This window comes from Catharus ustulatus, chromosome Z (genome assembly GCF_009819885.2).
Source record: "Catharus ustulatus isolate bCatUst1 chromosome Z, bCatUst1.pri.v2, whole genome shotgun sequence".
Taxonomy (NCBI): Eukaryota; Metazoa; Chordata; class Aves; order Passeriformes; family Turdidae; genus Catharus; species Catharus ustulatus.
Window position 1 is genome coordinate 12,586,490 of NC_046262.2, and position 72,089 is coordinate 12,658,578.

The 72,089-nt window shown below is 39.8% G+C and overlaps 1 protein-coding gene and 1 long non-coding RNA gene across 4 annotated transcripts; one reads left to right on the forward strand and one right to left on the reverse strand.

Annotated features, from left to right (window-relative positions):
* Nucleotides 1-614: 614 nt before the first annotated feature.
* Nucleotides 615-54,400, reverse strand: LIFR (LIF receptor subunit alpha). Of its 3 annotated transcripts, none has more exons than XM_033085410.1 (20): nt 54,340-54,400; nt 33,482-33,638; nt 32,634-32,754; nt 30,283-30,419; nt 28,721-28,884; nt 27,944-28,118; nt 27,408-27,674; nt 25,182-25,311; nt 23,226-23,389; nt 21,507-21,652; nt 18,886-19,051; nt 18,679-18,749; nt 18,051-18,264; nt 14,678-14,857; nt 12,994-13,095; nt 11,266-11,433; nt 10,471-10,632; nt 9,296-9,389; nt 8,678-8,756; nt 615-8,009 (listed from the first exon to the last, which is right to left on the reverse strand). In XM_033085410.1, the coding sequence occupies exons 2-20, from the start codon at nt 33,561-33,563 to the stop codon at nt 7,371-7,373; spliced, it is 3,261 nt and encodes a 1,086-aa protein (XP_032941301.1). In that variant the 5' UTR covers nt 33,564-33,638; nt 54,340-54,400; the 3' UTR covers nt 615-7,370. The 3 variants fall into 3 exon arrangements, with proteins under 3 accessions (XP_032941301.1, XP_032941302.1, XP_032941300.1); XM_033085411.2 differs by lacking the exon at nt 54,340-54,400 and adding an exon at nt 53,890-54,017 and having other exon boundaries at nt 18,886-19,048; XM_033085409.2 differs by lacking the exon at nt 54,340-54,400 and adding an exon at nt 53,890-54,017.
* LOC117010645 lies at nt 54,223-57,229 on the forward strand. Its single transcript, XR_004420724.1, has 3 exons — nt 54,223-54,294; nt 55,352-55,502; nt 56,782-57,229. It is a non-coding gene; the product is annotated as an uncharacterized LOC117010645 (long non-coding RNA).
* The last annotated feature ends 14,860 nt before the right edge of the window (nt 57,230-72,089 follow it).

A 72,089-nucleotide genomic window follows, 5' to 3' on the forward strand; every position in this document is an offset into this window, starting at 1 on the left:
GTGTCATTCACAACTAAAGGTTCTGTGGGTTAGATGAACCACAAAACTCTTTGGCTGTCACACCAAATGACAAGATACAAATGGCCTCAAACATAAGGCCCACGTTACAAAACCATATTAGCTGTTCATCACTAAAACATGCTGAGAAAGTCTCCTGTGCCCCCAAATCAGCCCCACAGTACCTGGGCCTCTCCATCCTGCCACCACACCCTTCATCCCAGCACAGGGATGTCACCCGTGCAGAGTCTGCAGGGCTGATGCCTGCGCACTCTCAGCCCAGGAGTAGAGGGGGATCACATATCAAACCCCAGCTATGCTAGAGTCACAAGCCAAGGAGGACGTGGGTAAGTGACCTGGACTTTTTCCTATCACTGTACAGCAAGAACAGGAGGGCTTCAGTGGGCCTTGGACACGCTGGGGTCTGGTGTGCTGAGAAGGTGCTCGGGGAGGATCTGTTATCACCCACTCTGCATATCTGGAAGCCAAGGCTCTGCTTGCTAGATCCTGTGGTTATTTACTCTGGCACAAAATTCAAATAATTCTGTTTGTACTGGGGCATGAGTAGAATTTAACTCTTAGAAAATAAATAGGAAAGCAAAGAATATGAAGACATGTAAGAGTGTAAGAAAATATATTTATTAAATTTCATGGCAATACTATGGCAAAATTGTTAAACACATGCTTACTTTTAGACACCCAAGCAATACAACAGGAGTTACATCAAGCAAGCAAACTAGGTTTAAAATGTATGCAAAGTTGTATCTTAGGTTAGTCTTAAATGTCAACTGCCACACTGAAATATTATATCCCCAACATGATCCCATGCTTCCTTTTTTAAGCATGCATTTGTTTAACCGCTTAGACGATAAATTTTCATATTGATACACTTTGTTGAATCAGTATTTTACTTGGCATGCTACAGCTTCATTAAAGTGCCTTGTGATGATTTTGCTAATATCATGAAAGAAGTAATTTTTCAATAGCAGATTTGGAAGCTGGAAAATTTCAGTATCATTCAGCAACAAAACTATGTTGAATGACTTATTAGATTTAGTGTGTACTATTTTTTCAGCTCAATTTACTGATTTATTCTCAGAACTTCTATAGATGACTATGTTAAACTGGCAAACAATACTTTCATTAGTATTAAACAAAAATCCATTAAAATCTTCATAAAAACAGAACATAAAAAACATCTCTAAGCAAATTATTTTATGCTGTAAAAAATATGGTATAAAAAGAGCTAAAAAAAAATTGAACCTATTCACAGTATATGTTTTAAAGTTACAGCATTATAGTACAATGTTGTGTGTTTTTTCAGGTGACCTGTATGATTCCACCAGTTCTGATTTGTGTGCCATAACAGGCTCAAAGTTCAAATTACTGTTACCTTCAAGTATGATTTCAGACATGAGTTGGTTTAGTTGTCTTCTCTTTTTGTTATCCCCAGCTTTACAAACTTTTGACATGCTATCAAAAGTGAAATGTTGCTCATCCAAAGCCAATCTTGAACCACATTAAGAAAACACTGACAGAGTGATGTTCAAGGATTCTTTCTTTTATTGTATTACTACTAAATAATGTGATCTTTCTATTTTACTTTGCCCTGTTTGAGTTATTTATTTTTTAATTTTTTAAAATCCAAGTAATGAAAATGAGAAAATTTCACTTTTTGCTTTGTTCCTGGGTTAGTTTTACTCATTACCTTTTGCACCACATGAGATCCAGTGAGTTGCAAACATATTGAACCTTATAGTGAAGCTGTGCATACACCTCCACTGAAGCTTGCTTTCAGTCAAAATGCAGATTTGGGACTGTCCTAGAGATTTTGTTAGGTCCATGTTGAAGAACAAGGATTTCATCTGCTTAGTGCACCACAAAGTCACCTGGACAGTGCTGTTGCTATAAGAGGGTGAGACTGGAGAGGGATTAACCCCATTCTCTTATGAAACACCCTGCCACTACACCAGCTCATGGGGATACTTATCCCCTGCCCTCCAAAACCCTAAAGTCCTCTGGAGGTATTTTTTTTCAGTTGTAAAAGCAGAAGGAATTAATAGATCTTTTTGTGGGGGAGTATTGTCACGCACCCTGGGATAACTTATAAAGTTACAGAAAGCCTGCCAGTATCATCTGAGGTTTATTTGTATAACATGCAAAAAGGAAACAAACACTGGCTATCTTAGAAACACTGGGGAAAATCCAGAGTTATATAAATGGGGGAGGGGAAAGAAAACTGGTGGAAGAAACTATTTTCCAGCTCCTAATGAGATATCTAAGACAGTTTTAAACATAAGGGAATTAAAAACGCCAATATTTCTGAATCCTTGTCTAGAATTTGGGGTCTGAGACTGTGTTTCCAGGCTGGCTAAGGATAAGGCAAGGGAAAAAACCAACAAATATTGTGACCTGCCAACAGTATCCTTGAGCATTGGCCACACAGGGCACCACTTAATGCGCAGCACCACAGGTGTTGCAAAGTGTGTTGGGAGAAGCACAAGATGGCAGATGCTTCCTCTGGACAAAACTGTCTCAGAAGGCATATATTCATGTACAGGACTCAAAAAAAATCACTTTGGCAATTGCAAGCTGACTTCCTCTGCCATACGCACCTAGACACATGATGATGGAAGCACTTGGGTGCATAAAGAGTTAGGACTCGGTATTATAAATATTAAATGTCATTTGCACTGAAGTCTTCATCGAAGTCTGGCAGAACAGAAGATGCTATTTACATAGGAAGCTCTTCATAGATTTATGGTACACTGAGCCTTGTTAACAATCTTGTTCTCTAAATGTTACATTTTTCTTATATATTTCAAATTCTTTTACTATATTTCTATCTACTTGTAGGGATACAAGTGTTCTATTTACAAAGCAGTATTTATTTTAAAATAAAGCACAGAATTTATCACTGCCTTTTCAGAATGATGTCTAAACACTTTCTCTCTCCAGTGCACCCAACGGCTTTCATTTTTGCTCCTATGCATGTCCAACTGAGTGTCCTGGAGTACATGACCACAGGAAACACCACAGCACTAAGCTTTACCCAGCTGAACCTATCAGCAACAAAAAAGGTGGCTTGAAAATGCCTCTTCAGAGCAGCCTAAAGCTCGAGGTCAGCAGGAGTGTGCTGCTGCCACGTTCCTAGCAAAGCAAAGTTCTGGTCCCCCACATAAACCAAAGATGAAGAAACAGGGCACATCTGCCAATTGTGCCATGATGCATAACACAGTGACTGGTTCCCTTTGGAAATGGTTTATCCATGAAAGCAGCAACCAGAGATAATAAAGACAGCAAATGACAGTTATTGGGTTCTAGGTCTGCCTATACAGCCACTGCATAGCAGGGGAAGTAATTCACTGCCTGCCTGTAATACTGTCTTACTATTTTGCTCATATAGAAACCAGTAGTTCTGTGAGGTATATCACATACAGATCTACCATCCCAAAATCTAACACACAAGCCTGAGATCCCAGATTTCGTGCACATCAGAAAAACAAAAATAATGAATGTGTCAAATAGGAGAGTGCACAATGATACATCAAATGTGACTGATGTTCCATACATACAGTGAACAGTACAAAAACCCATTGCAAAACTTAAATTGTCACATATGGCAGGCACGGCTCAAAAACAAAAAGCAGCAGAACTGATGACTTTCTTCAGAAAGCAACTGCTTGGCATTAACACCCTACATCTCTGAACACTGAACCTGGAGGACTGAAGCACTGAGTTAGGCATGACAGTGACTTGGACCCAATCCCTTCTGGTCATATCCCTTCTGGTAGCTGTTGGGTTTTGTTTTTTTGTTTGGTTCTTTTTAATTTTTTTTTAAAAGCTGAACTTTCTACTCTTCTAAAAAATGAAATAAAAAGCCAAAAGAACTAAAAATAATGCCCAATGAAGGATAAGATCTTTCACAAAATGATGATACGGAAATGTAGTTTAAAATTTAGGATTCCTAAGATATTTTTCAGAAAAAAATTTGACCAAAGAAGTTCATCAGGTAACTAGAAGGCACTAGTACAAAGAATCTGATCCCCTCTGAAGCTTACAATTGTTATCAAAGCATTTAGAGGCTATGAAAGAGCACCATGCTTTGGAAGAGTGGTTCAAAGACATTCATAAAGATGCTTCACTGTTTTAACATGGCACTTGGGCTCAGAAAGCAAGTCTGTTCCCTGACTGTCCTTGTCATTCACCCCTACTGCTCCATGCACCTAGGGGTGCCTGATCACAACATCAGCACACCACCTCTCCCTATGCATCTGAATTCACTGCTGAAGATCTGAGACAGGCATTTGAAAGGCAGCACTGGACAGGCTCAAAGGAAACCGCAGAGGTGAAGCAGCTGAACTCTCAAGTGTTGGAATGACAACTGCTTACTGGATTATCAGCAGTAAGCAACAATGATGCTACAGATACTGCACAAGCCTTGTGCCTCTCTCACATCTGCCTCACTCTTCTGTTACTGAAGCCACTGCTGTGAACAGCACCTCTCTGCCCTGCATCCTGAAAGTCAGAACACCAGGTATATAGCCAAGAATTTTTAAAAAAAGGGAATAAAAGAGAGATTAATGATTAGAAAAGAGAGAGTTTATAACATCAACATTGAGGCAGGACATGTATTTGTGGAGCTTTTCTTACCTAATCACTAAGAAATGACGCAATTTAAAATGTTGTTGTCTTTACTGAATAGGAAGAGTAGCACAGTGGGAAACCTGAGTATGTGATGCTTATGTGTGATTCACCATGTGAACACTGAGAATGGTCCTAACTGCTTCCTGTGAGCTCTGTGTTCTATGCAGCTGCCATGATTTCCAAAACAAATTAAATTTTGTCTCCAAACTAAAAATTGGTAGTACTCTCAAACTGCAGTTTGGTTTCGTTTCTTGCAATACACAGCCATATGAAAAGCACAGTTATTCTTCATGGTCAACTCTTCTGCTACAGAAGTGGGTTTTTTTCATTTGGATCACCATACAATACTGATTGCTCCTCTGCACTGAAAAACTGCTCTATAAAAAAACCCCAAACCACTACCCATACACACTGTCCATGACATCATCTGCTTTCAATTAAGAGCAAATAGCAGTACAAGCTAAAATTCACTTAGGAGATGGTCACATTAAGCCAAATCTACACTAGTGAAAAGAAATCCTCTAAGAATTATTATGAAAAACAGTTGTTACTATTAGGATTCAGCCTCCTCCCTGCTATCAGTCACAAAGGGCTTAACTGCTTCCTTTCATGTGTTAGTTAAATGTTCTAAGTAATAGGCTATGACACTTCCCTTGTGCTGATGCCTGGTCACAAAGCGATGTCAGCTCTTTGCACTGCCTGTGTTTTCACACGCAGCCCTGCTAATTCAAAGACTCAACACATTAATCCTATGTGCACATTCTGTTCTTTCAGAGACACCTTGCATTCTGTCAGGCTGCAGACTAATCTGTTTTTCGCTTCTTCACAGTTCACTCTTCCAGGAGGAACACACATAGAAAGTTGTTACCTATCATGCTAACTATTTAGTGCTTTGCCTTTTTATCAGTTTTGAAATACCTTTACACTTTCATTCAATGGAGGTGGTAGAGACATGCCAGCTTCTGAACTGATCACCCATTGCTGTGATTAGGTTTAACCTTATGCTTGGTTTTAATTTTCATGGCCAGATCATGTAGTTGGAGACCAAATGTCTGTCAAGCTAAGTCATCCTCCCGGTCTACTTTCACACCTTTACAATTAGCAGCCTAACCAATTCCTTATCTGTTTTGTTCACAAAACAATTCCCATGTCTTATTTATTAAAAAAAACCCAAAAACCCCAAAACCAAACCCTAAACAAAACACAAAGTATATAAGGAAATGCAGATTAAAAAAAAATTGGTTATGACTTTACGGAGATCCTTTTTGATCAAGCTCTTTTAACATCTGCTGCCTTCCCACAGTTTTACATCAAGAAACAGGTAAATTTCTTGAAAGTTTCTCCTGTGAGCTAGTGAAATTCATGTATGCCACAGCCTGAAATTTACACAGTGAAACGTTACAGTTACAGTTGTCTAGAGATGCACATGAGAAAAGCATTTTAAAAGATGATTGTTCTAAATACTCCTTTAAGCACACAAATGTACATCATTTAAGTTTTCTTTGCATCACATATCTGGTAAAGGAGAGGTAGAATTAGCGGCACTAAAACCTCCCTGGGTTTCTCCCTGCCACTAGAGAAATCCTACCTTGTACTCCCAGGTAGGATTTGTACAGAAGGTCCTGTTGAGTAGACACCAAAGATCAGCCAGGCAGCAGGTAATACAAAGCTAATATAATAAAGACCATCCAAAGAGCAGTATCTTCTCAAGGAACTAGTCCCACTACCTCTAATTTCATGTGCCAAACCACTTCAGCAGCTAAGGTGAGTAGACAGAGATTTCCCCATGGCTTACATTACTGCATAGTGCAAAGACTGCTGAATACTGAGGGTGAATGGACTACTGTACCACTTCAAAGCAGGAGATCTGGAGCAGAAGCTATGAAATACAAAATGTATTAGTGCAAGACATTAGGAAAGATTAACCCTTTAACCAAAAGATAGAAAAAATATAGAGCATTCTAAGATTTTTTTTAAAAATGAAGTTTTACACTTTATGCAGTTCTTGTTGAGGTTTCAATCAGTGTTACACTTCTTTTCCCCAAGTTTGTACCCCTGAGTCAAACATTTAATAAACATTGTACAGTAGGTACAGAAATTAGTGTCTAGTTCAAAAGCAACAGATTTGAATGGCCATTGCTTTGTAAGTCTTAAACAGTGACAATAACCTTCCATACAGGAGTAGAAAAAAACCAGCACTCTTGTTTGTTCTTTGTTTATAACTAGGTAAAAGATCTCAGCAGTTTCCCACCATATTTTTTCCATGCCCTAGGCTGAGATTTGCTATAAATTAAACCTTCAGTAAGGAAATCTGTTGGCCCTGCATCATTTGAGTCTGCACGGTTGAGAACAACTACAACAAAGCAAAGCAATCTTTCCAAGTCAAAAATTGCATGAGACCATGTTAATCTTGGAGCACTATGTAAAGGTAGGCAGAGTTCTTTGACTATAATTAGCAGGGGTGGTAAATTCAAAACCCCTTACATCCAATATATTTTACTAAAGTAATAACTAAATTGCTATAATTTTGGCCTCTCAGCCTCTATTACAATGGAATATTAACACTTCGACTAACTTAAACATGGTAACATTCAGCTCACTAGAACTTCTGCTGACTGTCTCCAAGAATAATTCATGCCTTTTGCACTTTTCTTCTTCCTTTTTTTACAACATCAGGAATAAAAGCTTATTCAGAAGGCAGGTTCACATGCAGTGAGGACTCACTGTTAATCATTTGGTTTGTTCTGAAAAAAGTGTGTGAAGGACCACGCAGTGTTAATGGGTTTAGGAGAGTCTTCATCATCTTTTGGGGGAAGCAGAAACTGTCGGGAATTAATTGAACATGGGCTCCCAAAAGATGCGTTTTCATTGTTGCTTTCAACAGATCCAGGAGAGTCTGGAGTGCCCATGTTCCAGGCATTTGTGTTTGCTTGAGGTCTGTAACCTGCAGTTTTATCCAATTCTTCCTCCACAGGTGAATGACCCTCTATTTTCAGAGCACTGATAGACAGCTGCATTTGTGGCTTATAGCCTGCTGTAGTCACTAAGTCTATTTCTGGTTCCTCCTCTGGTTTAATTTGAGGCTGATACATTGACTGGATGTCAATGTAAACCACCTGAGATGACCCCCCAGGCTCATCTGTAGGGGGGTTTGAGATCTCCTCTTCAATGATAGGGGGGCAGTAGGACACAACAACATGGTTCTCCATTTCTGATTCGGAGCCATCTTCAGGCACAGTGGTCTCTGCTGCTGGGGACATCATCTCCGTGTCTTCAATTTTTGGAGCTGTAGACTGTGTTTCCACCACTTCAACACTGTTAGGGGTGCATGGATTCATTTCCAGTGTTTTAAGTGTCTTATTACCCTGAAATGAGAAAAAGGAGAAGGGGGAGACACTAAGCTAAAAGATACAGAAAACCGGAAAGCAACGACTTGCCCAAATTACAGCACTTTGGTGGCTGGTGGATGGTTTTCATCCCAGGGCCACTAATGCAACACAGCAAAAAAGCCCCAAAAACCAGCGTTTATAATTTTCTGGCTCACATTCCTGTTAATGTTTGAAGTATTTTATGCAAATTAAATAGACTTGAGATCTTGTAGTAGGTGTACAAGAACTCTCCCCAAATCTCGTCTTCGTACAACCCATTTCAGAAGACTGTTTAAATATTATGCCTGTCATCCATCTACCAGGAGGATGTGATACAGCAGATCTCCTTACCTTCTGCTTCTTCTAACACTTTGACAAAGATAGGTGTGTTACTCCCATATTGTTATCAGGTACTAACACTTCTCATTAGCTGGAAGAAGACAAATACAGCACCCCTTTCCTAGTTCAAACACTGCAAGTAAATACATTAATAACTACAAAGCTCTAGATGGCACCTGACAGAAGTTACTCAGTAAATTGGCTTGTTTCCCCCGCCACAGAGTTTTTTCCTACAATTGGAACAGATGAGTCAAAGTTTGCAAAAGAATTCTCCAACTGTTTTATTTTTCAGAGGCTTAAAATACTACATTTAAAATAAGGGTTACCTCACAGATGTTCCTCTGAAACTGCAGTGCCTTACTGTTCTCAGGATTCGGGATTTCTGGATAAAATGTTTCTTTAATCCTTTAAAGAGGAAAGAATAAACTATTATAAAGGTAGCAAGGCCTGAAACAGATTGTGAATACACAAAAGGAGTCAGGATGCTTTATTTTAATTCAGAACACTGAAGACATCTGGTGCAAAGATTTAGTGTGCTGAACTTTCACTGAGTATAATGGAAAAAACAGCAATCCTTTTTTTTTCAAGTTGGGAATTTAATATGCCACATTTACTAAAAGTTGAAGATGGTATGTCCGTCTTTGTTTGTAGAGGGCACACAAATTACAGTATGTCACCAGCTTATTTCCATTTGGGAACTATTTATAAATGGTGCTCACTGGAAGACAGGTCCTGTAAAAGCTTTTTGCATTCTTCCCTTCGACCTCTCTCCAATTGTTTCTCCCTCACCTTCCACAGTGTTTTGCTACCCACCCACCTTTAAACAAAGCCCACTAACATCTTTGGGTATTTAGAGAAAACAAGGAGTAACTAAAATCATGGAAAACCCTAGCACTGAGACAAACACTTCCAGGAAAAGATAAGACCCCGAGGCAGGCAGTTACCATTCCCTCTTTCGGTAGCAGAAGATGCTGGCCAACACTCCAAGCAGCACCACCACTGCCACAGGGATGAGAATTGCAATGATTAATCCTACAGCTGGGGGATAAGAAAAGAAAAGACAGTAAACAGATATCCAATGTTACCAGCAAGTTTTATGCCTTTTCTAAAATTCCTCCCAATTAAAGACTATTCCATTAAACTCAGCTAGTGCAGTGGTCTGCAAACAGTGACCTACACAATCACCCTTCCCCTTTGCTGGAAGGGCAAAAGTCCATCCACAGACAGATTCAGTGACAACTACAGGAATCAGCAGATATTTCTCTCTGGTTATTTATTACAAAAGGCTTCATATGCACCACAAGACTCATTGCTACTGTGATTCTGTTCTCACTAAGCACTTGCATTGCACTTTCATGCCACCTGAGCTGGCCAAGTTTCTGGTAAGGGCTCTTCTAGGCCAACAACTAAGCGCATAAACAGCATTGTCTTTTATATGTTTTACAATGCTTACAATCCATGGGGTTTAGCTCCAATACTAGCTCCAATACATCCCCACCGCCTTCTTCCATTGATATTAAATGCCTCAAGCTTGATTTCTCATGTATTTTAGTTGTATCTAGTATTTAGTCTTTCACAGGAAATAAATACTTGTTTCCTCTCATTCTCCAAAACCAATCTCTTTTCTTTCCTTTTTTTTTTTTTTTATAATTATCTTTCTGGTTTTGCTTCTGTTGAGGGATCAATAAAACTGAATTCAAAGCAGAAAAAGCATCTGTTTACAACTTGGAAACTGATAAATATTTCCACAATGTCTTTCTTCTCACCATGTATTAGCAGATATCTTTCATGGGAAACCTGACAAAAACAATTGGCTGGCTGAGAAAACTAAGCTCAGACTCCATTATATTTAGTGGTAGAAGTTACTTTTTATGCCTATGCTACCATGAACTACAAAGTAGCTGTAATAGGAAAGGATCTTTCCCTCACTCTGAGCCATTCCAATTTCTGTATTCATAAATAACCAACTAAATAAAGGGAAGAATTAGACTGTAGGCCCAAACCACCTACAGGACCAGAAAAAAACCCAAAAACCAACAAAATAAGCTCAGCTGGATATACATTGTACAGCCCCTATGCTAAAGGCAGGGATATATCTGAACAGGGAAAATCAACTTACAGTCCTCCTTTGTCACCACATAGAGGCTGTTTGGAGGGCTCAACCCACCAGCAGTGTAGGCTTGTAGTTCCAGCTGGTAACTCGTTTTGCCTTGAAGATCAAGTATTTTCATAGACTTCTTTGTTAAGTCAGTAATATTGTTAACTTTAAGCTCTGGATTCCCTGTTTGTTTGGAAGCAGTAAGAAAAGCATAACTTTGCAAGAAATTACTCAAAAAGACAACCTCAGCTTTAGCAAAAGTTTGTTGAAGTGAGCAGATGAAACCAGAAGAACAATCCATGTAACGGAAAACTGAAATAAAGAACCTAGCAAAGCTGCTTGCTTACACAGCTCTAAACAGCACAGGAGTGTGGTGCTGCTGCTGCAGATTGACTTAATTTCCTTACCCTCCTGCTTGTCCTCTTATGAATGTGAGTCAAGCTTCAGTCCTGACAGGACAGGCACTGGAAGAATATACCCTATTAAATATAGCCATGTAACCTCCCCACCTCATCTACCCAGGGTATCTGAGCACAGGTCAGCATGACACATTGCCACTTAGTCATTGCCTTACTTTAAGCCCCAGTGACACAGGGCTTTCCAACTTTTGCTTTATGTTAAAAAACAATTAGGCTAATCACACAAGGAACTGATTATTTTAAATGTCATTGTCACATACCAGGGGCCAATTATAACAGTGAGTAATGCAACTGAATTATTATAAAATCATCTTTTGTATTGAAGTGAAATTAAATTTTAAAAAAGAAAAAAAGATGTATGTAAGCAAGGAAGTTGCAATCTACACAGTTAACATACCTGATTCTGAAAGTCTAGGCTTTAAAGCATCTTTTTCACCTTTGCAAAGGAAAGAAGATATCCTTTTAAAAAACCCTCGGCATTCTTCAATAGGAATGTCTTCCCATTTTACCAATATAGAATCTGAAGAAGTTTCTTCAACAATAAAATTTGGTGCAGTTTTTGGAGCTGTAGGGAGAATTATGAAGCAAAAAAACCAGTAAGAGATTACCTTATCATAAAATGCTGAAACCATGTAAATATTTCATCAGTTTTATTTTGGAGCTGGCATTTTCCAATCTTTTCTGCATGACTTCTCACTGTAAAGTACATGTGAAAGATTTAGCAGGAGGTGCTACAAAAATACAGTTATGTTTGACTAATTGTTAATAATTACTGTAGTATTAGCTACTGAGAGGTGCTAGAAGAAAAAATAATCTTTGGTCAGCCTTCTTACAGACCCATACATGTAAATATCATTCTTCCTGCAACAAACTCCAAAAGACTGTATAAACATTCACAGGATATGTATTAGCTTTTACAGGCTTTAACTCTGTGACTTTATAGCTTCTTAAACCCACATTCCTACCATCTCACCTTAAAAGAACGACTCTGAGCAGTTTACGCAAGTCCTTAATCCAATACCTGAAGCCTACTGAAAGTGTTACAACAGATAATGCATACGGTCCTGCATAACATCAGGACTTAGTCTGATATTTGGCTTTGATCCAGCAGGGCTGAACTCATGATTAAGAATGCATCCATTTTTCTCTTGATGGTTATCTGTCCAAAGGCAAATCTGAAGTCTGAGAACGAGTCTAGGCTCTTGTGCATTTCTCAGTTCCTAAGTTTCTTCTGCACATTCAATGCATTTTTAGTCTCTCAAGGTCTTTATAACTTTATAGCTTCTGTCTGATTTGTTCATAGCACACATGGAAAACTCTTCTGGGAAACCTTTCAGAATTTTTTCAGAGATACAAATGGCTGAAAATTGAGTTTCTTGTAAAATTGCCTTAACCTCACCTTCAACCTTAGCAATGAAATAAACAACATCATTCCCAAGGACTCAGATTATGTCAGCAGCTCAGTTTACTAGACAAACTATTTTAGCAGAAAACACATTAAACTTCAAAGTGAAATAGGTTCTGTAGTTACAATACTGCTGTGGTGTTAAAGAGTAAAGTCATGTCCAGACACCTGGGAAAAGAAAGCATTCAGACACTAACGCATCTTCAGGCCAGCAAAGCTCAGCACTGAGTCAAAACACCAGTGACCCAGACAGGGTTGGTGTGGGACAAAATATAAGTGCAATTCTCAAAGTAGTTTGTGCTCTAGGATCTAGAGCTCTAGATCTAAAAAGTGATTTAAAACAGAATTGTTATGGATACTTTTTACATTTGTTGAGCTGTACCAAATATGCCTGCAAGTTTACTTGGCCTTGATAAATCAAAGAAGTTGCCCCCTCTTGTGTAGAAGGGACTACGGTCATGTGGTTCAAATTATGGCTGTGAATTGCTGTGACACTCTGTGCCACCACACAAGCTGGAGAACACAGGGTTATGCATATGCTTGGAACTGGAAGTGGATGGAGAAACGTGTCACAGTTTTACACAGAGAACAGAATAGAACAGAAATTAGGAGTACTGCATGGGGATTCTGGTCTCAGTCTTCTTCTACCAATATTGAGCTAAAAATAGACACAAACTTAGTTGACTTCGCAGAGATCCTGAATGATAAAAGTGCACTTACGCAGCTCTTTCATATACCCAGTTACGTTTTTCAACAACTGATATCCCATGGATTTGCAGCCATACAGAGAAAAGTTGTATCTCACACCAGGTTTGAACAGAGCTGCAAGAAAAAATTGCTGTAAGAATATTTCACTTGAGAAGAATGATAGTTTTAGACTTCACATGATGCAGCCATATAAATACGTATTAAAAAATTACAAAGTATAATTTCTACAAAAGTTATGCCACCAGATGTGGTTTAGAAGCAGTAACCAAATCTGGCTCCCAGAGAAAGCTTAGTATTAAACAAAGAGGATTCAAAACAAGCTACTCAAATTGCATAAATTGCCCTTTCCATTGGGAAACACAAACTGAAGTTACCAGAAATAATCCCCTTCCTTTCCTCCCACAGCAGCCTCCTGTAGGTCCTGCCTCCTCAGAAACACAAATTCATTTTGAAATAACCAGGCTTACTCCAGCAGCAGTACAAAAAACTGCAGAAAACTCTCAAAAGTGACAGTGAAGCAACTTAGCAATGAACTTCAGTCCTGAACTGACTTTAGAAAATACAGTCATCAAACTTGTGCTTCCCAGTTCATTGGTGGAAGCACAGATATTTGATGCTATAATGTGTAAATAATTTACCCCTTTCTGGGATTTTCTTAAGTCAGGGCTGTAGACTGCTTTCTAGACCTTTTCTAAACAAGATATCACTGTGAAACTACACAGAAGTCAACTGGTTTTTGCAAGAGTTCGGGTCCAGCCAGAGAGATTCTCCTAGCAGGACAAAGTGCAGAGCTGGATTTGCCAGCTTGAGCCCAGCCCAACAGCTGGATAACTCACATAGGGGCCACATGCTGCAAGAACCATCCCAATGAAGAGCTCAGGAGTAAAGCAGTGCATCACTGGACAGACACAGTATTGTCTGCTTAAAAAAAAGAGCAATCTCTAGCTAGCAGAAATGGAAACAACCTGGATAAGTGTTGTAATTACAGACAGAAAAACATATTGCCCCCACCCTCCCAGGTCTCACTCCCCCTCAGCTTTCCTATGTACACAGTTCCAAGTTGTTTTCTTCAATGGAGACTTTAATACTAAATTCTTCTACAAGGTAAATATATATCCTTACAGACAGCAGAGACAAAAATCCCACATCTTTAATGGGTTCTCTCTTTCCTCTTCTGCTGCTACTGGTCCCACCACAGCTGAATTTCATTTCCCTGATCTGCCCACCAGCATCTAGAGACCTGGAATGTGCCCTTTTCCAGGAAATTTCAATAGTTGACAGCACGCCAACACATGGAGGTCACACTTAAAAAAATCTGCCTCATGTAAAAACAACGGATTAGTCTTCTCCCATCCTGAGCAGCACTGTTTATGCTTAGAATCCAAATAAAACCCCAAACTCTAGATTAACCATTATGCATTAGGCTGAGTTAGGAAATTGTGGGGTACAGCTAGAAGAGGTAATTTCAAAACAGTTAATAAACACAGGATCATAAAAGTTAAGTCAAGACTGATATTTGGATTTGGCAAGACTGTGTAAGAAATTAAAATATACATAGTACCAAGAAGAATTTCATTTATTTACACAAGTACACAGCATTCAAACAATCTGCAACGTATAGCTTCTTGTGCTTTTATTCCACTTGCTGCTCAGGAGCTCAACTAGAAAGACTCACAAGATATTATTTATGACTTACCAGATTTTATCACTACACTTGTTGTATTTGAAGGAAATTTCTGCCAGTCCACACTACAGGGTTCAGACCCAGATGAATGGCACCATTTTACTATGTAGCCACATGTCATGTTGGGGTAAGAATCCCAAGAAATATTAATTCCATTCCCCACTGCCACGGCCTGATCTGTTGTGACATTGTCTGCAACAAAGATGACACAAAAATCCATCAAAGAGTGGACACTTATCTATAGCCCAAGATGAAAGCAAGCCTTCCAGCCACAGCACAATGGCTTTATAAACAGCAGTCATTTCTAAGAACGAGAGCCACGAGTGAACTGTAAAATTCGAAGCAGTGCACTCAGCCGAGCTTCCTGGAGTGCTCAGAATCAGACATAGCCTGCAGCAAATCCCTCAGCCAGCCTTAAGTATGATGACGAGAAATGCAGCAGCTCAGGACTGGCTTAAAAGCACTTTTTCAAGGTAAGGATTACAGCAGATGTCAGGTTCAAATATGAATTGACACCAATCTGGCAGGAGCCTCCAGCTATAAATTCCTGCTGTCATTTCATCAAATGGTTTGCTTTGTGCTTCTTTCAAAGTGTCTTGCTGTCACTCGCCCAAGCATAGACAACCATTTTTCATGAAGAATCAACAGTAATTATCATGTCCCTGGTGAACTTTATGGAGGCTTCAGTCTACCAAGGGTAAATTATACAAGAAAGGAAAAAAACAATTAAAAAAAAAAGCTTTGCCTTTAATCTATTTTTCTTGTTTCTGATTATCAAAGGTTTAGCTGCCCTTGAAACTATGAGATCTGGGAACAACTTCCGATTCCTGCAGCTGCCCTCCATGGCTGTCCATCAGATGGGACCCTGCAGAGCTAAGGGATGGTTTCCAAAGGCCATCAACAGAAAATGGTGACCCCATGACAGATCTGCAAAAACAATCTCAGGGTTTCAGTTTTCCTTTTTCAGTGTTCTCTTTTATGCTCCCCATTGAGTCTATTATTTCATTTTATTAAAGCCATTAACTATGGAAGGCTGAAGGGCAAGGACAGTTTTTAAAAATTAGTGCTATGAAAACTTTATTCTCACAGATGCACTGTGAAATGTCAAGGGACTGTCTATTTCTAAATAATCTTAACATACAGTTAAGTGTACAATTCTTTTGTAGCTTGTTCATGGCAAGAAAAAGACACATGAATAAAAAAAGCAAATCAACTCTGCTAGGGCTTTGATATTTTCCCCAGAAAAAATACTATGCATCCAGTGAAACTATATTTCTATGATGCTGGAAAACATAATTTTTCTAATTAGCAGAATTTAATTTTTCTATTTACAGAAAAGAGTTTTTTACTGACAGTAATCACACACTGTCTAAAAAACACCTAAATACACCACACTCCTCCTATTTTCTGAGCTACATGACTAGAAATTTACCATGGGCAGTACTGCTCATTCTGCTGTATTTATAGCTGCAACCTAGACTAGAAGAACAAATAACTGCTAGTACTAGAGTACTACTGTGGTAGGGGAGGCTGGATCAGCCAGATTACATGCCCCAACTCACAGAGCACTTTTCAGAGACAGTGACAAATTAATTATGGCAGTGCATCCTTTGTTTGTGTTTTCGGTTTTCAGAAAACCTCAGCAGATCTTCAACTTCAGACCCTCTGCTCTCTTATGGACATTAAAAGCACTTACAGACTACACACAGGAAGCAGCCAGAAAGGATGTCTGGGCAAAAATGTCATCCAGTTCTTTGAATGAGTCACCTTTTATGACTCCAGTCAGTGACTCAATTTCTATACCAACTTGGGAGCAAATCTTTAACGAGTACAAGTTGGGTAACACCAAAGGGAACCTCAGACATCTAAGAGAAAGCTAAAAATGAATACCAAGCTCTAGCTGCCATCAGCTATCCCACACCACAAACCTATTACAGAGACTTCTTTGACTCCCAGAGCCTCACTCTTCCTCTACTGAAGGAGAGCTATAGAAGCATTTCAAATCAACTGTCCCATAAAATTACTTTTCCCTCAAAAGAGCAGACTAAGAATATACTACCAGCTATTAGCATTGGTGCTGCACTCACTTCTGGGCTCCTCAGGACAAGAGAAACATGGAGCTCCTGATATGGGTCCAGTGGAGAGCAGCAAAGATGCTTAAGCAACTGGAGCATCTCCCTCACGCGGAAAGGCTGACAGAGTGAGCCTGTTCGGCCTTAAGCAAGAGGAGACCTTATCAATGCCTGTAAGCGCCTGCAGGGAGTGGTCAGAGCATGGATCAAACTCTGCTCGGTGGTGCTGAGCAATAGGACAGGAACACATGTACAGGAAGTTCCACCTGAAATGAGGAATAACTTTTCTGTGCAGTGACTGAGCACTGGGACAGATTGCCCAGAGAAGCAAGTGGAGTCTTCCTAACCAGAGATACCAAGCACCATCTAGATTCTTTGTTTTGGAGAAGCACAAGAAACATTGTATTTCACATGGTTTTCCTTAACACAGAAACAAACTTGTTTTTTCAATTCACTGTGAATCTCAGCCACAACACATTTCTTCCTTTGAGAGATGGCCATGTATTATCAGAACCTGAGTTAACTGAACTAACTGTGACACCTGTTCTCCAACATGGGCAAGCAGAAGCAGACCCATGAATGCTCCTGGCAAACAAGCAGATATGGATACAAATCTGCCCTCCAGATCAGCCAGATCTGGAGCTAATGGTTTGGGCTTTGGGAAATTATACTGTCTGGTGTGCAGGATGCATGGATTCTCAATAACTGCTTTGCAATATTATCTACTCTCCAAGGTTAGGACCAGAAAATCATTACCTTGCTCAGCTACTTCCCTTCACAAAGCTTTCAGCAATGGTAGCAGTGTTTTAATTGGGAAATAAAGCCCTACCTCCTTTTCAAACACTGGCTCCCTATCACAAGGATGCCAACACTTTACCAACCAGTCCAATTAATATTCTCCTGCAGAGCTCACTGGTATTGAACTGACAATTCTTACCTTAAAAAGCCACATAACACCTCCAAAATGTCTGAATCTCTTTAGCATGTAACACTTCTCAGTGTCTCAACAAGAACACACAAATATACTGAGCTCCCTAAATATCAGGGATCCAGACCAATGTTTTTGAAGACTCATTCTTGTTCCTGAAAAGTGCAAATAGTTGTAAAGACTGCACATTAAATTGTTAATTTATATAAAGAGCACAATTAATTGGTGAGACACTACTCTAAAAGCAAAGCAGCATTTTTTCCCCCCTCCAGTAGATTTGTGTGGGAAAATAAACACAAAAAAAGCATTATTTTTTCAATTAATGAACTCTCCCAGGTATTCTCCAAGTTTTGAAGGTGTCCAACTCTCAGCTGGGAGCACTCACCACTTGGAAGTTCCACACTTGTTATCCTTGAAGGGGGAGATGAGCCCGCATTGTTTCTGGCTACAACGCTAATCACACAATCACTCTTTCCAAGTTTTATCTCAGTACTGTTTGAGGGTTCCAAGACTACTTTATGCTCCAGTAGCATATCTAGCAGGTAGCAGGACACTTCATGAGACACTATTATTCCATTGCTTTCAGAAGGGGATAAGGGCTATGAACAGACAAAAAGCACATTAAAATCAAAATGCAATATATAGAAGACATAGAATAATATGAATTTATTGTTCCTGATCTAGTCTGATGACTTTACAAGACTATAAGGCAAAAAACTAACTCAAGTGTGACTTTGAGAATTAACATGAAAGTTCCTAAGTTTTTAATTTTCAACTGAGATGTATAAAACATTTAATTCTTCATGCGAAATGCTTCTTAAAGCAGTGTTTAAATTATAAAATTTTAATAACATTCTTATTTGGGGAAAAATATTTGTCTCAATGGATGGTTCTATAAAACATTAAGAAAAGTAGCCTGGTTTATTGACTATAAATTTAACTGATTTATAAATGTGCAAGTAAATAGTTTTTAGTACAGTTATATTACATATTCTTTTATGTCTCCAATCTACCTTCCAGAAGACTATCACGTTTTCACCAGAAGGACTTCTTTCTCTCCAGATGTCTGGTCCTCTTGCAGGAGCTAAATAAAAAAACAAGAGTGGTGGTTTTCTTCCCCAGTTGCACAGTAGCCAATATACCATCTACTGAAAATTAGGGTTTTTTAGATGACTAATTTTAAGTTCAACATTTCATCATCAAGAGTTAGACGAACTTACGGGCTTCTGATGTTGTCTGCTCCACTCCCCTGCTCCAGTCACTCCACCTCCAGAAGTGGTCAGCATCCGAGCAACGCACCCTGAACTGGTACTTGGTGTGAGGGTGCAATTCATTGACCTGAGCTGTGTAAGTTGAAGACTTCCGACCAGGCGTGGAGACATTCTGCTGTTGGAAATTTACAGAAATTGACATGATACATGTGTTTTTTTTCTCCTAGACTACACTAGGAGATTGTTAGACAATACCTAAAACATTGGCAGTTTTTGCCCCCCAAAAACACTCACAATGTCAAAGCTGCAATCAGTGAAGAAAACAGTGGGGAAAAAAATGTCCCATGCAGGTCACCCTGAAAAAAACTTCAGAGATCCACCAAAACAAATTTCTATATAGACAGAAATTGAAGCATACGGTAGGCAGCACCTTTGAGATGCAAAGTGTGAAAAGGAGAGGTAACACAGATGATTCCTCATGAGGGTGAGCTCTGCACACAGTAGCAGGTGGGTGTTTTCCATCCATCCCATTCAGTCCCCCTCTCTCCCATATGCAGTAAACCTGCTCACAAGGGGCAGGGCAGGATTCTAGTGTTCAGAACCCACACTTCCACTGAGCACATCAGACTGTGGGGACAAAAGCCTTGCTCCTATGAGACACACAGAAACATACTAAAGACCATATGTGTGAGTAGGATGCTTATCATGCAGTCTGCTGCCTTCGTTTTTCCTTCAAAAATATAGTATCCAGGTGATCTCAATTCACAGCTCTTATAACAGGACTAGTGTCTCCTATTATACTGTGAGAGTCTAGAGAGCATTTCAGTTTCACAATTAATTAAAGAAATCCTAAGCCTGGGAATATTTCTTTACTGAATCTAATTATAACACATGTGCATCACAGCTGCCAAAAACTGGACTCCGAGTGACTTTAAGATGCAGCTAACTGTGCATTTCTAAAGCCAAATGACAACTTGAAAAATACTAGAAAAGCCAAATGACAACTTGAAAAATACTAGAAAAGCCAATAATCTCTCATAGGGACAGAAACGCTTTTGAAAACATCCTCAAAATGCCATGTAAAACCCCATAACAATTTCACAGATACTTTTGTGACAGGGAACTCCTAGAGTTTTTTTATAAAGCAACCAGCAATCATATAACAAAGCTGTAAAAGCTTCTTCCAAGCTGTTTGCTGCATACAAAATACCTGTGGGTGAGGGCTCTGATAGAGGTAAAGGGAATCAAACTGGTGTGGAAGTATAAGTCCTGACCCTCTCCCACTATCCCAGATAATTGATGCAGTGGCAGGGTTCCCAAACTAATCCATGTCCCAGGTTTTGAGCTGCATATTCCAAAAATATCTGCGTTCCTTTTGTAGTACCTAATCTCTGGTATTACTTAACACGTTATTACAAAGAAAATAAAAAAGCTTAAGGCTTCTGCTCTCATTAAGTGCTTTGAAAGTATTTTAAAAATACTCTTTCAGAGCATGCACCCTATTATTTTGGAGGCATGTACATAATGATTATCTTCAGTTCTAGCTGCATCATTTCTGTGGCTTGATTTATGTTATTCAAGGCTGTGCTCAACAGCTGTGCCCAGCTGGCAACTAAATGCAGAGGGTAACAGAATACTGCTAAAAATCAAACAGGCATTGCAAAATGAAGCCTCTGAGGTTAACGTGCTCAAACAAAAAATTCAGGCTCTGGACACCACAACCTACCTGAGAGTTCACTATGTGCCTGCTTGAAATGGTCAGAGATATGTATGCACAAAGAAACTGCAGGTAAATCTCAGACCAGCTGAAAATGTACTTCTCATTAGGCTTTCCCACATTAAACCAGGCAATGTAGAAGAGGATATATTCACATCACCTACACTCAGTATCTGATGCTGGCATCTAAATTATACTCCTAAGCTCCTCTGACAGTCAGCAGAGTAAATATGCAGCTCCAGTCCATGACGCAAAGCACCAGGCAGCACCTGGAAGCCTGACTGGCTGAAGATCTGAACCCCACCCAGAAATACCACCTTCTGTTGTGCTGCAGAGTTTGCCTGCTGATACATCCCATGGGATGTTACTGATGTTTCCCTATTCTGCCTCTACATCACTGACATGAGCACATGTAGCAGCTGCCTATTATGGCCACATGCATGTCAACTACTGACAGCAAACAAATGAACTGTTCTCTGAGGTAAAAAATAAGGGAGAAATTAAGCTGCACACTTCAAGATCTGAAACAGCCAGTGTAGAAGTCTGCAGGGCAGCAATGCATCCTGGAACAAGTGTGTGTTAATACAGCTTGCACCAGGAAGGACAAAGCACTAGGACTGTTACCTAAAAGATCAGCATAAAGCATTATGCCTTTCAAGTATCGAATAACAGGGTGCATAATTTGACTTTTCTCTAGTGTTCAAACAAACAATACCCCAACCAACCAAAAACAGGCAATACAGAGATAAGCAGGAACCTTTCTCATTTTAGTAAATTAATTTCTATTCATTACTACATTAACAATTTATAATATCATCAGAATAAAGATCTTAGTGAGAAAAGAATTTGAAACATGATTAGTTCAAATAAGCATTTGTTAAAAAAAACATTGTCTTTTAAAACCAACACTTACCAGTTTTCTCTCAGAGTGACTACTGCTAATTTCAAGTTGACACAGAAGCCTGATCTCAGCAAAGCTGCCATTTATAAACCAACGCAGTTGGATGCTTGTAGAGTTGTTCTCAGTAACAGTTAACTTTTCTGGGGTTTTTGGATGAACTTAAAAAAGAAAGAAAAAACGTTCAGTTGTAAGAAAATACTCACTTACTTTAGCTCAGAAAAATCTTATTTTAGAAGATTAGAGAGAGACAGAAGGATAAGTGTTTCAATCAGCAACTGGGAAAACTGATGCTGGGAAAGCACCTGAAAGCAGTCGCATTGCAGACCCTCTTATCAGCCATCAAGCATGGAAACAGATTTACCAAGACTGAGTGTACTGCACACTTGATAAGGAGTTGAGACACAGAAAAACATTTTTCCTCTTACTGATTTATTCAAAAAAGTGAAACACCAGCTATTTCCACTGACCACAAGTGACGGATGAAATTTATTCAACTTTGCTCAACTTCTGTAAACTTTTTAGTGAGGACTTAAAATCTGCAGACCTGGACAAAGGAGGATTCCTAAATGACCCTACCCCAAAACTCCCTTCACAGAATTTTTCAATAATATTCAGCACCAACATGCACAGTTATCAGAAAATAAAAAATCTACTGTTGGATTTGGTCCAGATACCGTAAGGAACTATGTACTGTGCTTGTAGACAGTGCAGGAAAGAAAGAAAAGGAAACAAACAGTGTGTGAAACAGCCCAGTTTATAATTAACAGAATCAAGTTATGTTTTTCTCAGCTCTGTCAATTTACTCTGACAATTCTCAGGCTAGTTAAACTGGGACCTACCTGGACAAAAAAAAAGCACTATCCTCATATTTAATTCAGTTTTTTTGACAACAGTGGAATACTGTAACCTCCTCAGCCATTAATGTGGAGGAGAAAAGGGTGGCAAAGACAGTGCTAGAGAGGTGGTTATCTTCCTTTCTTTTTTAAACTGAAGGTCTAACAAGAGAAATTACTTCTTTCTCCAAACCCTGACAGCAGATGATCATGGCTACTACCAAAGGCATGCAATAGTCCTGATACAACCTTCTGTCTTCTCATGGTATTTTTTTTTTTAATGCTCCAAATCCTGCTGCTGTAAACTGTGTAATATTTTGACCTACAAGCAAACACTGAAATACAGGGTCATTTACATACAGGTTCATAAAGTTACACCTAAATTTTAATTGTTGATGTGTAATAGCATATGAAGCAAAACATAAACTTGCCCAGAGAAGCTGTGGATGCCTCATCCTGGGAAATGCTCAAGCCGAGGCTGGATAGGCCTGAGCAACCTGATCCAGTGCATGGCATCCCTGTTCATGGCAGGAGATGGGGCATGGGGAGTGCGTGCGCTGTGCTGGAACTAAATGATCCTTAAGATCTCTTCCAACCCCAGCCACTCTGGGATTCCATGATAAACAGCAGCTGGCTAATTATTAGATCACATATTTATCACACAGTAGTCTGTCCAACATGGCAGCACTGCTGCTGAGAACTATCTCCCTGTACAGTTCATCATTGCCTCATGACATACCATAAGTCTTTATCAAGTTCCAGTTATTGAATATGGCAATAATCTGGTGACAATTAAGGAAAATAATGGAAAGTATATAATGTCAGAGCTCTTCAAACCCAAAACTAACAAACAGCATGTAGGAAACATCTTTTTCACTTTGTAAGTCATAAGTCTTACCTCTCTGAGTTATATCAACCAAAAGAGATGACTTTGCTTGCCCAATAGGATTGGAGACACCTAATATGAAATCATAGGTCTTTTGAGCAGGCAGTACTGGAAAGTCACAGACATGGTCTTTGTTCAATCCACTGACTTCGCATGAAACATTTCTACCAGATGTTCTACAAAATAAAGGGGGGAGGGAAAAGCTTAATTTTTGAGCAAGTTAATTCCTAGCAACAGCCAGAAGTCTAGACTGAAAACATGGTACAGAACGATGGGTTCAGTTCACATGGTTTACAGAACGATTTGATTGCAGAGGCATATCTAACACCACAACACAGGTTAAAGTGGCATTAGTCATGACTTGCCCTGTTCTCACGTGAAACTCTCCTCTTCCACTAGCATAACATTTCCATTCTCACTTCTCAAAAGCATGGAAAACAAGTACGTCCTGTAAAACCACCTCACAAAGCACAGCTAAGATTCTGATTTAAAGTATCTTTGTTCAGATCAGCATACATTTGCATTTAAAGTATTTTCTTAATTGCTTTCTGAACTAGTGAGATGCTACACATCGTCTTTCTATAAGTCCTGCCAAATATGAACTAAGGTTTTTTACCTGGAATACATCTACTAGTCCCAGTTGTCTTTTAATCAAAAGCAGGAGAGGCATTCTGATAACAGACAAAAACAGTGGGGCAACTTTAGGGATAAAATCTAAATTGCGTATCTGTATGTATGTACCTACATCTGCTTTAGTTACAATCGGTGTAAGCCTATCATTCAGTTGCACAAGTTTAACTAACTTCTTCTTTCAGGCATTTCAACGATGTTCTAGCTGAGCTCTGAGCTCTGTCCACACCATGCTCTATTTCAACAGTTCAGTGTAGGCTGACAGTAAGAGAGTATTTATCCCGAAATGCATCACATTAATTTCACAGACTTGGGCTAAGCAAAACAAGATTGGACAATGTTCTTACTTGTAAGATGAATATAGGCAGTCAGCGACTGAAGCCCCTTTCCTGTGAATACCTGCCCTGTTTTGTCCACCTCTTTGCACCCTATCCAGTGCCTTTTATAGCACTGGCACTTTAGATGACATCTGTGACTGTAACTCAAACCTCATTGCCTCCAGCGTGCTTCTAAGCCACCATGAGACTCCATTTCTCATCATTTTGTATGACTCAGGCCTCTCCTGGCTTCTTTCCCTGACTGCTCCTTTAGAATGACACAAGAGCCTCCTCTCAACATGGGAACTTTGTTAACTCCTCACTAACTTCTAATCACAACCACCAAGGAAGTGATTGCACTTTGCAAGTGCTATTCCAATATTTCTTCTTTTTTAAGGCTTTACATGATCTGGCCTTGAAGACAATGTAGTAGGACACTAGTTAACTGCTTCCTGTGGGTGTTATTTGTCCTTTTCAATGTTTTATGAGTAACATTTACTCTGCTTGCTTTAATTCTTAATGGCAGGAGAACAGATGGAGGCTAACTGCTATTTTCCCTAGTGTTATTTGGGAAATGCCCCACGATCTGTCTTTGTTTCTCAGTGAACTTCTGTCATACTGGTTAGCAGAAGCTCTGTAAATGCCTGAAATTATCTGACCCACGTTTCATATATAAAAAAATTAAAAATTAGAGATTGACTCCTACTATCCTCATGTATTTTCATACTGGCCTTGTCTAAATGTTGGTAGCAGCCTGATACTACTCCAAGGTCTTTATTTAATTGTGGGTTCATAATGGTAAAAACCTTTGAGAAAAGTCACTCTTAATTCCCATTGGAATTTTGCAGGGCTAGACAAGGGTTTTCCAAATTTAGTTTAGGTACAGCTTCCTGATACTCCTGGAAAGCATTTTAGGCTTTAAGCAATCATATTTAAATAGGTATGGTGCAGTAAGTCCCAGGCAGCAATGGAGGTACTCCAGGTGTATCCTTTTACTCCTTTTAGTGCTGATTAATTTTACCTTTCAAATAAACTGTATTTTGTTCTTCGCTCTCCATATAGTCCACTTGGCCTGCCTGGTTTCCAGGTGCATTTTATTATCAGAAAGTTGGGTGTTTCACAGCTGAGGTTTTGGGGAGTATCAGGAGCATCTGTAGCATGAAAGGAAACCAAAACAGTTAGCTGATGTTTTGCCATCCTGTGACATTTGAGTCACTGGCTTCCTGAAAGCATCGCTCTTTTGTTTTTCTGGATCCTGAAAGCATCACTCTTTTGTTTTGCTGGGTCAAGATTGCGTGCTTCAAAAATACATGGCAATAGCTACACCCCCAACCACAGAAGAAATATGGTTTTTTTAAAAATTACAGTAAAATAGATGGATAATTATCAGCCCCCATCTGACTAACACTTGACTCTAGAGTTCTAAGTGGGTGGGTAATCTGGCAAATCACATGCAAACATGTTCACAAGCTCCAGGCTCTGACCTGGAAGTGTTTCACTGAAAACTCTGCCAAGAGTTTTCTGAAATTTTGAGCATCAGTTCAGCCACTGAGCAATGCAGGAATGCTGGCCGGCTGTGCGTCACATTTTCTAACATGCCAGCCTCACTACTGGCCTAAATTCCCAAACAAGTCGTGTCAAGGAAATGGTCTCTTTAGCATGAATTCCACACTGAATTTGAAAATTAAAGCAAGCCTTGAATGGCTCATCCTCTTCACCACGGCTTTGGAAGTGTCCATCTTTTCTTCTAAATCCTGTTCTTTGATCTCATACTAGAGTAGTGTTGAGTGCCATGCCTGGAAAAGATGGGCAGTGCTCCCAACAGAGAGGGTAACCATGCCAACGGGAAACTAAGCAGAAGCACTTATTTCAGGTCTTGTACACTTGAGGTATATGAAAGTGGAAAGGTGTATGCCAAAGCTAGAGCAACAATATCCACACAGAGATAAACCCACTTCTCTCTGTCTAAGGGGAACTAACACGAAAGCAACAGTAGCAGGCTTAGTTCAGATTACGAGCAGTGAGCCAGAAAAGAAAACCTGTTTTGGTAGATCTAGGCTTAACCAAAGTGTTGTGTATACTTATTTACTTCCTCCACCTTTTTCCTTCCCCCACCAGCATAAATGACCTTAACAAGATCTCTACCCACTAGGTAGGTACAACAAGAAGAAACACTGATAAGCCTTAGTATCCCATCTGTTAAAACAAACAAACAAACAAAAAAAGCAGGAAAAACCTGGTATTGGGATTGTCACAGTTTTGATTCTTAAACCACTGATTTATTTAGCAAGATTTTCCCACAAAAGGATATTTTGCACAATAAATTAAAAATGGTGTGTCACTGAGAAGTCATAAAAGACTGGATTCTGTTTGCATTTCCCAGTGCACACTTAATAGACCAATCAGTGACAGGATGCACAGGCTCGAGATTGAAACATCTTTAAAAATTATTCCAGTTTCTCCTGCCCTTTTCTTCAACCCCAAGGACCTTAAGTTCAAAGGCAGACATTTGTAATAGGGAATGGGATTCTAATAAGCAGCTATTGGAAGACGATAACTCTCAAATTCCCAGGGAGGAAAAAACACACTAAGCTTTAAAGTGACCAATTGTGGGAAAGAAGAATGAGCTACATTAAGTAATTTGTTTTAATAGGTATCTGTTTCTGGAACATATGTCTGAGTCTTGCATGGTTACACAGAGAAGATACACAGTGAGTCAATATATTTAAGAAATCACTAAAAGGATGTTTTAGGAGAATGCCCAGGAAAGAGGAATTACTAGTTTCTTTTGCTGTAATTAGCTCCCAAGGAGCTTCTGCCCTGGATGAGCATCTGCTGTTGCTACAAGTTTAACTGTTTTCTTTACTTGACTGATTGGTAAATGAACGTTTGCACTTACAGATCTTACTCTTATTCTCCCTAGTCATGGACTATACTAGAACAAATGTAAACCTAAACTGATAGAGACAGGTAGAGACAGGGGTTGAATATTCATATGGCAATAAACTCCTTGGCATTCCAGATCATGAAAACACTGGGCCAGGTTCTAAAGAGGGCTTACATGGGTATGTTCTCATCCTTCCAGACTTGGTGTCTCCTCCATGAGCTGGCCTTTTCACAGTGAAATCAAACAAGTACAAGTTTGACTTCAAAACCAAGAGCCTAGCAGAACCCAAAGAGTCTCAAAATTTGAGATTTTAAGATTTGATATTTTGACTTTCCCAAGGTTAATAAACATGTTACATACATCCTACAAACACGACACTTCCTTCCCACGCATTTTCGAGTCTGCACACTACATTTGTCCCGCTGCTATTTGAAACATTGGCATTTAGCACTCTGATGGCATGGCTTCGACTGCTCAGTTGCATCATTGTGTAGGATTTTGATCCATAAGTCATATTTGTTATGCGTTGATCTTCTTCATGGACACAACAAAAGGTCAAATCTGAACCTACTGCCACCACAGGGTCCAGAGGAAACACTCCACTCTCACCAGGTTCGGTATCTTTTCCTAGTAGAGAAGGAAGAAAACAAACAAAAAAAAAACAAACAAGAAACCTCACGTGAACAATTTGCTATAAACATGGTGCTGATCAGCTAAAATGTGACTGAGAAGCACTCCAACACATACAAATAAATATTTTTTAGGTTTCATTAATTAGTGATTGCTTTATTTCTCTAATTAAAACAGTCCATCACCGTCTAATGCTCCTCTTCTGACCTTGGTTTAATTCTTATAAAGAAATAAAAGTCCATGTGGTTGCAAGGAAACAAACATACCAGGGATAACTTCGGTTGGGCTCCAGTCACTCCAATCCTTGGAGCCAACAAACTGTGTAGCATTAATGTAACAGCGAATCTTCACATAGTGTGATGTGCACTCCAGAGGCATATCTGATGTCCAGTTCCAAGAAAGAATGACATCTTCATGAGTCAGCTTTGAGTAGTAAGTAACCTGCAAAGTTTTTGCACCAAGAAATCAACCAAGATAGAGATTATGAACATCTGTTAATAATGACATATAATCTCCAAAGTGCCAACAGAATGGCAAATTAGGTGAAGTAAATCATAAAATCCTCATAGATATTGGAGAATTTTACCTAACTTTTAGCTGTGCTATGAATTTACCTGGACAAAAGCCTAAGTTGCTAAACAGCCCACCAGCTAGGCAGGCTGTCAGCCAAAAATACTGGAGGGCAGACATTTGAGGGAGAGCAGGAGGATTCCCAAGAATTTAAAGATGCATAACTGCATCCTGGGCTCCTCATAGGCAGTAAAGCATTCCAACTTCTCCAAAATAAAACTCTCCTAATATTAGTCTCAGGCTGCATATTTTATCTTTTCTCCATTATTAAAACTTACAGCACAGAGCTACAAACTAGCCTGGAAGAACCCTGGTTACAAAAAAAATAAAAAAGCAAGCTGAGCATTATGACTATAATCAGGTCCTGCAAAGCTCTACTATCTTCATCATCCCCAGTGTTTTTCAAGTGACCTCTCAGAACATTAGCAAGGGCAAAAACTGTACATATATTTTTCATAAAAGAAGGGACTTACTTGTGTGACTACTTCCATTGGTTCTTTCCGGAGTATCTGAATCTGCCAAAGGGCATCCAATCCATATGGGAAGACTGATCCATTATCACTCCACTTCAGATTTAATGTGGAAGTTGGAAAGTCAGGCATTAAACTGAGAATGTGTGGAGTGATGGGAACAAAGGCTTGAAAAAGAGGTGGGGGAGGGGAAAAAAAAGCCATATTCAGGTCATTAGTCAGCACCACCAGCCCTACAGGTGTTTAACAGCCACATCTGCTCTGAACTGGCTAGTAGCCACACAAACATGTAACTCAACCTCTGTAATTAGAACAAGGCTCTGTGGCTACTTGAGCGTGAGAGTTCTCAGGAAAGCACAGGTGCTGATGAATCATCAGGTAGCATTTTCTTTTAACACCTCAGCACATAGATGGGCAAGTAACTGATTGTGAATATGACTCTTCGCAACACACAGTAGGGAAGATATCCCATCTTTCCCAACCTTCCTTCAACATCACAGTGACAAAGGAAATATGGTGGCAGTCCTTGAAGTGTACATGAGAACACTTCTAGGCAGAAAGATAGAAAAACTTGCCCAAAAGAATTCCATTTTGTAGACCACTAGAGAAGTGGGTACTTGCAACAGAAGGGGAAGCAGTGGCAAAGGAAAGTAGAAGCACAGGACAGAAACAGCTCATGTGAGGTTCTGAAGACCACAGGGAAAGTGATTTTAAGATACAGGAAATATTAAAGTTACGAGATCCTGATGGTAGGGAGATCAAACAGAAGCAGCTCTTCTACAAATGTACTGTGGTGAAGCAAGAGGTTGAGAAACAGGGAAGAACCTTGATAATACAAAGGTTATGGGCAGTTCATTTGGCCTGGTGCAAGCTAAAACATTTTAAAAATATATGTGATACATCCAACTTCACTCCTCACCAAGGATCTGAGAGCCTGCAAAGTGTTCAGCACAATCAATACACTCTGCACAATAACCCATCATGAAGCTGTGAGGCTCATTGTATTGACCAAATATTTCAGAGTTGCATCTGTTTAAGTTCTTGAGCTGCTCTTGACTGTATATACAGAACCATGGCTAAGAAGTGTTACTGACATTGGAATTCAACTACACTGAAGGAGTAAGGAGGCAAACCAAAGGCAAAAACTAGACCAAGCATGGCCGATTGCATCACTGCCATCTTCTGTTTACCACTTCCTTCTGTGCCTGGAAGGAAGTGGGAAAAAGTCTAATTTACTTATGTATGTATATAAAGAATTTGTTTATAACTGCTTCCTAATTTTTAACTAGGACCAAAAAGGGCAAAGAGTAAGGGATGTAACATTGCCGTATTTTGTTTTCTTCCTCATATTCTGCCTTTCCTTCTTTTCTGCTATGAGCTATGAGTAATTCTTTCTCTTGAAGAGTTAGAGAACATATGGTGCATGGAAGTTTCACATGGAGTCAGGATATCAACATTCTACAAACAGGAATGCTGCCAAAGAAACCTGCAAGCATATACCCATCTAAAGAGTTGTTAAACATAGTATAAAGGCCTTAGGTACACACACAGGACGTGATACTTACAGATGTCTTTCTGGTGAATTACAAATTCTTTGGTAGCAGTTCCAGAGCTTTTGATTGTCACTGTGATAGAGCTCTCTGGGATTGGAATTTCAACCCTTCTCTCCTTAGTTTTAAAACACACTTGAGGTGTAAGGTCACTAAAGAGACAGGGAGGATTAAGCAGTTATTTCAGCTAATGGGAAGCTAAGGCAAGTTCAGTCCTATTCTTGCACATTAACAAAACAGAAATTCTCTGTAATAAACAGAAGTCTCCAAATCAAGTCTGTGAAGGAGTAAGACTTGCTTGGGCTTTGGTTAATCTCAGATTAATGGCATTCCTTCATCTTTCAAGTCACTTTTATTATAGTGGTAGGTCAGGCAGAACCACAGAATCATAGAATCGTTAAGGTTGGAAAAAACCTTTGAGGCCATCAAATGCAACTGGTAACCTTGCACAAGCACAATATTCACCATTCAACCATGTTCTTAAGTGCCATATCCACATGTTCTTTGAACACTTCCAGGAATGGTGACTCTACCACTTCCCTGGGCACTCTGTTCCAGTGCTTTACAACCCTTTTAGTGAAAAATAAAAAAACAATGAAAAAGAAATCTTACTATCTAATAAAACTTGAGGGCAACAAAAGACATGTTTCTGAAACCTAGTCACCATGATTCAACACTTCAAATAACAAAAAAACACCAAACCAAGCCCAATAGTATTGTCCCCTGACTTTGTGTTTCCTGACTCACTCTCCCTCCATTTGCTCTCAAAGTGAGGGCATATGGGTTGAAAGAGCAGGATTATCACCTGTGTCCACTTAGAACAAATTTTTCCACTCCCTTCTGCTGCTCAGCTCACAGAGCAAGAGCAAAAAGCAGGGCAGAGCATTCCTAAGATCTCAGGTGAAAATGTAGCCCGTGCTTCACATTCATGCAGTGCTCAGCACAATGTGAACTGGCTTTTGTCCTGAAGATGTAAATATATAAACAATAATGGATGGGTCAAGTTCCTTTGCTCATTATCACTGATATGCAACTAGAAAGGCAGAAAGTTTGGAAAAATCCAGACCTGCCTCTTGGGGGAATGATGGCAGGAAGGAAAGCAGAGAGAACAATGCCAGACTTCCTGCTGCGCGACTGTTACTCACTTATGAACTGGAACCGGACCCTGGAGCTCCCATCAGCTGGAGTCAAGAGCTTGGGTTGAACTCTAAGATTCACAAAAGACTCTGGGCTAGCAAAGGCCAGCTGAGACTTGAGTGCTCAGAAAGGCTGTTACTCCTCGGAACGGAGATATTATTAGAGGATGTTTGGGCAACTGAAAAACAAAACCTCTCCCTCAGGGATGTCTGCTCATCTCAGACTCTCTGCTTCAGGGACTCCAGCCTGTCCTGCTTTGCTAAGGAGAAATAGCAGCAGCTACATGATTGTTCTTGTTCAGAGGGCAGTACCTCATGAACTCTTCACTTCTGAACCCTGGCCACAGAGTCTTATATATGGTGTTTTTTAAATAGAGATGATAGCTGGCAATGCAGCAGGAATAATGAGACACAGAAAATCAAGCATGTAGGTGGACTAAGTGCAGCCAAGCTCTGGGACCCCAAGGAAAAGTCTGGGCTGCCTGCAAAATTTACAGGAAAAAAAGACAGTACAAATATCTGGACTGGGGGCAGGATCAAGATGCAGAATGGATTTGAACTCATCCCCAGCACATGATAAGTATCTGGCAGATCCACAGCATGGGGAATTGAACATGTAGTTCTCATTACTGAAAAAACACACGGAAGATTTAAGTTTTTTTTAACTTTTCTCAAAATTCTCAACTTGCATTCACTTCAGAAAAGCTCTTTCAATTGTGAAATAATTTCTACGTTTCCTTTAATACAGCTTAAAACTTATAAAGGTTGTAAGGCAGTTGCTGAGAGCTTGTTCATGTTTGTCCACATGAAATCCACGTGAATGTCAAAACTTGTGTCATATACTCTACTATTTTGGCCCACAGTATCAGGATTCAACGCTTCCAGCCCTCATTTCCTCTTGGACTGAACCTGTTTTGAAGATATCCCACATGAAAACTCTGAACAAGGGATAGGCAGACACACAGAGAAGGCTGAGTAAATAAGAGCATCTTCCAGTCCTTTGAAATCAGCAAGCAGATTTTGGCAGGCAAATTGTTAGCATGGAACAACTTTGCCAGAAACCCTGCCATTGCCTGAGTTAACAGGGCCTAGGGGGAGCACCACCCAAGAAAAACTGGTGGGGGATGCAGGGAAACAACAGCATCACAATTTCCATGGGCAGTGACTGAGGAAAAACTATGCTTTCATCATAATTTGGTACTTTTTAACCAGGTATATGTGGAGACTTACTTGGTAGTGTAGCAAAAGTCAGTTTGTCCACGTCTTCCTCTAGAAGAGACATCCCAAGTACAGAGCATTTTTTGTAAATTGTGCGTTACACATTTCAAATTCTGGGGGTCCCCTAGAGAGCCTGAAATCACATAAGAAATACAGTCAAAAATAGCAGGTCAAAAATGAGCAACTGTGAAACAACTGCTATTTTTCACATCTGTAGCCATTCTTCCTACATTTTTATTGCATGCATGTGTGGCCAGTATTTTAAAACTGTTGAATGATTTGGGTGCCTGATTAGGCAGCCACAGACTCTCATATTTCCAGAGGTACCTGAGATCTGGTACCTGGTTTATACTCATATGTATAACAGAGGCAGCTGCCTCTTTCCACAATACCCATTCCTCGTCTAGCCTAATAAGCAGGCTTTGGGCCAATGGCAAAACCACAAGCTTTGATTTTAACCTAATGAGATTTTTGCTCTCCTCTATGTCATACATGGAGGGGAATTAATGACAGAAGGGCAGTTAATGATATGTGTGAAACAGCTGAAGAGAGCCAACACACACAGCAAAAAGGTTTCAATGCATACATTTAGACCAGTGCATATGCAGACTGCCAGCGGTACTATTTAAGAGAGGAGAATTTAACACTCAGTTTTTCACTGGTTTGCAAGATGTTGCTGGGTGCTGGAAAGTAGAGACCAGGCCTGGCACTGCCTCCACCCCTAGGATGGTGTGGGGCCATAGATGCGACAGGTTTTGAACATACAAAACATACATACACACAGTAGAAAAGCAGTGCAATTACAAGGTACAGAAGCTACAGAGAAAAGTAGTTAGTGAATTACATTGCAATAAACTTACCTATCTCTTGGCTATATATTAAGCTTCTTAAGCATAAAATAGCTAGTGCTAAAAGGCAGCGGAGGCTTGAGTTCTTCCACATTCTTCTACTGTTTGTTTTAAGAATAGCAGCTTTAAGCAGGAGTAAACGTCATCTTCTAACAAAAACTGGTCAGTTCTAAAATTAAATACAGAAATGAAAAAAAAAGACGAAAGTTTTAAATTCTGGACCTGGTATGCCACGAATGCCACTTTTTGTTTCATTTTGTCACGTTTTTTCTTCAGTAATGTTCCCAGGCATAGCAACTCCTTTTCTTTCATTTGGCAAACAAACCTCTTCTTTGTTACAACTACTCTTTGAGTCATGCATTTTCTGTAAGACATTTCCTCCAGAACCATAGACCACAGTTCATAGGCACTTTTCAGGACTATCTAATATGAGAACAAAACAGACATGGTAGACATTCCCCTAGGATAAACCTCTTCATTTTAGATGAAATGTCCTATCTACAGTATCTACAAAGATATTGTATATCATGAATGGAAATGTCCTCTGATTCATGTACACACTTAATACCAAACACACCATCTGTTTTCTTCTTTCCTCTACTCAATTTTCAAAAAGGTGTGATTTAAAGCTTTGGGATGCCCGAGACATTGCAGAACCAGATCTGATCACCCAGGATCACTGGTTCTATGCAATGTTAACTAATATCCCCTGGAGGAAAAATAATGGGGGAAAAAAAGTGAACCATTTATTTATCAATAAATACTTGTTGCTGCAACTACTGATTCTAGAGTAAACACTTATCTGAAATATTATGTTTAGCATATTCATTAAAGATTAACAACAGGTTTCTTGTTTTAAAAAGAGAAGCTCAGCTGTTCAGCAGGATTCTGGGAACACACTCAGTTCCACCTTCAGATTTTGTTCTCAAAAGGGAAAAACTGATGGAAAACCTATCCAAAAGTTCAATCAATACCTGGTGCATGGTTTCCCTGCTACCTGAAATCTTGAAGACATAAGCACCCTTCCAGAGACCATAACTCTAATGTAGCCAGAGGTCTTCTCTCAGCATGGGCTGGGTCATTTGCATGTTAGAATATGACCAAGCCTACCTGTCCTACAGAGCAGCTTCATTCCCAATTTGTCCACGCTCCTATTTTGAAAGGCTCCCGACCTTCACTCAGAAATATCTTCCAAAGCCAGATGAAGACCATCAGAAAAACAACTTTGTCTAAAAGCCTCTGTCATTTTAAAAGAAATCCCCCTCACACTGAAGTTGCCAGAGCCACCACATCTATGCTCCCTCACCGCTGCAATACAACCATGTATTTTTTTTAGTTTACTTTTTTGTTTGTTTGGTTTTTTTAAGGAATCTTCCCTTAGGGGACAGGTGGAAATTCATGAAATGCTCTTCTGTCCCTAACCAATCTGCACTGTGCAAGGAGAAACATAGCAGCACCATGTCAAATGATCCCAAGCTGCTCACAATAAGCCATTTCTGTCCTTTCTCTTGGTCTGCAATAATCAGGTTGAAGGAAAGGTTCAGGCAGCACAAGAGATTAAAGAAATGCTATGGTCAAGACCACTGTTACATATGAAGGGGCACCCACAAAGCTTAGTAATTATTTTAACTTCAGCATGTTCTCAAATCACTTGAAAACCTCATGAAACACATACTAATTTAAGCTACACTGCCCCCAGAGAGTATCTTTCATATATTCCTAATTTCCAATATCCATGCTGGGCAACTTGTTAAAAGCCAAATCAAGAGCAGATGACAAATCAAAGTTGACAAATCCAGGTAAAAATTAAACAAGATTCCATCAGCACATAAAATATAGTCATCTATGTGCCAAATTCCCCCTCTGGATTCTGGTATTTTAGGGTATTCATATTGTATTTCTCCATGTCATATGGGATGCAAACTCCAGGTTTAAATTTTGCTCACAAATCTCTAACTTAGTTAAAAACGTGAAGACCACTCAGACAGGTCTGGGAGTGACTTAAATAAAATGACTAATTTCTATTTCAATCTATAAAGTATATGCAAATTTTATCTGTTTCTGAGGACGTCTTCAAAGGCAATTTCTGGCTTGCAGAAAAATCCAAACCCAAAATTTCAAGCTCTACAGAATAATCCCCTAATTGGGTGGCAAAGTCAAGGAAAGAATAAAAGGCGCTGATACCATTTGAAAGAAAGAGAACTGAGCTGTGATGTTAATTAAATCCCAAGCCTCTCACATTAGTCCCAAACCTCTAAACACATTACCTGTGTAGTTTTGTTCAAAACCTATTTGGTCATGCCATGTTTATGATGCAGAGTCAGAAACTATGTGTGTGTATGCGTATTTTCAGACAATCTGGTTTTCTGCACCTCTTTCAACACATAGCTTACTGAGTTGTCCTCCTACTTGCAGAAGTTTTAAGAGTAACATCACAGCAGTGCATTATAAGAAATCTGAGTCATACAAAGTTCTCCTAACTCATGCACAGTTTTAATTTCAGTTTCAGAGTCAGGCACAGAAGTGGACCTATGTAGTCTCATGCAGGGTATGATGAGAGTCTTGTAAACCACAATATTCATAACAGGAATAGACTCCCTAGCCCTTGTGTTCTTATACACATTTTATAACTTGCTGAAAAGTTGGCAATTAGAAGCCTCATGTCACATAATTAAATGGCATTAGTCAGGAGAAAAGATCCCCATTTATAGGCTTGTTTTAATTAAAAAATTACAAAATAATTGAAGTATTTCAAGTTTACTTCCTTGGGATGAAAGCTGCCTTCCATCAGTTCAAGACTAACTCAAACAAGGCATGGATATTTTTCCTTACCCTGAGAGATATGAAAAGCATGTTATCCTCTAGACAGAGGTACTGTTAGGAGAAGAGATATTTATTTAGGATAAGAGAGCTCAACATTGTCAGAAGGTAAAACCTTGACAATGCCAGTGGCCTGGAGTGCAACAAGAGCAGCTGTTACATTTCTAAACCTAAATGTCTTTACACTGCAGGTCTTTGTTTTTAAAAACAGTATGAGGGGGTTAAGCCCATTGTCTCCACCAGAAAAAGCTACAGGGATTAAACCACTTTTAAAAGCTGTCCATTTCAAAAAATATCAGCAATAGCACATCCCATAATAATCTCATTTCCTTGATATATTCATGTCACTTCACTGGCACTATCATCATTGTTCCCAATGTGCTTCACAACTATCTCTTGCTCCATTTTAAGTACATTACTTTGTCCTATCTCCAGCAGACAAAGAACAGTTTATCCTCTGCCTTGCAGCAACCCCTTACATACAATATGACTGATATCAGATGCCTAAGAGCTCCTTCCTTAAAAACTCCAATTTTTTTCACCATTTCCCAGTCTAAGTTTTTAGATCATTCCTGGAATAAACATTTCTCTGTGAACTAAAGCTGCTGTATCCACAGTTTTGAAATATCTCTACCCTGAGGCCTGAGCATTATCAAGAATAATGAAGGAACTTTCCTAAGGCGAACCTATGTGTTTACATAGCCCATGCTGTATTTGCTTTCTCCTACATTCAGACCTTGTTGACTCAATTTTTAGTGTGTGATCCAGCCTCAGATACTGTACAAAGCTGCCACGTAGATGTTTATTTAGTACTTCAGACTCCAATCTCATCCTCAAATAAATGGACTGCAAATCTCCTGACTAAGTGTGAGTGTGTTTGCACAGCAAATTCACCTTAAAGCCTTTGCCTGAAAAGGTCATTCTCTTCTGAAATTTTAAAATACAGAAACAGCCTCCCATAAATCTATGCTAAGTAAATAAAACTGTGGGCGCATACAAAAAGTATTCACATGTGAATTCACGCTGTAACAACAGTAAAGGTATGACAGGCTTCTGCGTAAATTGCCCTTTTTTAAGAGCAGCTACTACAAGCAGGATTCCATAATAACTGTTAGAAGGCACAGCGCATGGGAATGTCCTGACTTCTGCCCAGGGCCTTAGGTTATGCAGAGGAACTACCCATGCACCTGTGGATGGGAAAAAGAAATTCTGAATTTTTTTAATGCAGAAAAGACAGCAAAAGAACAGTGAGATTTAGATTCTTAACCACTGAAGCCAGCAGTTGGTGGCTGATATTTAAAAGCACTCAATAGCCAGTATGGACTTTTAAAGATGTTTTGATGCAGTCAGTGCATCTTCTAGTGATGATCAGATAGTTCAGAAAGGGAAAAGTACTCCAAGATAATAATGAGAAAATATGTAAGGACAGTTTTGCTTCAAAACTTATCAGATGTAAAGAAGGTTAAAGGTGCTATGATAAACTGAGATATTACCAGCCCACTTTAGACTTAACTTTTAAAAGAGGAAACCAGAAAATAACTGGTATGTCTCTTTCTGACTGTTATTATGTATTTCTTGGCTTAAATGGTTCTGTGTATCTTTTATTTTTTTAGCATTGCTGACCAAATGTTCAATTCTCATTTAAAAAAAAAAGTGGTTTTTTAGTCAGTTGTAACAGATTGGTTCTCTAAACACAAAAGTTCTGCAGAGCTTTGTTGTACTTTTGAGTTTTCTTGTCTCCGAATGTGCTTCATTGTCAAGTGCTAGGAAACCACTTCGAAAACAAACAAACAAAACAGCTAAAGAAAAAAAAAAAAAAATCAATATTCTTTCCAGCCGGTTTTCTGCCTGCAGCCTGATCTGACAGCCCCCAGATATGCTTTTTTAAAATGTCTATGAATTGAGGATTAGTTGCCAGAGTTTTCATATATCTATAATTCTGGTCCAGAAGCAGATACCTGAAAAGAAATGGTTAAAAAGTCAGCTTATACAAAAGGTTTAGGAAACTAAGTGGAGAAGTCTAGATGAAACCATGAAATCAGTAAAAACATATGTAGTAAATGCAAATGAAGAAGTCTCTTTGTCAATAAATTTTCTGAAGTTACAATTTATATTTTGCCTTCACAGCTAAAGGTATCATAATAATTTACCACCACATTGGAATATTAGAAGCTCTTAAGGAAAATTATTACATACCATACCACCAAATATTGTACAGAATGGAAAGAGGTTGCATTTCTGACAATACTAAACAGCCAACATCTCAAATACTGTCAGGCAGAAATGCAGGTGCTAAGTATGTGCCTAGATCAAGCCTTACTGGAAGAAAAATTACTCTGCTATTACTCTGCTCAGCAGGTAGAGAAAGATCATTTTACTTGTCTCTGCTGAAAAACACTAATTCCACCTTCAAAGTGAAAGAAAACACACTCACATCCAGGTAAAAATGCATATATCAAGTTACGCATGCTACTGCTGCCAACTGAAAGCTTCCAAAAAAATTCCCCTATCTGAAAAAAGCCACGCCAGAAGTACACATTTCTGGGAAACCAAGCAAATGGCCAATACAGCTGACAGTAAAGGCAATGAACACAGAAACAGAAGATGAACTGCCTTTCTTTTAGAACAGCTGATCCCACAGTCTTAGTCTTTGACTTTACAGCTAGCTGAGTAATAAAAATAATAATAAAAAGAAAAAAGAATTAATAAGATTAATTTGAGGGAGAGGGAGTTTGGCTGTTTTCCAATTCTTCCACCTCCTTGAAAAAATGTTTCCAAAGTTGAGACAAAAATCTCCAGTAATCTAGCTGCAGGCTTTCCCTCTCTGCTTTATAACATGGCATCATTCCACTTTACAAAAGATTTGCAGGACATGAATCACCAAAACTCGTTTATAAACGGAGACTGAGTCCCATTTGGGAATCTGGCATTCCCCAGTTCTGAGGAATTAATTTAAAAATCTGCTATTTCTCTTTCAGAAAGCTGATAAAATAATTCAAGTTTCCTATCTGCACCAAATGTCTTCTAATCTGCAGCGGAAGAAAAGAAAACAAAGACAGAGTGTTAATATATTATTCAGTAAATGTGCAGAAACACACAAGGTCGAACTTTCAGTCCTATGAGACATTTGTTTTGTTGAGGTCTTTTTCCTGTCAAGCACAAGAAGAAAAAATTCCCTCCTCACTGCTTCCTCTAGCTGCCAAACAGCAGCATCACCTCTGAGATGCTGGAAAGCCACTGCAGTTAATCTCACAGGCATCCCAGCCTGCTTCTGCTGGGAGATGTGAGAAGTCAGCAGACGACACAAGCTCAACCCAAGGATCAACACTTCAGCATTTCATTTTCAAAACTCCTGCTCTCAAGCACCACCTACACAGGCAAGCATTTTAGCAAGAAATTTTACCAACACGGGTAAAAGTGTACCCCAGATGGAGTTAAGTATGTAATCTGTCTCAGCTTCTAAGGCCAACTTGCACTGCACCTGCATTCCAGTATTTAGTTCTTCCTTTTTTTTTAATCTGATTCCAGGACTGTCAGACACTATGGAAATACAAATAAACAAGCTGCAGACTGGGAGAGCTGCAGGTAATTTCCAGGTGCTGATTTGCATGAGAAGCACCCTTACCTGGCAAAGTCATGAGATGACAAATTCATGAACAGGCACCACAACTCAACGATGACTTTACAAAAGCGTTCAGTACCTGGTGGACAGCACAACATACACACATACTGACCCTCAGAACTTGCCTTTTGAAAGAAAGTATGTAGCAGAAGCAGATATGAAACACTTTCTATTTGTACAATGTATACAATTTTGAGATGGATTTGGAAAGTACAATGGAAAACTCCTTCACATTACCCACGTAAACGAAAAAACTCCACTAAACAAGAACAAGGTAGAGACCATTGGGAAAAATACCCCTGCTGGGACCGATGAGCTGGAAAGAAAAAAGCACAGTGATACTGAAGAGGTGGAGCAGTCAAGCACAGCAGTGGACTGCAAGGGCAATACACAGCAAAGAAACTGCAGGAACTGATTTGTTTTTCTAACACAATCAAAAGGTAAATTATTAGGCAACTTTTCTTATTTTTCAAGCAAAATACGCATTTTTCACACTTTGCCTTTTGCTCTCTGATTTCTATTAAACTGTATGCTAATTTAAAAACTCTTAGTCCTACTGGGTAATTTTTTCATGCATTGTTCAGTGTACCCCACACAAGACTAGTTTCCAGACATTGCATTTAATGTTCCCCGTGAGATCCCATGAGATTTTCAGAAGAATGAAGACACTTTCAAAGGAAAATTGGGTGTCTCACTCCTGATTTTGGAAGTCCTTGACATATCGGTTAGTCATCAAGTACATGTTTAAATATAAGCACACCATGACTACTAGGAGCACAGCACTGCTCTCCAGATGGTAAAAAAAAAAAACCAAACACTTCTGAGAAACACAGTGAACCCGAATACTACCAAAAATAGACTAAATATGTTTCGGGATATTTGCAGGCCTGTTCATGATTTATTGTTGCTACATATTAGGACAATATTATTATAGATTACCCCTAGGCTTTATTAGACATCAGAAAAGGCACGCTAGAAAGGTTTGGACTGCAATACAATAAAGGATGGCTTCACACTGCAGACATTTCTTCAGCAGGGTTTCTTCATCCAGCGGCTAAGTTTCACCAAGTTTGTTTTGTAAGGATACAGTACGCTGAGATCTCACCTCCTCATCCTGGCTGAAGTGAACCTGAGCAGTGTGTTCAAAGGTTACTGCAAGGGTGAGGGGACATGCATTATCACATAAGCCCAGCTTCCTTAGGAAGTAGCTCAAATTAACAAGCACAGATTCTTCTGCCACAGAGGTGCAGATGGAAAACATCTAATCATCTGAACAAAGAACAAAGCAAAGGGGTGAAGGTTAAGGAGCACTTCTGGCCAAAAGAGAATTTTGGATCTTCTAGGTTATTATGCCGTGCAGGAGAAGGAAACAGCTCAGAGTCATTTGCACACTTGTGTTCTAAGCCATTCAAAAATTTTCTTGATACTTACTACAACTGGCAAATTAATACTGTATGGAGACGAAAGATGTACTTTCATAAATCTGATTCAGCTACAAGCATTTCCTGATATGCTTGAATTTGGTGACCTCATGATCGACATACTTCCTTGAATTCTTGTGCTTTACAACACAGCATGGAACAAGCACAGTGAGCAAATGCACACAAGTCTGATTACTAAAAAATACCTCTTACCATGACTCCAATGGCTACCCACTATGACTTTTCAATACTTAATACAGGTGCAAAACATAGAAAAAAATGCACTCATTTTTTTTCAGTACATAAACCAAAGGTCTAATGAAAACACACAGAGCAGTTTCCCACTTCTCCAGTGCTTATTGCATTTTATTACACATAACTGGAAAAAAACATAATCCAATTCTTTCAAAGCACACTTCAGTTTTGGAGGATACTGTTAGCTGCTGCGTAGTTCTCAAAACAGCCCATCTTCAGAGGAAAATGTCATTTGCCCGTATTGCCAACTGCACTTTACTCAGGTTCAAGGTCAGACCACATCATTCAGACTTTACAAAGACTGCAAAATAAAATTGCTATTCCTTAGAAGAGTCATGTTATCTGCATAATCCTGTCCCTGCCGATTCTCTTCAGCTCATACACCCTTATGAACTCACAAACATTAAAGAAGTTGACCTCATTAATGAGAGTTTATTTTCTTTTATCTGGAAATGTCAAAAGATTTATTTTGAACTGTATGACCTTTAATCTTCTTTCCATCACAGGAAAAGCCTAATTAGTTTTATAAGAGAACACTGATAATTACCGCAGCAATTCCAAGTGAGTTTTTAAAAAAAAAAACTAGCAATGACCCAAGGGTTGGAATCCTTCATTGTTTACAATAAAACCTGTGGTAATCAAATTATTTTTAAGGTACCAGGAACCAAATCCAAACCAATCTCTTCATGTGTACAAGGAGCACATAAAAAGATCAAATGCTGAAATGTAGCTTTCACATTAAATAATATATTGAGACTAAAGAGCAACAGTTATGTGATATCCTTTTAAAGTGAATGTAAGGAATGAGAGCCACTTACGAGAAATAAATTGATTTTTTTTACTAATCAAGGAAATGGGCAATTCCTGAAACTAGATCTATATTTTCTGACAAATTCCTGTTGTACTAATCTTTATTGAGACTAAAAGCTCTCATGACCTGTTGTAGTTCCTCTCTTAATAAGTACCTGACAGACCACATGAAGACGTACTGCAGCACGCTATCATGTATGACCACCCTTCCTCTGGGGTGGGCAAACACTTTCCTCTCTCCTCTGCACACAAGTGGGGCCTCAATGCTGTCATTCCCCTTCCAATCTTTACAAAGGAGAAGGTCTACAGTATAGTAGGACATTATCAGAACAAGTCACTCCATGTGTAATCACATAGCAGTTGTATTTCCTCTGTTTATTTCCTTTACATGTTGTTTTAATTGTACTTTTTCCCCCTGGACTTTTTCACTTACGCATATATGCATGCATATCTCTCCTTTTAAGGCGGCCAAGTGAGGGAATCAAGTACTCAACAATACAAATATTGACTTCTACAGTTAACATTTATCAGATCTGGTCTCTTTCCTAATTAACTCTCAAAGACACAGAAATTAATATTAACAACGCACTTCGCACACATACATGGACTCACTCCCATGCCTACTTATGATACCAGTATACTCCCTCATTCTCTTGCTGCTCACAGCTTCCACTGGAGCCAGGGGCCCAAAAGACATGCAGGACTAATCCAGCTTTCTGTGGGCAACACTACTCCTCCTTTTCTACTCTGCTCCTCTCACAGAGGTCCCTGCAAAGGGCTTATGGTGCACTAGTAGATCTTGCAGCAGCACAGCAAACCACTGATTCTTTCATGTTATCCTTTCTACCCATCTAACAGACTTTGATGCTGCCAAGAAATACACACCTCACTCAGGTTTAGTGTGCTCCTTCACGCTATCCCTTGTACAAACACGTGATCCTTAAGTGTATCACCCTAATTGAAAGAAATCGCTTACTGCAATGCCGATAATTTAGACTGATCATTCAGTTTAGCCAGAACATTATCTAAAAAGAAAACATGAAGGAAATTTCAAATTTTGTTTTCAATTTTTGCTAAATGACTGCAAATAGAATTCAAACATAGTCTGAAATCTCTCAGCCACAAAAAAGACGCTAAAAATTTGAAAGCTTTTCAGAATAATCTAAATTAGAAGTTTATATTTTGTCTGTTGGCTGGGTTTTTCTATCTTAGAAAGTTTCTTTATTTTCCTTGATGTGAAAAAGCTTAGCAACCCTTTCGGTGTTTCATGGAGGATCACAGAATAGAAAATACTGCTATTAAGTACTCCAAGTACTATACTATTTAAGTACTGCTATAAAAATACTTTGAAGGGCTGTTGTCCTGGTCTCAACAGGGATAAAATAGTAAAGCAAACTCTGCACCATTAAAATAATGATGAGAAAAATAAACAAAGCAATGAAGATACAAACATTTTAAAACAATACACACAATAGCTAGGACCCATGATTTTTACTGCTGTAAAATAAAACAGTGCTTTTCTGTAATTTCTTCTACAAGTTAAGAAAACAGAGAATCGAGGTCCTGTAAATAACCCACCAATAAGTGCTGAGACAGTAGCATCTGCAAGGGTAGTGATGCTGCACCTCATTTAAAATTTAAAGCAGCTCCTACAAGATTGAGACTGCTACTAATAGGACACAGAATGAGTCAGTTCCACAAGTCTCTTCTGACATGATTCAAAAATGAGAAAAGTAAACAAAAATTTTCAAAGCCACATCTCATATCTTCACTTTCACATGACCATCATTTTAGCATCTGTAACTTGCATCTGCCTCTTCTTGCTTAATCCTCCCTTGAAAGTGAGATTCACCTCCTGAAGTTCTCTTTTCCTGCTCTTTTCTGAAGGGTGACTATAAAAAAGAGCTGAGGAGAGGAAAAAACAACCTTGGATTTTACACACACAAGTCATTCCAACTTTTCTATCTACGCTTAACAGGATTCTTCCTTCCTGCTATTATTAGTAAATATCACAGTTTACTTTTCTCAGTATTGAGCTGGCAGATAAAGCACAAAAGAAGAAGGACTTTTTACTTATGAGCTTCTGACATTAATAAATTCTGTATACCTACACAGCTGAATGGAAAAACCTCTTCCTGTGGGAGGCTGCTCATCACATTTTTCATGCATTGTTGCTGATATGTTTAACTTTTTTGTTTCACAAGTCAGCAATGAAGCAGCTATTGTTTCCAAAGTGCTGAGCAAGTCTGAGTGCGGGAGCAAGAGATGTGCGACAATTCTCAGTGGTTTCTCTGGTGGCTGCAGATGGAGGTGGCCAGACATGGGGGAGAAAAGGCAGGAGCAAGGGGAACCTGAAGAGCTGGAGAACTGGAGAACTAAAATCTGGGTGTAGTTATGTAAATCCTACATTCTGTTTCAGTTTATTTTTAGTTTCTATTCCACTATTCTATTCCTTAAGAAAAATTCTGCTCTTCATGAATTTAGTCAGGTCTCTCCAGACACACAGCACACAATGCACAAGGCCAAGCATATCCTTACAAGTTCACTTGTCTAAATCCAGAGACTGGCACAACCTTAATTTATGAAACACCAACACATCATTTTTTTTCCTCGTGTGAAATACTCTTCTACAAAAGCTTGTGCCAGTCTTACCATGAAGCAAGTCATTAGAACTCACAAATTGTTATTTGCTATACAAATAACACCACCTCAAACAGCTTTGGAGAGTACTCTGCTTTTCCCATTTCTGCAACTTCTCACACTAAAGAGCCATTCACAGAATCTGCACACAGACTATAAATGTAAAATGTATTTAGATGCAATACAATTGCCTCAAGATGTAAATACTTTACTTTAGAATATTATATACAAAAAAATATTTGTAAACCACAGTAGAAGAGCTTAAAAAGATCAGATACTATGTAGGTATTAGGAATACAAGTGACAAATACAGTAATTTCATGATTATAAGCCGCACCATTTTGACTAAATTTTGGTACGAACCCGAAGTGCGGCTTATAATCAGGTGTGGCTTATATATGGACAAAGAACGAAAAGTTGCTGTTTTAGTTTGGAGGGACAGGTGTCTGCTGAGAAGGCAGGAGTTTCTCTTTGAAATGGAGGATATAAACCCCCTCCCTCCAAATTATTATAAGTTTGAATCAAGGGGCTTTCAGGCAAGATATGGGAATTAGGAAATTACAGTTCCTTTCTAGGGAATCAAAATAGAATACACTACTACAAAGAAACAAACTCCAAACCCTGACAAAGTCCAGAGTACAACCTGACAACCCTGTCAGGCAGGGTGTTGGTAGCAGTCCCATTAAATGGTGACTGCAGTCCCCTTGCAGTGACAGATGTGATTCAGTTGGAGCAGTGCTCCTGTACAAGGTGCAGTTTCCCTCCGGAGGTCCAGTGGTGATGTGGAGAATCCAGTTTTCCTCTGGAGTCCAGTGGAGAAAGAGTTCCCTTAGTGTCCCAAAAACCTCTGTTTTCAATTTTGGTAAGAAATGTTGGGCTCTTCCCCCTGCTGGAGCAACTTCCAATGGGATGCAGTAATTTTATCAGTCCCACAGTGGGACTCAATGGCCATTAGCAGAAAATGACTGGCTGGAGGAAGGATGGGTTGTGAAAAAGATAAGAACAATGCCCTGCCTGGTTTCAATGGATGGTCCATTAGCAGAATATCTGCTGTTGAGATAAGGATCACTGCCCCCACCCTCAACAGATGGTGATAGAATAGATACCTTTTATCACACTCTGTATTGTCACGTGCAGCTTATAATCAGGTGCAGCTTATATATGGACAAAGAATGAAAAAGTTGCTGACACCTGGAAGTGCAGCTTATTATTTTGTCCAAATAAGAAAAATTTAGAAAACTAAAACCAACCAAACCAAGTGACTATCATTAAATATGGCAAAAAATTAATGGTCACTACTTCAAAAGAAGAGATCAAGTGGAGACATATTTACCAATACTTCTTAAATTCTTAAAGTGATCAACTCATCAAAAAGCTAGGTTTTGATTGCAGCTCTACTCATCTTGGTTCTCAGGTCTCATGAAACAAGCTGCTAAATGCTACTAGAGACCGTCTGTGCCCTCTGACAAGAGGGTATTTCACAGCCGAGGAGCACTGCTCGTGACTAAACCACTGTAGATTTATGCAAGATAGTAAGCCTCAGTAACCACATATATACACATACCACTCTGGAATTTGCAAACACATAAGTATATGACTAATTCTAATTTATGAATGAAAGAATGCACAAACTCACATTTGCACTGTGCATCTGCAGGAGCCCGACTGCAGGAGCTCTTAGTCTTCAGTACAGGAGCGAGGAATGCTGAACTGGGCAGTCATATGAAGCACCTGAATTTGAAACACTCAGTGCTAAGAATGTTACACTTGAGGGTCACTCAGAAAAGACGTGAATTATAAGTACACGTTCTGTGTTTGAGTGCGTGAAGAGGAAAATTAACACTATTTGCTGAAAGCCTGTTAGTGACCTAATTCTATGGCAACTATTGTAATGCTGAGTGCTTGCTCTCATTTCTGTCTGCAGTAATCACTGCCCAAATTCCAACCCAGAGCTACCTACTGATTAGCAAGCATTCATACACCAGAGCAAAAAGATAGCAGACAAGAATCTAATGTTTTCAAGGATACATTCTTTGCATATTAAACACCAGCTGCACCACTCATTAGTCTGAAATATGAGGAAGGAACTGGAAAATGTTCCATTTTCAAAGTATCAGTTATCACAGCTCAAGCAAATAAATCCATAAGAGATATTGAAAATAAAAGTCCTAACAACTTCTTCTGTATGGATCAACTACCTTACACAAGCTGTTGATCTGAGAACACAAGAGAAAAACTAGCCATTCATTAGCAGTGGAAATAGTTTCATCCAGGACAAAGTCGATTTATACTCAGGATCAAATTATTACTATGAAACAGTTTGGGTCTGTTGTTGCAAAGTCTAACACAATGCAACCATTTAGTTCAGAGAGGTACTTGGTCACAGTTCTCAACTACCTACACAGAGAAAGGATTTAAACTTAGCCCACCATGTAAGAACATGAGAGGAAATACAGTAGACCTCCACTGAAAAGAGAACTTTGTGAGAAGTAAAACTAATTAAGTATTGGCAAAAGTTTTCAATGGGAGGAATGAACTGATTGAAATTAAAATAAGATTGGATGCATTACCAAAAAATTCTAAATATGGGGTTCAATGCAATACATTAAAACCTTCAGCTCACATTACTCCAATGTCAGACTAGATTGGTACAAATCATGCACAGATCTCACTTTAACAAGGATATTAATGGTGAAGGAAGACAATATGCAAGGAACAAAATACAGACTTTGAGGTAAGACTTAAAATAAGAGTCACATAACATCTTGCTGGATTTACATCCAGACTGATCCTGTCTTTTGAAATAGGTGGCAACATTTGGTCAAAAATTTCCATCATCTTAAGAAAAGAAACAGAACAATCACATTTAATTTGGAGAAGGATGCTCCATATTGGGAATTGCGACAATGCCTCCAGCAGATGAAATATGAAATTATGTGCCTTGAGATCTGTGCACTAAAGACTTCCCACAGCCATGACCCTTTGGAGCAGGAGGGGAAAAGGAAGAGGAACAGGTAGACTCTAGGGAACAGATATTATTATCCTCACAACCAAAAGCCCTAAAAAAAGTTGACATTATGTTCACCTCACACACACACTACTTCAGTTCTTGTTGCACATAACTCAAGACAACACTGAGTTTACAATATAAATAAACCAATCACTTTTTCTTTTTTTTTTCCTTTGCTTTTCTCTCACCTCCTCTCTTTTTTTCCACCTAGGATTAAACATTAGAAGCTTATCTCCTTAGTTTTAGCTCCAGAGTAGCTGTAAAAATCTTAGAGGTCACACATCTCCTGCCACAAGTGTTGAACTTGGTCCAAAACAAGAATTATTGTGAAAATCAGTTATAAATTGGAATGCTTATAACTTACATTCCCCTCTGGGCTCAGAATCTGCAGAAGCACCACCTATAATACAGACCATTATAATTTTAGGAAGCATTTTTGCCCTGCAGTATATTAAAACCAATTATTTGAGAAAGATTTTTGAAGCTCTGTCCTCACTGATTTTATACTTCAGAGAGGTTATTAGATCACCCAGCACAAAAAGCGCAAAACCATGATCTGGCCATACAAACATAGTTACATCACATGATGAGCAACACTGCTGTCTTGGCACAAGAGCTTCTGGATGACTGTGCTAAGTCCTGTTCAGAAAGAGGCGCTGCCAGTCTAAGGCAGATACCACTAAACAACCCCAAAAGGCAACTGCCTGCCCAGACCTGCCACAATGCTGAGCAGAGCCAAGACTCTTCTCTCACTAGACCTAATTTCCCTTTTCTCTGAGTTCTCCAAGGCATGTAGGATGTACAACCTCAAACACGCATGTAATTTGAAATGTAGAAAATATGGAATATCAGATATTCTCAGACCACCCTGATGGACTGCAGTGTGGAGGTGTCTTCACCCACAGGTGAAATGATGTGCTCACATTCACACTATTTGAGACCACCCAAAGTCTGAACTAGACAACTTTGCAGCAAGTGGCCTGGGTCATCATCCGGCTGCGAAACAGCTTCTTCTGTGCTTCTGTGCTCAAAAATGAAATGAAAAAAAGAGCAATTTTACAGCTTTAAGCTGAAATGTGTGTCATGCCCAAGGGTACAATGTAGGGGGCATTCAAGGGCTGGTTTGCTCTGCTCACCACCCTAGCCAACCTTGCCATAGGCTATACCCACACCATCCAGAAGAAATGCTTAACTGTGCCTGAGTTATGAACAACCAACTGAGCCTGCATTTCCTCTTTGAGGAAAGTAACTGATTCATTCAGAGAGCAAAACTAATTTAAGTGGATGGTTGAGTCCCAGAAGTAAAAGATGGACCATTTCTGAGCCAGACTGACAGTGTAAACCACCCTCAACCACCCCTGTTACTTTTATTATACCTTTAAGCAACTTGTGCAATAATGACAAAATGATGCAAGCATAAGAAGCATTCCAGCATACTTTTCAGACAGTGTTTATCACCTAAAGAAAACACTCAAATACATAGCTTTATTTAAATCTCATGATTACACACTACAAATTACCAGGCAACCTTGATACGAAATTATCAACGTTCAGTCAATATCATAAAACTGTTGTCTGTGCAGCTGATAGGTAGTCAGTACACAGCAAGCACAAATGCATACCTCTATTTTTGAAATATATGTATATTCCCAAAGGAAGTACGTTTTGACTGATGATCCAAATGCAGTAAGCTATACTGGCAGAGAACACTAGCATAACATTACTCATCAATATAGAAGCATCCCCCACCAAAACAAAAGGAAACAAACCCCTCCTCCAAAAAAATACCCTACCAAAAACTAAAAAAACACCGCACAATCATTTCCTAACCAATGGTATTCTATGTCTGAAACTGGCCATATGGGGAGAGAATGCTGCAAAAAAATCAGCCTCAGAAAGCACTACTTTATCTACATAAGGAAATTTCAGAGGACTGAAGCTGACTGAAAGGCTGTGCTTTTGGTTTTGTAGGAAACTGTCCCTGGGTTGCTGGGTATATAGATGAGAAAGGAGACTGCTCCCTGACAACACATGGCTCCATAGAGGGGGGAGGTGGTGCTAAAACCAACCTGCCAACACAGCAGTCCATCCTCTGCTGATTTTTGGCAGGTTAGGAAGTGAGGCAGAAGGAGCAGAGAATTGCCACAGTGCTGTCCTTGTTTCCATGACATGTGCTTTTACAACTTGTGCTCCCTGAGGTAAATGGCACAATTTGGACTCAACAGCTGACAACTCAGCAGTTCTCTGCCTGTGGAATAAGGGAAAGCTGGTTCTGTTGTAGCAACAGTTGACTTCACTCCAGTGCCAGCTCCAGACAGTGCACGGAAAGGAGGGGGGACATATGCCCTTCAAAACCTTACACCCTGACCAACATTCATACCAATGACTTAGGAGTTATTTTTAGCCTAAGTATTTTCTGCTTACAGTGAAACCTGCTACTAGGAATGATTCCAAGAGACAGCAGCAGGGAAAGGCAGACAGCAGTAAAGTGGCAAAAGCCACTGTTGAGCTTCTAGCGCTTGCAGGAGTTCAAGGACCTCATGGACACAGCAGCAAGGCTCCCACAGTCTCTAAATGCAAGGACTGCAAATTTTCCAGAGGAAGGAGGGTAGCAGTGAGCAGCAAAAAACAATGATGATGTGTATGAAAACCAGTCCCCAGGTATATTTCTAAGGGACACATAAGAACTTCCGAAGATAATTTATTCCAATTAAAATCTGTTAGTTTGTAAGTCAGTAAGGAAGGAAGGCAAACAATACAGGGGACTTCTGCATTTTTTAGTGATAGATGTCCTAGCTGCCCTTCAATCCCTCAAAATACAGGTAAGAAAATAGGTCTGCTAATTTAAGAATTTACATGGCACTCATCATTGCCATGCTAATGACTCTGGAAGAAATCCATATGATTCTGGAAGATCATTTAAGCACATATAAACCCCAAATATTTGATGTTTCAACCTCAAAGAGACATGTTCGAAAATCCCACTTAGCTGCAGGTAGATATTAGACAGGAAAAGAGATTTTAAAAAAAAAGAAAAAAAAAAGAGGTGATGGTAAATTTTGTAGGCATCAGCATACACAGATGCAGTCTCACCTTTGAAAAGGTCATACCACTTGCCTGATGTTAAACACTCAAGATTCACAAAGCAATTATTTCCTGCTTGTATCTGTTGATAAAATGAGCACAGAACCAAAGAATCAGGTTCCAAAGAAAAAAAGCTGTTGCCTTTGTTTAAAGACATAGGAGAAGAAAGCAGCAGAAATGTTCCCTTTTCTGAGGCAACCCAAGTCACTGCAGCACTTCCAGGGGTATCAGAAACACCTGACGCTACTTAAAGTGACAGGTGAGCCAGGATGAAGACTCCTCTAGCCCTTCTGTCAAAGGTATTCTCTCTGAAGCTTAAGTAACCACTGACTCAGTGCAACAGTCATGTCCTTGTGAGAGGACGCTCACTGGAAGTGCAGGATCGAGGTCTCCAGGTCTCAGTCCCAAGGAGTATTTTAATCTTTTGCATTAAACTGTTCACAGAACACAATGTATCAACCAGCTTTGATGCTTAAAGCACTTCTCAAGTCTTATCTAGAAGCAATTTATTTTTCTTATTTTTAGACAGAAATTTGATGCCTACCAGTCAAGAAGTAATCAGAACCAAATCTCAGGGGAAAAGAAAAACATAATCCATCTGCATCAGCCTTGTGATATACTGCACTCTGCAACACAGTCAGTATTTACAAACATCTAGGTTGTTTAAATACAACTTATCATAAAGCACAAAATTTGCTGTCACACACTCATTGGATTAAGCAATACAATATTCATACTCTAAAAGAGCTGTTTTGAATACATTTAGAGATTCTGTTCTAGCATTACCTATGAATGTTAATCAATTCAGGTCTTTTTAAAACATTTTCTAAAGCCCTCAGCTGTATGACACTGGGATAGATATAACCTTATAGCCAGAGACTGTAACTAAACAAGCACTTGAAATTAAAGTCCTATGAATACCTGCTAGAGTAGCAGCAGCAGCTTTGCCACCTGTGAAAATGTCTTCCTCTCTTTGAGACAAGCATTTCCACCCATATGGCTGTTCCCATGTACTCCTGATTTGCCTTTGGCAAGTCTGTGAGAATGCCCCCACCTAAAGGTTAAGTCTCTCCCTTTCCTCAGCACACCTGTAAAGGGGTTTTGCACAATCTAACTCACAGGTAATGTTTGCTACTGGTTGCTCTAAGTAACTAAAGCAGTGTGTCTGGAGAGCGCACAATGGAAACTGCTATCACTTATTAAGCCTGACAGAAGTTTGAATAGGTGAAACAGTGATAAGAAGAAAGGATGCAAAGACTTAGTAAACAGAAAGCAAACAAAATCAGGTGATCTACTGACCCCCTAGAAGTTATATTCCAAACCAGCTCCAACTTAGTGATTTTTAAGCTTTCTTTTTGTGACCTTCTGCAACATTCTCCAGGGGAGATCAGTCTAGCCCTGCAGTCTTCTGACACTAGTCTTTTTTTTCTTAGACCTCTCCGAAGTAACACACAGACCCATCTTCAGCTAATGGCCAGCAACTCATGCTGAGATACCAACCAAGTGCAGATGTGCTGCTTGCTATTCATTCTGTGGATACACTCACGACATTTGCTCCTGTCTCTCCCACATCCAAATCCTTTCCCTCATCAAAGATTAATTTTTGTTTTGATCTTGATTCAAAATGCGGCCAAATCCAGGAGACTTCTAGGTCTATTCTCACCTTTGTGCACAGAAATCAAAGTTTATCACCAAAATCAGACAGCATTAAATGGCTGATAAGCTAAGGACAAGCACTGACTTTTTGCAGATCAAGGCAGTCATGCATTCTTCCCTACAGTCTGTACAAAGCTTTATATATAAAGCACGTGGGCACTGATGGATCCACACCAAAAAAACATACTGTCTCAGCTGGCACTGCCACATGCTGATTTAAGAGGGAACATGGCATGACATGGAGTTTAATCTTTCTCACAGTTACTAAACCTGCTTAGTCTTATTAGGCAGTCTGGGCTCATGCTGTGGGATTGAACTAAAGGTTCAGGAAGAATTTTAAAAATTCTTCTACAGTAAGGAGAAAAGGCAAAATAGACATCCAGGTGAGATGTCAAAGGTAAGTCGCACTGACTTATTTGGGTAACAAGCTGAGCTTCAAATACAGCAGAAGTCAACCCAATTCCCAGGCTTTCCAGAAGGAAATTTGACAGGACATGGCCTTGACAATGGAATATAAATATTTTATATTTTTGCAATGGTAATTTTAAGTATGAAAGCCTGTTGAAAGGAATCAGTGACAATTCCTACACAACAGCTCACCATCCCACTCTCCTCAGTATTAGGTGATGATAATACCTATCCAAGTCTTCACTCCCATTCATAGCAAACTTCCCAGGCATTCACCATCAACGACAACCGAAGGACAAAGCATGCATACAACCATTTTCTACCGAAGTAACACACAGCATGCCAGCACAAGATAGTCAATTCAAACCTACACGCTGAATTTTAACAAGGGAATAACATTCTTCACCGAACTGTCTCAAAGGTTTTGAGAGATCGTTTTCAAACACGGTATCTACACACATTAGAAATCCAACCGCTCAAAACAGACACAGCTGCCACTGTGCCAGAGTCCCTGTACAGCCAGTGTGCAGAGAGGCGCCCAGCACGTCTGGATGCTCCCCAAACACAGAAGGGGCTCTTGAGTCCCCTCTTATGGTCCATTTTTCAAGAGTGCAAAATAAAATAAAATAAAACAAAATAAAATAAAACAAAATAAAATAAAATAGCTACAAAAAGAGGCACAAATAGTATTTACCCGCTGCTCAGTCCTCGAGCCAGCCAACCTGCCGGCCAGCAGAATGAGCTGTTGACAAAACACAGCCTCTATTTAAGTCGCAGCTCCGGGCAGCGGCAGCGAGGAGCCGCCGGTCTCCCCCGCGCCCCCAGGGAGGCTGCCGCGGTCTGCGCCCGCACCGGCTCCGACCCCGCCGCGCCCCCGGCGCCGCCGCCACCTGTCCCCAGCCCCGGCCGAGCCCCGATCGACAGCAGGCAGGCAGCTGGGGGCTCTCCCAAAATCCCCGCCGCCGCGCTGGGTCCCGGCGGGACTGCTAGCCCCCCCCCCCCTCCGCCCCTCCCGACCGGTACCTCCCCGGGGCGGGCAGAACGAGGGAGGGATGGAGGGAACATCCATCATCGCGCCCCTCGGGCCGCCCCCTCCCAGGTGCGAGCGGCCGGGAGCGGGCGGCCGGCGCGGTCCCGCACTCACCCGGCGCCGCCCGGCCGTGCCCTCAGGGCGCCGCATGCCGCGGGTGCGCGGGCGGTGCGCGGCGCGGCCCAGCTCCGGCGGCAGCAGTGCGCAGCGCCGACAGGAAGGAGGGATGGAGCCGCGGAGGGAGGGAGGGAAGGAGGGAAGGAGCGGGAGGGAGGGATGGAGGAGCGGGGCTGGCGGGCTGCCCGCGGGAGGAGCCTGCGCCGCGCACCGCCCGCCGCCGCCCCCGGCCCTGCCCCGGGCACCGCCGCCTCCCGCCGCCCGGCACGGCCCGGTTCGGCCCCGCTGCGGCGGCCCCGGTGCTGCCGGGCCGAAGCTGCCGGGCCGAAGCTGCCAGGCGCCGCGGGCTGCCGGCGCCCCTGGCCGTGTGTGGGGCCGAGCTGCCGGGCAGCGCCCGCCGTGTGTCCGCGTCCCCAGCGGGCTGTGGCGAGGCTGCTGCGGGAGGGCGAAGGCGCGGGTCTCATCTGAGCCTTGCGGTTTTTCTCTGTCACACGGTCAAATACCCGTTATAGAAAAGTACCTTGAATACTGCCAGCGCTGCCAGACCTCCAGGGCTGGACGCGGCGGGCCTGGCTCCAGACGTAGGCAACCCTTGATTCATTTTATCTTTGAATTTGCCACTACTTTTTGAGGTCTGAGACTTGACCTCCAACATTTCTTTGAAGCCACAACTGTTGCATGTCAGCCTTTTAAATTAAACTTGAAATCCTCACAATCCCACAGTCTCAAGAGTCGGGCAATTTTTTTAAAAATATGCCACGAGACCCATAAAATCAGAAAGCTGGCAAGCCTGTGGCTCCCTTCTTGTGCCCCAGTCAACCACAGGAGAATGGGGAGAAAAAGTGCTGGATTTCCTTGTATTTTTCTGCCTACATTTTCCTGGTGCAGTTTTCCAAGTTGCTGCAGATTGATAGTTTGTCTCACAACCCAGATGACAGAGAACTGCAACTACTTGCGTGTAATTCCTGGGCCAGACTTGTGTCTCATGATGCTAAATCGATCATTTCAGGTCCCGAAATCCAGACTCTCCTGCCATCCTGCACATTACCTGCACGGTCTAAGTGAACACAGGCTGTTCTGTAGAGAAGAAATCTGCCACTGCTCTATCTCCTTTCCAGCATTTTTACTTACACAAACAGAACTGGAGCTTCAGTAGACCGGTACGTGAACCTTGTGGTTCAGACATGCATCAAGGTACATGACTTCAGATCTGTTCTAGTTCAGGAACACACTTGACTTCAGGCCTTGAACTCTGAGACACTTGTCTGTGTGTGTTGGCCTGTGTCATCTCAAGAGGAAGGATTAAGTCTTCTTATACACCTTCCATTCCTGGATGATTTTAAACCTGATTTGAAGAGATGCTCAAAACTCTGGGCTCTGACTCTCAAGCAGAGCATGTGCACTGAAACACTCACAACTCCAAGGATGCACAGACTTTAAGACCTCTATTAGGGATCTTCTATTTAGTAGATTAAGCAGTTCCCCTTCCAGCAAATCAGTCACAGTACCAAATCTCTCCTCACTGGAAAGGCTGCTGGATGGTTAATTCTGTGGTGAAGACTTCACTGCAGCACAGGGAGGTTTGATATGTCAGCTGCCTAAGAATCTTTTCCCATTTAGTTCCCATTCTAGCCCAGGAACCCTTCTACTTTCTTTTATGCAAAAGCAGCCAAATCACAAAAAAAGTCTTTAAAAGGCATTGAAAGTGTTAAATAAAATTGTACCACCTTCATTTTCTGCAGCTCATGCTATTTCAACTTTAGTAAAGGCTCACAGGCATCTCATTTGTCAGAAAACCCCATGCCATGTACATGATACATGTACGTGTACACTTCAGTAGTGGCAGAAGAAATTTGGTAAATTTTGACAAAACCAAGCAGTAGTAATTTTTACTATTTTGTCATTTTAATTAGCCAGATAGCTTCCTTGTAATTCACAGACATTTCATAAAGGAGCTGTGTGTGTTTAAGGTTCTTTTAAGCAGAAAAGTGCAGTTGTGAAATTAGAAGAGGTATCCAGAACAAAAGAGAGGTAGGGATAGTTCCTGAAGTTATTTTAATGTTTTAGATATTGTAATAATGAGTCAATTTTCAGTGACTCAATTGGAAGTTAAGAGACAGAAATTTCTAGGTGTGGTACAATTTACAACAAGTCTGTATAGAATGAGTTTCAAGATGGTAAGACAACAGATGGTTGGTATCAGTTATCTCTTTCTGTATACAGTGAAATATATTAATTTTAATATAAACATCCCCTAGATAAACAAGTGGCCTAATTACCCTGCTACTTCCAATCTGCAGTAAATATGTGCATCCAGTCTCATCGTGATGTCTTCTCCACAAAATATCATAGCTGGTATATTTTATGAGGAAATTTATCTGCACAGAATACATGCATGAAGGCCATTATTTTATTTCCTGCCTTATCTCTGTTTTCCAGAAAACTGAAGGACAGATGCTGGAATGCACAACTGTGTCTTTATATAGTCAGTGCAGGATCTTGTCACTGATGTCAACAGCAGCAGGGCTGTGCCTTTCAACACTAATATTTTGGACACTGAGAGGGAGAGGTGCAAGTCTCTATGGAAAGTAGGTTAGCTTCAGTTTATCTTAGTCTATCTCAGGGCTTCATACTACTTAGAGAAGAGCAGATCTGCTGTCTAGGTCAGAAAAATGTTCTTGAGGCATGTAATTCTAAATGAAAGTGAGAAGTCCAGCTAGGAAATTTTCATTAATGAGAGTTTCCTGGAGCCATTTAGTCTTGTGTTTAAGGGTGTGTTGGTTATTTATGGCAGAGAAAAGGAACGGATATGTTGATGTTCTGGAACTTTTCCTTTGTGCATTGTTTCCCATTTCACAGTTGTATTTGGCACCCACTTTCCTCCAGCCAATAAAGAATATTAAGGAACTTCCGTTGCTGAGAAGTTGTGTGCACATTTTACAAACCATACAGTCTAACCAGAAGTTTGAAAGGTACTACTTCTACCAGTGTTTACAAAAGCCAGAAATTGCAAATATATAGTATTGTCAGCAAAGGTCTGCCAACGGTTGTTTTTATGGGCTGTCTGTTCCTGTTTTCTTTAAAACAAAATTATATAATACAACCAAAAAGCAAATTTGGATCTGATTGAATGTGTTCAGGAAGGCCAATAACAAAACTCAGATTGGCTGTGATAAATGCAGGAGTAACCTCTGCTCACGCCAAGAATAACCTCGAGTACTGGGGATAGTGCATGTATTTTTGTGCACTTACAAAGCACCAGTTCTTTCCTATGAAGTCTCAGTGGAAGCATCTCTTGTTGTCAAGCTGACAGAGCTTTTCTTGGAAATGAGGACACTGACCCCAGAGAAATAAACTCTTGCTAATTGATAATTTTCAGATACAGAGCATTTTCTTCATCATTAAAGACCTATGCCTGTAAAACCAGGGACATGTTGGCAATATATTGCTAAAGTGCTTAAAAAAATTCTCTGGTCTCTCCTGTCTGCCAGAAAACCATGTAGCCCATTGCGGTTTTTGTCTTTGCAGGGAGAAGCAATGAAGGACTTTGATCTACTGACCTGCACTAACTTTGATAGTGCCATGAATTTAAAAAGAAATGGAAAGAAAAACACTACTTGCCAAAACCAATTAAATTTAATGCACTCACATTCCTTTTCCTGGGAAAAAAAATCTACCTCGGATGCTTGGGAAATACATGGTGTTGAAATACTGGATTCATTGCCAGTAATAGGACCCTTATTGTTGGCAGTGAAAGTAAAGCTTCTCCCATGCATTGCAGAGGTGATAGGAGATGGATTACATTGCCACACATTGCCAAATGCCAAGATTTTTGTGTCTCACCAGGGCACCCATGTGTAGGGCAGAGGACAACTCAATTCTTCACTGAGTACCTTGGGTTCATCTTCACTGGCAACTACAAACAATTATTTCGAACAGGTCTTTTATATCTTCCTGAGTCAAGCAGCTGTTGAATGATCTTGCCTCAGATCCTTACATGTCTTACTCTACAGAACCTTTGGAAAAGTTTATGCCCATCACCTTATATTCCTCATTTTCACATCTTTGTGACTACTGTCTGCCTTCCCGTTGAGAAGATGTCATCTGATGCCATGTTATCAGACCACAGCTTTGAGGTGGTGATGAGCAGCCTGTGCTAAGGGAACTTAGCTTTTGGTCTTATCTTGTGATCTTGATGTAACCACCACACTCCTCACCGTTCCTTGACTTGAGTACAGTTGTTCATGCCTGTTGTGTCCAGTAATACTCATTCTTTCCACTCTTGTTCTAGTGTGGCTTCTGATGCTCCCACAAGCAGGCATTTCTATTTGTATTTCATTCAGTCAAGTGTTAATACCTCAGTTAAACGTCTACAGGGGCTACAGTGAACTGATGCCTGAGAAGGAGCTTGGTGCCGAAGTTCTCCTGCTACAACAATCTCCATACTGTAACCAATTAACAGCCGCAGGCCTGCTTTTCAGTCTAAGCAACCATCCTACAGGTGGTAATAATACAGTGTAAAGTACAACACATGCTTAATCATCATGTTGGATGAATCATGTTGCTGAGTCTAATACAGAAGCATGAGAGGTCAATTGTTCAGACAGTGATATAGGACACAGAATAGTTATTGGGAAGGAATAAAGCTAAACACATTTTTAAAGAAACGCCAACAAATGGCAACAATCTTGCTGATTGTGGAAGAGATTGATGGAATCAGTCCTAGAACTGTGATTATGGATATGAAACTGAAGAGGACTATTTTGTACAGTAGTGGAAGGGCCTAATTACATAAGAAAAAAAGAGGATTTAGGAGAGTTAGAAGCAATTTAGATTTGTAATAGCCAGAGAAGCATAGAAATCTGAAAATAAAAGATACCAAGAACATCTCAGACATTCATATACTTGCAATTTTACAAGGCCCTTCACTGGCTCCCTGATAGCAGCATATAACATTCAAATATCCTGTTGTATTCTATGCAGCTTTCAACTATGCTTCTTATTTCACAATTCTTTGTCACTGTTGTGTTGGCTCTATTTCCAGTGCAGTGCTTTTCCCGGCAGTCATACTTTCCTGATCACCAATTTAGCAGCTAGATATTGCCATGCTTTATCTATTTCTAGGAGATCTCACCGAGGAATGCCCTCTGTACTACAAGGCTTAGTAAGTTGTTGCTTCAGATTTTCTGTGCATCAGTCCGTGGGCTGAACATGTCTGCTGAATGCTGGATGAATTTGAAGTACTCTAAGCTGTTATGAACTTTAGATGCACTCCAGAGCTGATCTCCACATCAACAGGAGCCATTCAACCAGAATTCATGTAACTCAAGCTGAGCTGCCAGTTTCAGTGAATCCTGAGAAAGTCGCTAGAATTTTCAAAATTGTCCTTGCACAAAGCTTACAGGTAACAACACCCTCTCTCCCCACTGAACTGTATCCAGGGAAAGAAATAAGACATCTCCAGCACTATCCTTGGACAGAGCTGTTAAGCCACTCACTGCTTGGAAGCAAATTTCTATTGCATCAGCATAGAAGCAGCAAGATAAAGACAGTTCAACTAGAGAGAAGATAGAGATATGTAACAAATGCTTTTCAGGAGAACAGGAAGTTCTGTATTCACATGGTTCACAGCATTCCTCCTGTCAGTCTTTCCATTTCATTTTTCAGATGTGGGTTTCAATACTTCTTGAACATAGTGCATCAGAGCTTGGGATGTTATAGTATTAAACAATATATAAATAAGATGCCTCAAGGTGTGGCCTTGGAGGATATGATGGCAAAATGCAGTTGTTAGAAGCAACTTTATCCTTTTTGGGCCTGACTTAAGAAATACTGAATTTTTTGGTTTTGTTTCATTTACCTTGTTAACCACAGTTCTCTTGTAGGCTAATAAAAGGTCTGCATTTCAACACAAAGAGAAGTGCTAAGTTTAGTAAACCAGACAGTTCCTGCATGTTTGGAAGCCAAGTTGAAAAAAACTTTTCATAAAAGCAAGGAATTGTTTGCATGAGGTTAATTATTGTAGCAAATTCTGTATCTATTCTAGGATTTTCCATCAAGGTGGACCTATTTTTGTTCTCAGCTTTGTTTTTATTATTGTACAAAAATAACTCTATAATGACATATAATTCTAACCTAGTATCGACTTAATTACATATCTGTGTTCATCCTTACATCCTCTTGTCTGGTGTAACAAGCACTTTTGCTTTCAGTAGTTTGAAGAGTAATGGCAATATTAATTTGCCTCTACATAACTTGGTAAAGCCAAAGGAACTGCCTGCACGGGACCTGATTTGTTGTAGCATCAGTGCTGCAAGGCTGAACTTCTTCAGGCAGAGAATAATTTTCTGCAAAACGCTTTTTCGAAAATGTGTGGACAGCAGTGGAGACACCAGAAATGTATGTACATGCTGAAAATTGTGTCGCTGAGCATGCTTTGTCTTGTTCCCATTCTTGGCCAAGCTGGATGTCTAGGCAGCTTCATTCCCCACTGGGGTTACATGAGATGCAGACCAACACAGAGCCACATTTGTCAGCACTGAGCTAAAATGGATTCACTTTCACACTTGTCTGTGTTCTGGCCTTCCTGCTCTGAAACACAACACACCTGGGAGGTTGCAAAGCACAATCTTCAGACAGGTGCTGTGAGTGCATGAGGCACAGGCTTGTACATGTTAATGAATTGATGCATGTGTTGGCCGAGATTAGGGTTTGGCAGGTACTTTTTCTGCCACCAGTATGAACTTCAGCATCCATCATATGTCTCTTATATTGTGATCCTGCATTGTGTTAACATAATGCTTTGCATACATCTGCATGGTAACACAGACTGAGGAAACAATTACTTCTTTTTTATTTTTGGCCCCTTTTTATTTTTACTTCTTTTTTTCCTTGTTTTTTTCTTTTTTTTCTTTTCTTTTCTTTTTTTCTTTTTCAGGTTTCTATTTTCCTTTTTTTGTTTTTTTGGTTTTTTTTCCCGATTAACCTTCCCTCAAGTTATTTTTAACTGAATAGATTTCCTGCTGTGAGCTACACTGAGTACAAACATCAAGCCTTTGGAAGGCTGGTAGGAGGTAGGAATAAACAGGAATAAACAGCCAAGGACAAAGGTTAAAAGGCTATAGGTCTGGAATTAACATCCAAGGGCAGAAGCTGAAGGAGCATTCCTGCTGTGTGTAAAACCACAGTCCTGGGCTCTAGGCTGACATTAGTCTGGTGGAGGTGCTGAGTTCAAAGTTCAGCTTTGTGCCTTAGCCGTTGGATTGGAGTATTTCAGGCACAGCCAGGGTCTCAAGCACACTTGCAATAACCAAGATGGACTGACAGTAAGAATCTGAGGAAAAAAAGGAACTTGCTTTCTGTCCTTTGTCTGAAGCATCATAGTTGAGGAAGGTGAGCTGTGTCCCTAGTTGCAAAGATCATCTGGACTCTTCTCTTTGTGAGCCCACATCTGAGCATGACAGCAGTGCTCACACTTCACAAAACTCTGCAACTCACTTGGATGCCCATTGAATCAGGGAAAATAACTTGCCTGGTAGGAATACCTGACTTTGAGGAGAACATACATGCCAGAAGCTTTTATTAGGCTCCTAACTTTGATTTTAGAGGTACTTCAGTGAAGCCCTGGTAAGGGTATTTGGTTTTGGCGTGCTGGCTGTTGCTGTCTCCAAGTATTGAATGCCTCTTCAGCCTGTTCCTGCTTAATGCATGGGATATCTGTGAAATGCAGCCTGGGGCTGAACCTGCTGAGTAACAGACACTGCAGCAGTTGGCATTTTGATGTTCCTCGTACTTGGATAGGCTGCTAGCTCTCCTTCACTTTAATGAAAATTACAAACCTAAAAGTCAAGGTCCTGACACAATTTGTGCTGAACTAAAACGTGTAATAAAAAATCTGCATAGGCATCTAGTGAACAGGGGAAAAGGCTCACAGGAAGCAACCTGCTGAGCACAGAGCACTTGTTCTAGCCAAAAGGAAATTCCTGTTGCTTAATTTGCTTTCTCAGTTTTTCTTTCCTCTACACAGCTCTATAAGCTGAGGTTTTGTTGTCTTTCAACTTTTGTGTACCAAGAGACAGCAATTCCACCATGCCTTGTTCCAGACCCCTGCCGTACATGCCGTCTTCCCTCTTGTGTCTGTAGTTGGCAAAACTGATGCCAAGGAGGATTCAGAAAGTTTTAGCCTGTTAAGATGTAGTATATAGACACTGTGTGAAGCCACATTTAGATGGAATCTCTTTTGGCTTTGGAGATGATAGTATTGACATAAATCTTTTGTGTCGTGTCTTGCCCTACCTACTCAACAGTTCTATTCAAGCGTCACTTAACTGGCATTTTTGGCTCTGAAACCCTCTCTTGGATTTAAACACCAGGGAAATTTGCAAGGGAGAAACAACAAATGCCATCATATATGTGCATGCAGGCTTTAAGGCTTGATTGGGAAGTGGAAGAATGGGGGTGCAATGGGAAGGGGTGCTCCAGAGGCTTTTCCGTGCCCCCAGGATGCTCTGGCCGCCGCCTTGGGCTAGAGGGCACTGTCCGCTCTGATTCTGAACCGTGGACATCCCTTAAAACCAGCAGGGAAGCAGTGGAGGAAGAAAGGGCTGCAGCGGGAGTGAAGGTGGTTGTGCCTGGGTAGGGAGCGGGAAGTGCAAGCTTCTGGTCCCTGCTCCAGGGCATGCTTTTTTTTCGTTGAGTTCGGGTGGAAAAACCGTGGTTTTCACACAGAACAGTGAGGCTTTCTCAGAAAGCTGGGAGAAACTTCTATGTGCCCGTGACAATCACACTATGATTCACTCTGTCCCTTATTACAGGCAGCAACCTTGACAGCTCTCTTGTGCAATCCTACCACTTTCCCGGACTTCACGGGAACACAACCCTTTGTGTTGAGTTATTTTAGAATGGCCTGACTCCTCCCACCCGCAGAAGAGAAAGCCTGGACAGAAAGACTTGCTGAAACTCCCACTTCTTCGACACTAACGTAAGATGTGCCATTAACATGTTTTCTTTTGACGTCCAAGTGGTAAAAGCTTCTCCCTAGCCCTCCCCATATCCAGAGGAGGCAGAAGTTTCAGTAGCGGTGGGTAGTTGCCAACCAAAGCTCTGCAGCAGTGAGAAAAGGTGACTCTCGGGAATTAAGGACTAGTTATTTTCCGTCCAGCTGGGAGCACAGAGCAGCACTGTCCTGCAGCGATAGCAGAGCAAGCACCTCACAGCTCCAGTGCCCACATCCTCAGGGAGAGGCTCTGGTATTAGGAGATAAGCTTATATGCTGCACAAATGACAGTGGTTGCATAAATCACTGCTTTTTTTGGCAAGAAGTGGTTGCCAGAGAGACTGCAGGCTGCTGTTATTGCACATGGATGTGAAGTTTGTTCTGGTAGTGTGACTGGCTCTGACTCCAGAAAGAGGGAGTGTACCAAAGGCTTCAGGGGGAATTTGTACCACTTTGGCCTGTGGGATGGGTTCTCACAGCTGGTAAGAAGTACAACAATAACTCTACTTCCCCAGGGAGCTACTCAGCACAGTCTCAGATTGACCCAGAAACAAGCATTTCAGTTTTAGAAGGGAAAATCTGGGGGCAGTCTTACCTTAAACACTAAAAAATACTAGTTTTGCTAACTACTACAGCTCTGCAAATACAATTGCCTCTATATTTCTCTCCTTGTTTTGATTGGATAGTAGTTGTTTTTGGTTTTGGGGTTTTTTTGTTCTCCCTTTCCCTCTCCTTTGCTCTTTTGCTTAATTATTCTGAAACTGGTTAAAAGCTACTCTAGCACTTTCTTAGGAAGGTCTATAGTCTGTGCTGCCAAGTGTCATAGAAGCTAGCCCCCATTCTATCCTGCAGCAGCCACTGACCAAATGTAATGCTATTCTCACCTTTTGAGATAAACCACAAGCTGTAGAACCAACCCACTAATAGCCTCCCAGAGATACCTTAAATTTTCTCCTTTAATTTCAGCACTGTACAGAGAAATGACTTGCACAGGAAATCTCTGTACTGGAAACAAATGGGAAGCATGGCACGCTAAAGATTAGAGAGGAAGGGTTATCTTTGTGTTTAGCTAGTCATTTGCAGCTTACAGCAGTTTGGAAAGATAAAGCTGTGTAACTGTTAAATTTTATTATGGGACATAAACCAGCTCCATATTTACTAGCATACATGCTTATGTTTAATATCAAATCTGGCCAGGCAAAGTGACAAATCCCTTGTCTTTGATGTTTTCAGGAGCATATCAGGCCTGTACAACCCTTTGCTGTCAGTTTTAGTGGGAAAAGAACTCTATACTGTAAGACCTATACACTCACAAAAATTTTCCGGAAAAAGATGAACAGATCAGAGAGGATAACTGTAATGATATTATCACTACAAAGAGTGTTACTTTACCACTAAGACTCTTTCTTCCCTGTAATTTTTTTCCTAAAAGCCAATTAATGATTTTTAAAGGGTGTGTGTTAATGCTTGCTTTGGAAACAAATGTAATTAACACATAATTTGTGATTTTGCAATTTTGCATTTGAAATTAATGTGACACTGAATTTGATACATTTAGATTTTTCTTGATGAAGGGTTTTATGCATGAATTTATTTTTTTTTTGTTAGTTAAAAGGGAAACAACACTGGGCAGCTTCTGAATAATCTTGATCAATTAATTAATAGTTATTGATCAAGCTATATCCAAAATGCAATCAATATCCAAATTTCACATACAATTTCTGTTATAAATCTTAGTTTTCTTTTTTGTCCAGATCGGTAAATTTTCTATATTATTTTGATTTATTATTGTAAAAGTATTTAGTTATTTTTTTTTGTTTTTTTGTTGCCAAACTTAGAGGCAACAAATGCTCTACCAAGGGACTATATTCCACATATTTTACTTTTCCAGTCTACCTTTTTTGTGACCTTCAAAATCTCCTACTCAGGCCTAATAAGTTCTGAAGAATTAACCTATAGCATCTAAAATAATCCAAAACTATTTGGATAGTGAAGAATCTGTGGCATTCTGTGAACACAAGAGGACCTCCATGACACTGTTTTTATATGACTCCTTCATCCAGCAAAATCCAGTTGTGATGGTTTGTGAAAAGCAAGAGAAGTTATGCAGATCCAGACGTAGAGAAAAGAAAAAAATGTAGAGCTGCCTTAGGCATCAGCAGTCTCTACCTCCCTGATGCTCTTTGGAATATGATTTTCTTGACATGATTTTTATGACAGGAGCTTGGAATCTCTACAAAGTACATTTTTTGGCACTGATTTCTCAGGTTTGTAAAAGACATATAAAATACTGTGTTCTTGGTTTCTCAATGGAGTCACAGGACTGTCTTGGAGTGTTCCAGTATCCTTAAGACATTTACCCACTTTCCCACTGCTTCAGAATAACAGAACTGAAACCACTATTGGTCCAGAGAATGTGTGACTCTATTGGTATTTTGTTTAAAAGACAGCAAAAGGCATTTTCTCTACCCCTAATTTTTTCTAGGAGGACTTTTCTGATACATACTTGGGAAGGTCTGCATAGCCAACGAACAAATAAATGAGCAGGAGAAGAAAGTAGCATGGAAATAGGAGAAGTCACTTCAGAGGCACTTGGCATCAGCAATAAAAGTTAGATGAGAGCTCCTATGAGTGCTGGCTGAAAGAAACAGGGACTTAGGAACAGTTGGAGAGAAGCCAATTGAGGATAATGTGCTCAAGAATACAGGCTTACTGGGGTCTTTGCACAAAAGGTCTGACTCTGTCACTACCTTCTTCTCTGAATATGAATCATCTACAACAGTCTAAATTTTTTTAGTTGCTCAAATGAAGTGGGGGATGCGAGAGGACATTTTACTTGTAAGGCATATAAAAAATTACCAGGAATTATAGGATACATGAATCTTAGGAATATCCTAGATACTAAGTATAACTCCTGAACACTGAACAGGTGGTCAATGTCATGTTTTGTTTTCAACCTGAATGCTTGCTACAACAGCCCAAAGAGCTGGCAACTGAACTGAAAACTTAAATACAGAGTGCCCAGTCTTCATCTAGAAGTAAGTCTTGTATAAGATGTTTTGAAGAGATTTCTGGGTTTTGCTCTGCTTCACTCAAATGATTTAGAAATGGCAGCATAAATGACATGAGAAGTAATTTTCACAGGCAATCTCTGTATTGGAAACGATAATTGGAAAGCAAGGAGCTGTAGTGGTTAAGGGGCAAAGGTGGAAGATTACTCACAGGACAGTGGCTACAGATTTAAAAATCCAGTGATTATTGAATCCTGGCATGAAATATTTTTGCCACTGAGCTCAGCCAAACATGATAATCACTGTGAAGACAAGGAGATTAATTTTATAATTGATGTGCTCTCACTGCTGGTATTTGTTTCTGCAATCACAAACCAATGGTTTTGAGTTGACATGCCCATTCTGAAGTAATGTGAAAATGCTTAAATAAGAAAACAAACCTAGCTCCCGAGGGGGTGTAAAAGAGGGGCAAATACACCCAAATGCATCCATCACCAACTTTTGAATACAGCCATTTTCATATTAGAACAAATAAAATGTATTTTAAAATAATTTTAAACAATAATTAAATGTACATGTTCTGTTGCAGAAACTGTCAAGGTAATGATGTACCAGGGAAATTTCAGTGCAGAAAGAAGGCTAAAAATAATTTATAAGAATGGACTGAGTTGCTTTGACCAGCTTTCTTTTTAAATTTGATTTAACTTTATTTTCTTTTTTTAAAAATTTTTCTTTTTTTCAGCAGTAATCCTACTTTTTCTGTATACTGCTTGTGATTTTTAAGAACAAATTACCACTGACTTCTCCTGAGTAACATAATTTGCTAGTGATAGACTTGAAGATTCAATATTTAGTGATCCCACATGATTTTCATTGGAGTCAAATAAAGAAATGCAATGGTGATTTTCACAGATAAAGGCTTAGAAGTTTTGAATAATTTCATATTTAGTAACACAGGTGCCAGCTTGAATGTCTGAAAAGCCACATGTGGACATATGCAAAAAATGCCTTTTAAAGACACTCATATTATACTTCAAGATTATCAGCAAGATTGTTAAGATAAAAGGTTTGTTAAATTATGTTTATGCTGTTTATTTCTATTAAAAATAGAAGTCTAGAGCTAGTTCGTAAAAGTCTATCAACTCACACAGGAAATGACAATGATAACATGACCTTGAACTTGTGAAAAACCTTTTCTGAAGTCCTCGATCTGAAAACCGTGAGCTGTTCAAAGTTCGTTTGTTTGAGAGATGATGCCTGCAGCAACAGATGGAATCTCCCGAGGAAGCCTGAGTATATTCAAAAGCTTCCGATAAAAGCCCTTGTACAGAAAGTTCCAGCTCACTTCTTGTTTACTTGGTTAGCTGCTGTAGAGGAGTCACATAGGATTTCCCTAACAAATCACATGTTCTCATATTGCGGCGTCCTTGAGCCAAATGCATAGAAAACCTTGGGTAACCTTTTCTTCTTCAATATACACAGGGAGAAATAATCTGTTTTCAACATTTTTGGCTCCTGCATTACATAGACGATGGCCAAATAATGACCTATTTCAGCATTTTTCCTCCCCTGAACAGTATCTCTATAATTTTCTGTCAGTCTTATCCTTAACAGATTGGAATTTATAAGTAAGAGGGTCACACATGTAGTAACACAACATGAATGTAGCTTTGCAATTTTGAGTATTAGTTCACAGGAAATTACTCTATTCCAGATGCTGTGAGCTATTTTCCTGTGCCTACTGAGAGACAAACAGAACTGAGGCTGGAAGAGGCTTTGAAAGAGTTTTTGGAAAGTCTGGCTTCCAATATCTGCTTCTTTCTTAGGCACTTCAAAGTCATACGTGGCCTCGCCCTGGCTTTCATAACTAATTCTCTGAGCATGGAGAGCAAGTGCCTTCAGTCAGTGTTCTTATTGCAAAAGAGGTCTAAAGATAGCCAATACAAAACCGGAACAACGCGGATTTCTCCAGATTCCTCCTAGAATGTGTTAAGTTGAATGCTTGTCATGAGAAGGGGAGATCTGAATTCTAACTCCTGCTCCAAGGCCTGTGCCCTGAATTCACACACTATTTAACATAAGTAGCCCTTTAAGCAGGACCAGAATCCAGGGTTCCATTAGACTATGAAAGGGCTACACTTACTGAATTAATGCTGTCTTTTTCCTGCTTGGTGAGACCTGAAGTCTTTTTACAGAATAACTTGGCTTTCACAAGGGTTAAAAAAAGGCATTGATTGCCTGTGTCACACATACTGTTAGGGAATACCTGTCATGCATATGCAGTTTTCTACCAAATGTGTAGAACACTTTAGGTCACTAGTTTCTTTACAGTCTACACAAAAGAGACCTGCACTTACACTTCAAAGTAATAATAGCATTGAAAATATAATATGTATTCTGACTAATCATAATAAATTTATAATTTCCAGTTCACACTGTCTAGCTGACTTGTGCAGAAAAAATTTATATAGCCTTTCCTGTTATATCTGTGAAAAATTTTCATTCTCCCTGTAAAGAGAAGGGATAGCACACTCATGACTCAGGCAAATAGGAGAGAAGGCAATAAGAACTTCAACTCATGCTTAGGGGCATCAGATTTTTCATTACACTATTTATTTTCACTGATGTCACCCTCACTAACTTGTGCTCATATCACTTGTAAGACAGAACCCACTTAAATGCAATTTATTCTTTTTAGAAGGCTGTTATGACAGATTTTTTATTTACTTAATTTTGGGCAGAGTAACTCAAAAAATATTTTATTTTAATGGTGGCTTTCTCACCAGTCTTCCACAGAAGGAATTGTTACCATTGACACCACAACAATATTGATATTGATAAAATATGTCTTTAAGAACAGCAACCATTCACTCCAGGATTTCGTGTTAATACTAAAGACTTTGTTCAAATCTTTGTCATGAAGAAGCTCCCTTTGAATCCAGTGGGATTTGGATAAATTCCTTGGATTCTGGGCCCAGAAAACTTTCTTCACTAATATAGATTCATTAACTTGGACAGGTATCTGCAGAGAAGCAATGGTAGGTCCTCAGTAAGGGACAAAAGTTGCACAAAGAGGAATTGTAGTCAGTCAGTGATGATAACAGCCTAAATAACCAGTCTGTGTCCATACTAGAGGTCAGGGTTGTCTGGAGCAAACTAGGCACCTAATTTTTATGAAATAAAGAAATTATTTCTTCCATTGTACTGTATCTTGAAATACAACCAGAAGAGAAGCCCTAAACTATAAAAAAAAAAGTATTGGAAAATATTGCTTCTCTTCAAAGAATACTTTGCTATTCAGGTCAATAATTCAGACACTCATTTCTAAGGTGATCTGTGCAAGTTTTCAGTAGCATGCAGCCTTCCCACATTTGGACTCTGAAGCACTGAAGAGTTAATGTCTTCAGTAACTTTTTCATTTTTGCAAAGCATAAACTTTGCAAAAACACAGGATTTTGTTTAAATAATGTGTTTAGTTCTCCTAACCAACAGAAATTAAAGGTTTTGGAAATCATGTCAAGCTCGCTATATAGACTGTGCACAAATTTTGTGGTTGGTTCTGTGTCCTCAGTGACTCACCCAAAGCTGTTTTTGTATTCTTAAAATATAGATTTAGCTTCAACTTCGGTCCAGCTTTTATAGTAACATTTGATGCACTCTGTCTTCAAATCTGGAAGATATTTGTAAAGTAATTTATCTTCTCTCTGTGCCTCTCACTATTTCCAGAAAATACTAATGTATCTTTTATTTCTGTATTCAACTGTAGATAAAACTTAGCATAAAGCTAAGTTAAAAAATAATTCTGTTATAAAATCACTTACAGGAGGGAAATACCCTTCTCTAGATTTTCAAGACCAAAGGTGCCACTTTCTTCAATGGTTTCATGAAAGAATAGGGAATAAATAGTTTGGCAAACAATAGTGATCAGCTGCATTTGAGTGGAAAAGGACAGTTTATACACTCTTCTTTAGATAATTGGAAAGCATCCTTAAGCATGAGCATCCAAAATTTACTCATGCTCTTGAAATTAAAAAATCACTATTTTTCCCAATTTTGGGCATGTGACATGGTTCCATTAGAAAAACTGCAATGTAACTTCATAGCTCATATTGCTACTGAGGCACCAGGCATAATGTTTTAAATGCAAGAACCAGGAACATTATTATTCATTACTGTGTGTTTCAGGGCACAAGTGGGTGCATTTTCGAATACTTAGGCAAAAAGCTAGTCTCCAGAAAATAAGTGGGAAAATACTTTTCCTTCATAATAGCAATTAAATCTTGCTCGAAACCCACAGAGTGCTTGATAATTCTGGGCAGATGAGCTCCTGCAGCATGTAACAAATGAGCTGTGAGCTACATCTCAATTTTTGTTATTACTTTCAATCCTGTCTGAGTGGCCAGCCCAGCAGTATAGTTTGCATGACAAGCACAGCTCTCTTTTGCCTCAGAGACACTGGGAGCTGGACATTCCCCTCATCTTTTTCAACTTGGGGATTATGTTCAAACTTCTGTTTAAGCTGAAGTAGAACCGCTTAAAATATAAGGTTCCTCCTTTTTTTTATTTTGAGACCTAGATAAGTGAATTCAGGAATGATGTAAATGGTGACATGGCTTAGGATCTGGGCTGCTCACCATTTGGCAGACTGTATTTGCAAGGTACTTGTCTGCTGTATGCCTGTCTCCTATGGCATGTGGGTACGCCTGCAAGGCAGAAATCTCTGCTGGTGGTCCATTTCATTCCCACATTCTTCCTGCCTTCCCCCCTTCATGGATTTAGAAAACATAATGACTCATGAATCCTCAGTTTGCCCCAAACTCCTTCTGCTAGGGCACATTTTTTGTGTAGCTTGTCACACATATTAAGAACACGGTTTTAACTTAGTGTTTCCACTTCTCTTCCTTTTTATTGACCAGCCTCAAGCAGCAGCAGAAGAGTTTTACCCAGATGCTTCTTGATCTGCCCTGTGTTGTCTTAACCACACACTTTGACCACTGCAGCTATGGGGATTAAATGACTATTCATGTTCTCTATTGACCCCCCATTATTCCTAATTAATTTTCTTACCCACACATGCTTAAGCAGTATTTTATTTCTGGAGTTATTTCACTTATTTGTCTTTTTAGTAAATGAACAAGTGTCACTTCTATGTAAAACAAGATGAATTGAGTTTGTCTGGTATATTTTAAACTCCAGTATTCTGATATAAAAATAAGGCAACACGTCTTCCTAATACCTATACCTCCTCAGATTGATATTAATTTCAGTATGCCCACTGAAATTCTGAGGTGTTTTAGCTGCCAATGTTCTGATCTCTACAATTATCAGCTGATACAGAAGCTTGTCTAAAATTCTCTTATCTGAGTAGGCTTTATCTTAATTTATCTTAAGACCCATTTTTCTTTCTGCTTCCTTGAGGTTTCCAATTATTGTTTGTATCTTATTTTCTTTCTTCTGCAAATACCAAAATTACTAGTGATATCAGAGGGACTAGTGAAGATCACCTAAAATTTGTTCCTCCAGAAAATTTTGTAGTTGTGCTGTGACTCCCTGAAAATCTTAAGAAGATATAATAGTCTTTCTGTGTACTTCCACTCCTATTTTCCAGAAACCACATTTCTTTTTAGCTGTTCTCTTCTCCGTCTCCGTAAGGGAAAGGTATCTACAATGTTGCAAATGAGTACAATGAGTAGGAAGTTTTATTACACATATTAATGTGTAATTTCAACACTTTTTTAAAA

Bases quoted from the DNA above. Each gene is read 5' to 3' on its own strand.
- LIFR (XM_033085410.1), bottom strand. From the start codon at position 33,563: ATGTGGAAGAACTCAAGCCTCCGCTGCCTTTTAGCACTAGCTATTTTA. The intron at 23,390-25,181 runs GTAAAATTAATC...TTTATTTTGTAG, and splicing joins AAATACAGTTTATTTGAAAG to AACATCTGGTAGAAATGTTT. The intron at 18,265-18,678 runs GTAGATTGGAGA...GTCTGTTCATAG, and splicing joins ACGTGATAGTCTTCTGGAAG to CCCTTATCCCCTTCTGAAAG.